Genomic DNA, 72,089 nt, shown 5'->3' on the forward strand with positions numbered 1-72,089 from the left:
ATATATATAGGCTTGCTCAAAGTGAGGTGGACAGTGCATAGTGCTGAAATGGGAAACACAAGTCCATGAAATAAAAACACCAGTTCAGTAAGTCAATCAAGCTTTATCTTTACTCATGACTGACAGCACCACACATGCATGTGAACACTAATGCAATTAAAGACAATGCAAAAACAATGCAATTAACTTTAAACAAAAAGAGTGCTCGAAGAAGCTCCTGAAATGACGGCGCTATAGGTATAGTATAGAGACATTCGGAAGGCCATTAGCTCCATTTCCAGTGCAGCCTCATCTAACAAGGTTAACTATCATAATCGATCGTCCCACTATATTCCTTTATCCATAATTGATCAGTCTCCCCCAGTTAGTAGCTAGATTATATTTAGCGGAAGTGTCAATAATCGATCGCGGGGGATTCCCCAATCTGGATGCGTCAGCCCCAGGCTCCTCCATAGACCAGACCGTCTCATTTAACAAGACGAGGCTTGTTTGAGATTCAATAAGTATAATAATAAGTAAGACAACGGATAAGTTTAACGAATTCCATATAAATCGATAGTTTTAACATTAAACATTCAACATTAAACCGGTCCATGGCCGTCAGATAGACGGTTGCGCGCGTAATGTAGGATAGACCGATAGAGAGGCGCTTTATAATACAATGGAAAAAAGACAAAGGTATAATGTTCAGTGCATGTATATGTCGTTTACAGTTTATTATGCCACCTATGCAGCTCGTTTATTTTGACAGATTTAAAATTTTTTCACTATCATTATATTAAATTAGCCATTGTTTTTGGTTCTGGCCCGCCATTCAATGGCTTGGGGGACAATTGGCCCGCCGCCAAACCTAATTGCCGACCCCTGGCCTAGCGTCTAGCCACGGATTACTCTTCCAATCTTAATAACGCCGTTACCGTTACTGCAAAAAAATGCGGCGCGTTACTATGAATGAACCTGTTTCTTTCATCAGACAGATCTCTGCGCTGAGAGACATTTTCTGTCCTTCCTTGTTTAGTGGGCAGTGCACGAGCCAAGCACAAACATGCTGACGATTGGCTGAGGTTGAGTAAAATGTCATGGTAAGCCAATCAGAGGTAGAGGTGGGCGGGTGCCTCCAGAGTCTGACAAACAGCCACAACACGAGCGACTCAGTCAGCGTGAGACCGCGGGTCCGTGTAGTGTATGTTTTGAGCCCAAATAATCCAAAACGAATCCAACGGAACGACATAAGCGAGCAGTCAGTGTGAGACCGCGGGTCCATGAGCGTTTTTTGTTCACTCTTGTTGTGTTGCAGCGCAGGGAAAGTAGTAGTGGCTCTACTGCTGACAGCCTTATCAACAGTGCTGCACTTCCTGGTTTAATAGCACAGTCTGGTGCGCAGAGATATATATATATATCTGTATGTCATGCATGTCTTAAATGTCATAATTAGATTCGTTTAGATTCGATTAGATTCTTATATCTGTCTGTTGTGTATGTCATAAATGTCATGAATTGAAAATGGGGGACCCTCATGTAAACAAGACGAAAGTCTTTCTCTGATCTGCATCCCCTTAACAATTGTGTGTATTGAGCCGTACTGTATTGTACCCATTCTGCAATCTGTTAATTAAAATGTTCAATCAATCAGTATATATTTGTTATTTATTTTTGCTTAACAAGCATAATTTAATGTTGCCCAGTTGTGGCCTGTTGAGGGGCAATACATATAAAAAGTTCCAAAACATCTATTGTGTTTGTATTTGTATGATCCACTATATAAACATAGTAATTATAATATCTACATACATGGCATTTGATTGGAGGCTAGTCTCACTTTGTCCCACAGCAACATTAAAATAGTTTAGATTTGTGTATGTTGTTTATGTAAAAAAAAAAATGAAAGTAACACAATAGTTACTTTCTGAAGTAACTAGTTACTTTTATAATTTGTAACTGAGTAAGTAATTTAGTTACTTTTTGGAAGAAGTAACTAGTAACTGTAACTAGTTACTTTTTAAAAGTAATTTGCCCAACACTGATATAACCTCTAACTTTAACAGACTAGCACCTGCTGCAGCCAGCCACCTCTCTCGCCTCCGTGCCAAATGAATATATATTTTTTTATTTGCGCATCCCCGGCCTGAACGTACAATACACAGACGCCCCGAACCGTGGAGGTCGTGCCGAACGGTGTACGGTTCGAATGCGTATCGTTCCACCCCTAATAAATACAGGGTTTTTTTAGGCCCTAAACATTTGGCATAATATATTGATGGCTAGTGTATCTGTTTGGCTATTGTGTCACAAAGTAAATAAACTCCCTTTGAAATGGTGATCGCTGTGTCATTTATGTTTAATGTAGACCTTTTTTAATTTGTATGTCAGCTCTTTGACTGCCAGAGTGGAGTGGACTCAACCTTGATGACTTGGGACTCAAACTCGGACTAGGGTAATGGGGACTCCACCCGGACTCGACTCAGGCTCTTCTTAACATATTGAATGTCCGGCGCCGGGCGCTACGGAGTCTGTTCCCAAGGACGTAGCATTAGCAATTCAAGGATAACAGTTTGACGCTCTCTGTGCGGTCGCCTCCCCCCCCCCCCCCCCCCCCCCCTGCTGGGCTGGGGTGGTGGTGGCTTTGAAGTGCGGACTTCACAGACTCGTCAATAGACGGTATTGACCCTCTCTCTCCCCTCTCTTTTATTTAATAAGGTTCCCGTTTCAGAAGACGTGTTTTTTTGTTTCTACGGTGCGGTCGCTCCTTGGTATGTGCTGCGGCACAGCTGAGTTCCGTCATACTGCTGAGGACGCGTATTTCCCGCATTGATTACACCACTGGGATTAGCCGGAATGCAAATGCGAGCATTTATACACACACACACACACACACACACACACACACACACACACACACACACACACACACACCACACACACACACGTGTGTATGTATGTGTGTATTTGTGTGCGTCTGTGAGAGAGAGAAAGAAAGAAAGCGAGAGAAGGAGAAGAGCGGGGAGAGGAGAATCATGTGTAGCCTAAATGTTCAAAGAAAGACTCACACCCACACATTATTGTTTGCTCACGTACAATAGGCTAGATGTCCTCTATGGTGCCACGTGCACAATACACACCCGGGAAGGCCTCGCGCGGATAAGCGTCTATTGATACAGCGTTTCTAGTTGAGGTGTCTTTTTTGTTTTGATTGTCCTTTCTCACTTGAGGGGGGGGGGGGGGGGGGGGGGCTCATGAACAATGGAAGGCATCCAATAATTGCAGACGTACACACCGGCATCTGTGAGAATTCCACTTCATTGAAAAGCCTGGGAATCTTTCCAGGAGAAAATAAATAAATAAATAGATAGATGTAAAAGAAAATATAAAAAAAGAGAGAAAATATCAGGCAGAGGGAGATTAGTGGGCGGCGAAGGAGGATCTCTCGTCTCTGATAATTACATCGGCGCATGGTAACGTGATCAACTATTACGAATTGATCCTCGCGGAAGGCGCGTTTAGCGCGACTCCCTGAAAAACTCCCCCCGTACGTATTTACAGACGGTCGCTTCCTTCCGCGTGGATCAGATGAAGTGCACACCCGGGCGAATAAGCTTATTAGACGAATTAGATGTGGATTCGCCGGCCAGCGCGTTTCGCACGTGCGTCGAGGGGTGGTTGAATCTAACACCCTGTACACTCCATTAGTTCTGGGAACGCTTGTCTCTCTCTCTCTCTTTCTCTCTCCCTCTCTCTCTCTCTCTCTCTCTCTCTCTCTCTCTCTCTCTCTCTCTCTCTCTCTCTCTCTCTGTGAGCAGGAGCCGTCTCTATTTTTTGTATGACATGTCAATTTAGCATGAGATGAATCTACATGAGATGAATCCTTCTATAGGATTATACAGAAAACATCATTAGATGACGTGACCTTGCCATGATGGAAAATATGTTTTCATAAGCGAGATGAAAAAATTTGACGTTGTTATCACACTCTATGATGTACACTAATGCTGTACATACCGTATACAGTATATATATATATATATATATACAGAGTATATATATTGCTCAGGTGATAGGATAGCCACAGCGCATTCAGAAATAGGTCTCCAAAGGCATAGCACACAATGAAATCAATTTGACATGCATAACTTATGATAATGAAGTTAAGACAACCTTTCTCTAGGCTTTTGAAAATGTAGGGCAGCAGCCGAGATAAATTGCTGATATAATCCTAGATACTATATCTATATCAGTACATTATCCCTTACCTACTCCTATGCTGCTAGAACAGTATGACTTACTACCATAGTGTCTTCATACCTCTATCACTGTACATATTAATACTACAACTCTGTACATACATCTGATTAGCATTACCGTTTCATCTACATCATGGATTCCGTGTCCTCTGCTGACATCACTGGACGACATATTCAAACTAATTTACTCTCAATGACTATCAATAACTAAATTAATGAGTGTCAGGGTGTTTACACTTTTGGCATATGTGTGACACTATGTCCAAAATGAAAACGTTGTTTTCCATCAAAGGGCCCTTTAAGATCATTATTCATTACGGCTGTCGATAATAATAGCTGAACATTTGAATATTCATTATATACTCAATATATACATATTATTAAATATGTTTACAATTAAGTTCATTGTAGGGCTGGGCGATATGGCAAAAAAAATTTATCTCAGATTTTTTTTTATCCGATTTACGATTTGAATAGATTTTTTTCTCTTGAAAACTAGAAACGCCAAGGAAATCATTCAAATAACCTTTGTTTTTATTTGACACAAAAAAAGTATCAAACCAAGATGAATGTCCCTATTGGGATTTAAGTGCAAATCTAACTTTCACCAATCTTCACTTAAAAGAATTATAATAATATATAAAAGGTTACTCTTGATTAAACAAAGATGAATGTCCCTATTGGGATTAATAAAGTGCAAATCTATCTTTCACCAAACATAACTTTTTGTAAAATAAAAGGTGACTCAAAAAAAATATATATATATAATTTTTTTTGAAAATCGATTTAAATTTTTCAAAATCGTCCTAAATCATTCATTCGAATTAATCGATAACATTGATTAATCGCCCAGCCCTAGTTCATTGTGTGTTGTATTTGCTATTATGGGTAGTACCAATAGGAAACCATCATTTGTCATTGGGCTGTGTTTTGTAACACCCATTTATTGCCTTGCATTGCGGACATGTTCTTCCAAAATGGCGAAAAAAGGGACAGAGTGAGTCACTGGCAGTGACGTGTTTTGAGTTCTATAATAATGGAGCGTTCTGGTGGCTCATCATGTAACGGAACGTCCTGAGGTCCAATCCGACTTACTGTAGGATCTTTGTTGCACCTCATCGCCCTTCTCTCTACCTCTCATCTCCTGCCACTAACTGTCCTATTCAATAAAGCAAAAATGCCCTAAACAAAAGTTTAATTCAACTGGCAGTTTGGTATAAACATTTAAAAATAAAAATGTCAATGAAATCTGAAAATCGAAATTCCAACTCCCTAATTGATCCCATTTCAGAGAGGGGGAGAGAGAAAGAGGGGGGTGGGTAGAGAGAGAGAGGGAAATATAATGGGATATAGAGAGACATGCAGGGATAGAGAGGGAGGGAGAGAGAGTAAGCGAGAAAGAGGGAGAGAGATGGAAAGAGGGAGAGAGAGGTGAGGAGGGAGAGAGAGGAAGGCAAAGAGAGGGGTAGAGAGAGAGGGAAAGATAGGAGGGAGAGGGGGAGAGAGAGAGGGGGAGAGAGAGAGAGGGAAAGAGAGGGGGAGAGAGAGAAGGAAAGAGAGGGGGAGAGAGAGAAGGAAAGAGAGAAGGAAAGAGGGGGAGAGAGGGAGGGACAGAGAGGGGAAGAGAGAGAGGAAAAGAGATGTGGAGAAAGAGAGAGACCAGTAAGTGTTACCCCCCCCCCGAGGGAGGGATATGATGAGTTGAGGTTCAGTGGCGCCTCTTCTTCAGGCACGTTTCCCCCGTTATAATATTTTTTTTATATATGAACGAAATCCAAAAATCTAAATTCCAACCCCCTGATCGATCACAATTGCAGAAACCGGCACAGAGAAAAGGAATCGTAATCGTATCAGTTTTCCAACTCCTCTCCCAGTGTCAGGAGGAGGAGGCAGACTGTCAGGAGCAGTGTTAATTTTGTCAACGAAAATTATGACGAAATATGTTCGTCAACAAAGGTTTTTTTCATGATGACAACGAGACGTGACGTCACGTTATTGAAGACCATGTGACGCTAACGTGACTAAATAGTTAATTAAATATCGTTGACCACAACTGAGGACACAAAAATGTAATTTACAAAAACCAGGACGAAATTTCTCTTCATGTATGTTGATATTGTTGACTAAAACAAGACGAGACAAAATAATTATTACTTTTCTTAATGCCATCATCCCGACAGAGCAGTGTGACGGCTGATGGGGAGCTCTGTGTTATTATTAGCATAAGCTGAAGCGCTATCTGAAAAGCTAGTTTTAGCTTAACGTTACCTTGGCTAAAATTGGGACTATTTATAATCCAGCTGCAGACCTGCAAGCAAAGTACAGCAAGTTGGCAAAGGACTATTCCAAGGTAAATCACTTTTTCACCAGTAACTAGGGTTGTCAGTTTATTGCGTTAATTAGATTAATTAATTACACAGCAAATTGTTGCGTTATGAAAATGAACTCAAAAAAAGAAAAAAATTATAAATTATTATCATCATTATTTTTTTTATTTTTATCTCATTCATTCCATTAAAACGTAGAATAAACATTTACAGACTTTTTTTTTAAATGGTCCATTTGCATGTTCTTGGTATCTGAATCTATGGATCTCAGGGAATGTATTCCCAGTGTCAGAAATACTGTGTCTGTTACTAGGCTTGAGTAAATTGTAATGAACCAAATGAGAATATCCATTCAATAATTTTTCTTTTCTTTTTTTTGACTGTGAATAACACCATGCAAAAATTTACCAGACCTGAAAAATCTAAGCAAATGAAGAAAGGGAAGATGATTAAACAGAAGGTTTTGTAGATACAGTACTGAATTCTGCCATCCGGACACATGCAATTTGAAATATGATTATAGAATATAAAATATCAGGTCTAAAATGGTTAATGCGATTAAAATGCGATTAATTAGATAAATTAATTACAAATCCTGTAATTAATTAGATACATTTTTTTATCGCCTGACAGCACTACCAGTAACGTTACATTGTTTGTATTTCCATCTAGCTCGCATTAACTAGTGGCTAACCTATCTCACGGTAATGTGGCTAACTGATCAACCTCTCCCACATGCATGCAATTAATGACATAATGCGGACAGCCATACCGGTGACAACGTTTAGCTTTTAGTGGCAAATGATAAGAGTCTGAGGCGGAGTCTCAAAAGAGAATGTTGAATATTTATTTAGCATTAAAAATCACAACAGAGCCTCTGCTACTAGCTAACTGGAACGGAGAAGGCTGGATAGGAAGTGCAACAAAGTGTAACGTCCGTGCGGAACCAATGTGCCAACAACCTTTCCGTGGGTGAACTCATTGAGCATAGTTGTCAATTGAAGATACTAAGGGCGTTTTCACACTTGTAGTTCGTTTGCTTTGTTCCGATTCAGGGAGACACAGGGACTATAATGATACAATGTTGCACTTGTCCCTTAGTTCGTTTGTGTTAACAGCGGACCAAAACAAATGCACGTGCGAGCAAACTGTCACTCATTGGTCAGATTTTGGGGTGTGTCCCCCTCCCTAACCCTGAATCTCCGCGTTACATTGAAATTGGGGAGGAGAGAGCAGGGGTAGCAAATTAATGAATGTGGATGAGAGCCGTGATGTAAATCGGGCGATTTAGTTCTGATCGATTAGGAATGGGTCGCGCCGTGTTCAGGAAACTCAGGCGCATAAAAGTCTATTCGATCATGTCTCCAGCACCCCCACAGCCGTATCTGCAACCACTTACATCGCGGCTCTCATCCACATTTAGTCAGGGGGCCAATCCTGAAAAGTGCTTCCGTTAACACTTTTGCTGCCATGTTTGGGTAGAAGCTGTCAACATATTTCTTTGGTAAGAGGGGACCTATGTAAGATGTTCTAGGGTGGTTGACAAGTTTGAAAAATTATTTTGTGACTTTTAGGGGACATTTCAGGCAATTTTTTCAGATTGCCTGCCCGAAATGACATGCCCACAATAAATATAGAATATTTCCCCAATCACAAGGGCCATATAGATAATCCTGGTATCAAAATAAAGGTGACAGCAGTGGGATGGCTGCAGAAGTGTCAGAATGTAAATGGATGTTACTGTGTCAGAGAAAATAGAGCTAGACCATTGAAAAAAATTCAATTTCCGCCTAAAAGAAAACATGTTTTTAGAGTGAATATCAGCTTGGAAACATGAGATAGTAGCCCAAATAATTTAGGAATCATGACTCCAATGTATGCTAGGTACTTTTGCCAAGTTAGAGCACAGTAATTTGATACAGTGCAATACTACACAAGTTATGTCCAAGCGGAAATCTATATGATTCTTGAAGTGACCTTTCGTGCTAATGCTTTTTGAATTTTTTTTTCTTGATCCACTTTTTCTCCTTCTTTTTTCTGTTTTTCTCCCATCCCAATTTAGTCGTGCCAATTCACCCTCCCCTGTCTTGATCGTTGCTTGCATGTGCCCCCCACTGGTTGGTCGTAGGGAGGGTTGAAAAATCTATTGCATGTCCCCTCAGATACATGCAGAGTTAAGCCAGCCACTTCTTTTCACCTGCCAGCGCGGACTCTCATTAGCGAGGTGTAACGTGTGGGAGGCTCACACTACCCTCAACATTTCCTGTCCTTGCTGTGCAGGCGCCCTGACCAACCTGTAGGAGTCGCTGTTTACAACGACCAGATTACCATCCATCGACTCCCCTCCCACTGACTCTGCCAATTGAGTCAGTATGACGGCCGGACCAAGCCGGAGGCAACGCTGACAGCCGGATTCGATACCGGTGTCTCACACGTTGGTGACGAGCGCTTAGACCGCTGTGCCACCCAGCCGCCCCGCTTTTTGACTTTTTAATGTTGTATTTTGACAATACACTTGGATACCATGATAAAACAAAATATTTGTGTGGATTACTGAGGATCATCTTCCCAGTAATATAACCATTGTATGTATACAAAATATTACATTAAACATAAATAAAAACTAAAACAATCAAATGTATCCAGTGTTAGGGTCGGAAGGAACCAGAGCAACTCAGGGGTTAGGCATGTTCAAGGCAAAATGTGTGTTTATTTGGAAGAGGGAGGGACATTTCTGGGACGTGTATGGTGCAACAGGAATTATGTGTCCCTGACCATGTGTATGAGTTCAAATCGTGTGTAGTGCATATTGTGTGCAGAATGGGAATGTTGGAAGTGTTGTTAGTGTGCGTGTAGGCTATGGCATGAGACAAGGTGTAGTCAAGGCAGCATGGGGCACTAGAATCCGAGGATGAGGACAGGCCCAGGAATCCAATGGGGCACAGGAGACACTTGAGGAGGAAAGAGACACAAGGTCAGAATGGCACAACAACGGAAACCACCCCATAGTCTCAATATTTACCGTTGGAAACTGTCCTTCTACGAAGTATTGAGATTAGAGGCATCCAGTGCTAGAGCACAGGGAGCAAGGACAGAATCAATCCAAATATTACTTACCGCGGCCCAGAAGGTAAAATCAGTACTCCACTAGGTTGAACACTTGTACCTTGACACCAGAGAATGAACAAAAATCATGTTGCTGTTGTTTCCATTTATCTTTTCCATTTATCTTTTCCTTTTCTGTTTACTGCTATAATTTGTTGTGGTTGTTTCTAAATTGTATTGTATTTTTCCCTATTACTTGGTTATCTAACAAACATAATTATGATTTATTTTCTAATTAAGAGTATCCTATACATGTATGCATCAAGGTTTCCCCCTCTCCTAAAATGTCTATGCAAACCCGGGGGGCTGGGAGTGGGGTTAAGAAGCGACCTGGGCTGTCTCGCAGCCACAGGACCGCCAGAACGGAGGAAAATACTGTCACAACTGCAACAGGCAGGCTACACAGTATATGAATATACTGACGGACAATATATACTGAAAAGACACTTTGTATGCCACTGTGTGAATTAATATGAAATGCTGATGTGAATGTCCTTCCTCTGAACTTGTTTTAAAAAAAAGACAAAATAAAAAGTTGGTCACAAAAAAAAAGAATGTCACAACAACTGGATGCATACAGTAGCAAGGTAATACACTTGGTAAGTCTAGAATCTCAGGTACATACCGTTAGGACCTAGAAGGCTCTTCAGACTCAAGGTTTGCTGGTTACAGACGGCAGTGCCCTCAGTGCACGTGCTGATGTGGAGGGCTGAGCATCGCACACTGAAGATCTCGTTGTTGATGTGCTTTTTTCTGGCTGCCACACCACAACATCCAGATCAAGATCGGTTTCTTCACAGCTAGTCTCTTGAATGACATTGGAGTTCATGCACCACGCTGCATGAGCACATCCACATGCCCCACTGCAATACAGTCCTCTTCTGCGACAGAGACACTGTCTGGTACTGCACTGACTTCCACTTTCCTTGCATCCACACACTGTCAGCTGTACGCATGTGGATTGTATAGGTTCCTTGGTAAGAAGCATGGGGACCAGCATACCATTCATCATCTGCCAACCACAATTGGTGAGGGCAGTTGTGGATGTGTCACTAGTGACTGTTTCCAAACCCTCGTTTGGTAGTGGGTCCTCTTGAGGTGCATTGACAATGCATCTTCTGTTGGTGGTAATGTATCAACATTGGCTTTAAGTTTTCGAAAGAGAGTGCAGCAAACTTCTTGTATCGAGTTGCTGGTTGACTTAAGGTCATAGAGCTTACATATGAACTGTTATGCCAAGGATAGGGAAGTGGTACTTGGTACTTCATCCTCACCAAAGTTGTGGAGAAGATGCGGGTACTGCTGGAACACTTTCCATGCTGTCCTTTTTCCAATACTGGTGAACTAGCTCGTAGTATCACATCCAGTGATGGCATGAAATGCCAACAGACCATCGAGCATCTCATTTGGTAGTGTGATTTGATGGACTTTGATGTAGCGTGGTTTGTTAGCTGTTCCTGCTTTCATCCAAACTTCTTGGCTTAGTTGGTTTGCAAATACAAGTAGTAGCAGCAACACATCTGTGTCTCGGCACTGAATGATGAGCCTCTGAAACCCTTTCGTTGTTGCATCAGCTGCATGTAGTAGTATGAGTGTATCCGTTTCTTCATGTGTAGCTTGTAGGGGAGATACATCAATCCCAGCTGCTGACGTGACTTTTTCAGGATCCACATACCCTCCACTGATAACAATTCCCTCATCATAAAGCTGCACATGATTCTCAAGTTCAGTTGATAGGAAATGGGTAAGGTTGGCTTTGTTTTCATCCATTTCAATGAAGCTATTCCAGTTAGCAGGTAGCTTTACATCTCTACTCACAATTGTGCGAACCTTTCGCTGAGTAGTGCTGTGTTTTGTTCTTGTTAAACTCTTGATAGAGTTTTTTTTGGTACAGATCAAACACTATATCCACTCTGGTGATGTTCCCATGTAGATTAGATGCCACTCTAAGGTTGATGCATTTTGAGGTTTTCCCATGGCTCTTACTAAGGCTATTCCATCAATGATGGTGCATGTTCCCTCATCATGAGTTGTTCAAGCTTGGTATCTGTGCTGTATAGGCTTGAGAATGTTTTCGGTTTTCTCTTGGTGAGACTGGCGTGGAAGTCTGTGTTCGTTGTGCCCAGTCGGTTTCTCAGTGATTGTTTTTTTGCCAGACTCTGCAGCATGTGTAAGGTCATTCAGTATCTCTTCTGAGGCAACATCACCAGTTGTCAGGGACACTAAATCATACATATGCGCTTGTTGGAAGACGTATCTCTGGAACTGATCAACAAGTTGAATGACATCGTGATTATCCCTCTTGATTCTTGATTGAAGGCAGTCTTTGTGTGTCTCCTCATCATCGTGTCAGTCCAAACAGGGATCCGGTATCCTCTGCCAAGGATGAACGTTCATTATAGGTGATGGACCAACGATTTCTTGCTGGATCATTTCTAGTGATGCCTATCAATCCTCCAGCAACCTTTCCCGTTTTATTGATGTGTTCAAGGCGAAGGCCGAAAGGCACCTTGTTGAAGCTGTGTTTGGTCTCCTTGGCTACAAAATCACCATCTAGGAAGCCCTGGTAGACCTCTGGTGCTGTCTGTGCCTGCTGTTCCATGTCTGCTATGAACACAGCACCCCATCTTGTGTAATGGGTGTGATCATACGCAGCAAACCAAGGCATCATGCTCTTGAAGGCTGACATGTACAGGTTCCAATCACCACATCTCAGTGCCCGGGTGAACGCAAGGAGAATAGACACAAGGTCCATGTACTATCTCCAGAAGGTAAAGGTTGTCTTCATTGGCCTTGTCAAACTGTACAAGGAGATCTTGAATCTCCCCAACTTTCAGCTCAAGTTCCTCATAGCATGCTGAAGCTGCTTCCATTTCTCCACTTCCTACCACCCATTCGTTTGAAGTGTATAACTCTTCTGCTTCACTGACATTGTTGCTGTTTTTTGCTGTATCAACCCACAGCACCCCATGTGGTAGGCTATGATATTGTTTTACCATTGGTAGATTTTTTTTAATCAATAGTTAAGATCATACTTTCACATGAGATATATTAAGGGATAATATTACAAAATTGTCACTAATTTGGCAGCATTGTGAAAAAAATTCAGATTTTACCACTTACAATGATAGAATGATTAAATGACCAAAAAAATCATTTTCAAATATGTCAACATAGCTAGGCCATATGTCAAGGGGTTAAACATGAATACTGGATAGGTTGACAGCTTCTACCCAAAAGCGATTACTTAAGTTGCAATATCAGTGTTGGCCCCCTGACTAATTCATTCATATGCTCCCCCCGCTCTCTCCTCCCCGATTTCAATGTAACACGGAAGTGCAGTGGTCTGCTAACTTTACCGATCTAGCTGCCTGAAGACTACAAACTGATCCCGCCCACAATTCAATGTGAAAGCGTCATCATGCAGCGTGTAACTGAGGGGTACAATTCCCTGACTGTATTACTAGATATGATACTTACTACCACTACCTTTGTACTTAATATTCGGCCACCCAGTACACGGCATAAATATATTATCATGAACACTCTCACGTAGATGAAACGGATCCAACACAAATGTACGAATTAGAAACAGGTCTTTATTTTCTACACAGCGATGGTGTGTAGAATAAGCACTTAATCACTTAATTACATTTATGAATTGAAATAGTATGCACTTTTATGGCAAGGAGTATTCGTCGGTATATCAATAGAGAATGTCCAATCTCTGAAGGCGCAGGTGGTAAATATACGACCTGGAATAGTTAAGGAATAACAGCAATGATACTTTAATGATTATAAGACTGGATACACTAAGGGGGGGGTTAATCCGGTCGCTTGTAAGCCGACAGGAGTAGGAGGGGGGGGGGGGGTAGAATCCGGCTGCCTCGTCCGGCCAAGGGTATCCCAGGTGAACCCACTGTAGTGCTGTTCAATGCGCCGGCGATCCTTGGACCACAGATGAAAGCAGGTGGACTCTTTGTGGGCCGGCTCTCTCCGGTCCACGGGGGAGAGACGTGAAGCGACCTCGTCTTGCAGAGCGTCTCCTCACCTTGCGTCCTCTCCAGGGGGGGGGGTTCCAACACACGGCAGTGTCGGGGGTCTTTATCCATGGAATAATCAAAGTATCCAAAGCATAATCCGTGCCTGGGAAGGCGGGCTGTCGTCGGTAGAATAATCCGGTATACAGGTCCACTCGCTCGTCGGCTCTGGGGCTCCTCGGGTGCAGCTTCACATAGGGTCAACCACCCTGGGTAAGCAGCCAGTTCTCTGCCCGAAACGATGGGGTACTGACTACGGTAGTATTCTCACCGCACGAAGCACTATATATTAACAGACTATTATTAGCTTAATAGACTACGTCCAACTCGACGATATAGTGCCAAATATGACTATTCAAATATTAATATACACGATGTCTCAATACCGATGGTAGGCGAACTTGGCCTTACTCCCACACGTGGCGTCGCGGGGAGGCTTTACGTCTGTGACTCTATTGGAGGGTAAGAAACTGGACTGAAAAGAAAGTCCTACTTTAGTAGCGCAGTATATATACGCACTATGAACAAATAGTCCCATTAGTGGTGCGGTAGCCAAATTCCTACGCGGAACTAGGACTTGTTCGTACATGTCGAGCGGTACGTTTGAACTGGGTCTGAGGGGTATGGCAGCCTGGCACCAAGGTCTCGACCAATAGTAAAATGGAGACTATTATGGGATGTTCAGTAGGCTAGAATGGATATTCAATGCATATTGTACAAGGAATATACAAGGGATATCAGGGAATATTAGAGAATATACAAATACAATTAAATATATATATATAAATAAATATATATATTCGGTTTAATCTGGCCCTTCACAACAGCCACCCCCTGAATAGGTCCCAGACCTAATCAGTTAAACAGAGACAGATTAATCGCGTTGTCTATTTACACATAAGGGTTTGCTGTAGGGGTCAGTCAACTTCACAAAGTCATAGGGTTGTAGGGTCATGGTCATCATCGATTGTGTCTGGGAGTCGAGGCAGTTCTATGAGCCTTGCCACGGGACGGGTGTAAGTGCGACCCTGGACGAGCACTTCAGCTGCTCGGACCTTGCCGTCGGCACCGGTGATCACTTTGCTTACGCGGCCGGCCGGCCACATAGCTCTGGGCAGTGATTGATCAATAATCATGACGACTGTTCCTTCTGTCAAATTGTCTCTCTCCTTTACCCACTTCTGGCGGGTCTGTAGAGACGGTAGGTAGTGCAGTAGGAAACTGTTCTAAAACTTGTCGGCTAATACTTGGCTGTACCTCCACATTCGTCGGCCGTTCGCTTCTTCAGGCCGGTACATTGTCTGTGGTAATGCAGGATCTAGCCGCCCCATCAGGAGTGTGTTGGGGGTAACTGGGTCGATATCCGCCACATCACTGGAGACATATCCGAGGGGCTTCGAGTTAAGTACTCCCTCAATCTCCGTGAGGACTGTCATTAGGACTTCTTCCGCCACAGTCTGGGCCCCAAGTACTGCGTACAGGGCTGTCTTTATGGAGCGCACTTCTCGTTCCCAAGTGCCACCGAAGTGGGGTGCGTTTGGGGGGTTGAATTGGAAATCAACCTGTGCTGGAGCGAGGTGGGTCTTAAGTTCTGGGCCCATAGCTTGGAAGCTCTCTCTCAGCTCTCTTTCGCCGCCTTTGAAGTTTGTCCCATGATCGGACAATAGGGTAGACGGTCTTCCTTTCCGTGATGTGAATCTACGGAAGGCCATAAGGAATGAGTCTGTGCTCATGGTCGGGAGAAGCTCGATGTGTATCGCTCTGGTGGTCATGCATTTGAATACAATACCCCACCGCTTCTCGGTTCCTCTTCCTTTCTTTATGTGCAGCGGGCCAAAGCAGTCCATACCCGTTGAGTGGAATGGCTTGTCACCGATTCGGAGGCGACATGGAGGAAGGTCAGCCATCCTTGGTATGCTGGGCTGCGCGCGCCACTTGCGGCAGTCTAGACATGTTCGCTGGAAGCGTCGTACCGCCTCTCTTCCTTGTAGGATCCAGTAACGACGTCTGATTTCCGCGAAGACTCTTTCTGCTCCTGCGTGATGTACATCCTCATCGTATTTCTTTATAATCAGCTCTGTGACCTTGTGTCGGCTGTTCAATACGATCGGGTATTTAATGTCATCCGGTAGATTGGGGGCTCTGCGTAGGCGACCACCCACTCTGATGAGGGTGTGAGCGTCGCTCTCGGGGGCCAGGTGAATTAATCTGCTGTCGGATGGGACGGGCTTTCCTCCCTGTAGACAGGCCAATTCATCGGGGAACGAGTCTCTCTGGGCTCGCTGCAGTAGAAGCAATTCTGCTTCCTCGTAGTTAGCTGCTGACATATCAGCGGGGGACTTGCACTCCGGGTGGTACCGCAGGAATGTTCTTTGTTGTGCACTCTCTATGGACGTGCAATCGTCTATGTTAGGGTCGGTGGAGGCTACGGTGCTCAATCCACAGAACACAGACTTCTTAATTTCCACCTCCTCTGGACTTGCTTCCCTCGGGATAGGCATGGGCCACTGTCCTTCCGGGAGTCTTAGGAATGCGGGGCCGTCACTGTAGACATTGCGACGGGTGAGGTCATCCAGGGGCATCCCCCGGGTGATGACGTCAGCTGGGTTCTGTTTTGTATCAACGTAGCGCCACTCTGTTTCTCCGGTTAACTCTTCGGTTAAGTCTTGAATCTCGGTGACTCTGACTCCCACGAAGACTTTGTACTTGCATAAGTCCGATTTGATCCAGGCGAGTACCGTCGTGGAATCTGACCACAGGATTGTTCTAGACACCGGTATGGTGAGCTCACGTTGGATGAGCGTGGCTAGGTGCGCTCCGGCTAGGGCTGCGCAGAGCTCTAGACGTGGGATAGATTGTTGCTTGCGTGGGGCTATTCTCGAGCGGGCGAGGACAAATGCTGTGTAGATCTCTCCCCCCTGGTCTTGGGCCCGCAAGTAGGCTACTGATCCGTATGCGACCTCTGAGGCGTCACTGAAGACGTGTAAGTCCATTTTACATGTCTCTGGCCTCACCGTGGGTGGGAAGTAGCTTCGGCGCATATTAACGCCTGGGAGTGAGTGGAGCTCCATCTCCCACTCTCTCCAGGTGGATGCAAGGTGTGCGGGAATGGGGTCGTCCCAGCCCTGGTCCTTGTCCCACAATGCTCGTACAATCATTTTTGCCCTGGTGGTGTACGGTAGAATACATCCTAGCGGGTCATATTGTCGGGCGAGTGTTGTGTACACACTCCGTCTGGTGGTCGGCGCCGCCGCCGGCCTTCCCTGCTCCGTAGTCAGGGGCTTGTGTCTGTAGTGAAGCGAATCTGTTTTGAATCGCCACACCAATACCAGGGTCATCTCCTGGGCTTCTCCCGGGATTGTAGCCATCCAGGTCTCGCTGCTGGCTGCCTTGTCCTCGGAGGAGAGGCTGCGCAGTACTTGCGGATCACTGCTGGCCCACTGCCTGAGATCAAAGCCGCCTTTGATCAATGAGGCGCGGAGTTTAATCAGGAGAGCCTCGGCTTCTTCCTGGGTTGAAAGGCTTTGTAGACAGTTGTCTACGTAGAAGCTGTTCTTTACGCTGTGTCGGACCTCCTCGTCCGCTGCTGGGTCCTCTGCTACATGTTTCTGTAGTGCAAATGTCGCACAGCAGGGGCTGCACGTCGTTCCGAAGGGGAGGACTTCCCATTGGTAGATGGCTGGGTGCTCATCTCCTGGCTTCTCTCTCCATAGGAACCGTAACAGGGGCTTGTCCGCCTCTACTAATCTCACCTGCAGGAACATTCCTTTAATGTCCCCGCTGATGGCCACCTTTTCCTGGCGGAAGCGGAGTAGAACGCCGAGTAGGGAGGGGCCGAGTGTGGGACCGGGCAGTAACTCTTTATTCAGATTTTGGGATCCGATCTGGTAGCTGCAGTTAAATACTATGCGGTCTTTACCGTTGTGATGGACCTTGTGGTGGGGCACGTACCACGATTCAGTGGTCTGGTCAGCCTCTTTAATGTCCATCTTTGTGACGTGTCCCGCTGTGATGAGCTTCTCAATCTCAGCGCGGTATACACTCTCTTGGGCGGGGTTCTTGGCTAAGCGCCGCTCCGTGTTCAGCAGGTACCGTTCTGTGGCGTCTGTCTTGGCGTGGAAAGTAGGCATTCCTTCTCGCCGCAGGAGTGGCGTGGCGTATCTCAACACGCCGTTGACCGGGACTCTCTTGGTCCCTGTCTCGAGGAGGTGAATGGCGTAAATGTCATCTTTAGAGCGAATGTCTTTCTTTCCGTTCTTAAAGGGCATTTGTTCCAGGGTCCATAGCCGCTCTACGTGTTGCAGGAGTGCGGTTTCTCCCTCTGTGACTCGGGAGTGGAGACATCTAGTGACTGTACTTCGGTTGAGAGATTTGGCGAGCGGGCCTTGGAGAGTCCATCCCAAACGGGTCTCGACTGCTGCAGGACAGCCTCGGGGTCCGGTATGAACCCAGTCTATCGGGACAATGAGGTCTGCATGGTCGGAGCCTATCAACAGGGTCGGCATAGCATTGTCTATGAGCGGGATCGGTAACTTGCGCAGATGTGCATATTTCTCCATCAGCTTGGCGACGGGGTATGTGTACCGCGACAGTCCTATTTCTTGGCTGGTGAAAGCGTCTGCAATCTGGTACCGTCGCTCAGGCTGGCCGCTTGCTGCGATAGAGAATGAGACATTCTCGCCCTTTATCGTCTTCAAATCTCGTCTTATTGTCCGAATTGTCATTTGGGTTTCGCTTCCCCGCAGCCCTAGCTGGGCCGCAGCGGAGGCGAGCAGCAGGGTCTTCTCTGACCCGTCATCGAGGACGGCGTAAGTGTCCAGGACTTTATTCTGGTAGCTTAGTGTCACACGCACTACTTTTAGGAGTACTCGGGCTCCACTGCTGCTGGCGGGATCGATGTACATGACGCTCGCTTTGCGGCTGGATGGTGCAGGTGAAGGGCGCCGTCTGTTACTGTCGTGAAGTATGTCCAGATGGGCTCCATCGCACTTGGTGCACCTTTTCTTTAAGCGGCATTCGGCTGCCATGTGTGAGCGCGCACAGCGAAAACAGCGCTTGTTGGACTTTATCCATTGACCTGCTTCCTCCGCGTTCAGCTTGGGGAAGGACTCACATTGCGCTAGCCAGTGTTCTTTCTCACAGTAGGGGCACACTATCTTCCACTTCTCCGTTCTGGAGGGGGTACTGTGGCTCCTGCTGCTCGGTACTGACTCCGATTGGTGCATCACAGTCACCGATCTTCTTCCATCATTTAGTCGTCTGGTTCCTTCTCTGGAGCCAGGGGTGCTCCGTCCGAATGTATCTAGCCGTAGGCTGCTGACTTCTCTCGCCAGGAAGTCTGCTAGATCGAGGAGGTTCGGTTCGGGGCCATTCGGGTCTCTGTGGTCCCTCTGCCGCCTAAAGCGCTCCTGACGAGCGGGCGGCAGCTTCTCCAGGATCCTTTCCACATTTGAGTTGGCGTAAAGTTCATGCCTCCCCTTCTCTCTTTGCGCTCCCAACATCCCTACCAGGGACTGCACTCTGATGGACAGGTCGTCCAGTGCTCGATTGTCTATTGCTGGGGGTAAGCGGTCGATGTGTCGGATCTCCTGGATCACGTAATCCCATATGCGCCCATACCTCTGGTCCAATGCTACCAGCGCTGCTGTGTATGGGGTGGTGGAAGTCGCGTAGGCGAGCGCTATATTATGTGCGCGGGGTACCTTTAAGTGCTTCAGTAGGATGGCGTATTTGTGGCGTTCATCCAATACATCCACCAACATGGTCTCCAGACACATGCGGAGTTCTGTATACTGGGCCCGGTTCTCTTGGGTGAAGTCGGGTACCATAGGCGTGCCAATGTATGACGCTGACTGTGGATACGTCGGCGAGCGTTGGGGGAGAGGCCTCCTAGGCGAGTCTCCTCCCGCTCCTTGGTATGGGCTGGTACCGGCAGTGTACCATGGCCCGCTTGTCCAGGTGCTGTTCCTCGGTGCGGGTCGTGCGTCGTGCTCACCCGTGTATAGTGTCGGGGGTCTGTAGCGCAGCTCCGCGGGAGTATAGCCTGGGCTGTACCGGACCTCCTGGTCCGGTAGAGTACTGTGCTGTCTTCGGGCGTGGTTCTCCTCCTCTTCCTCTTCGTCTTCAGTTAGGTCATCCAGTGCTTGTAGTCTCTGGTTTAGCCTCTCCACAGGATATGCTGCTCCTTCCCGGTTGCTAGGTCTCGCTTGGACCGGTGGGGGGAGGTGGTCTGTGGGGGGTATAGACCTCGTCTGTTGGTCAAGTTCAGGGTTGTTTACTCGGCTAGGGGATGCCGCCCTGGAGGTGTGTCTAGACGAGTTCCTGGAGCCTCTGGCGGAGGGAGAGGGTGTTGTCCGTCTGATCAGCTGTTCTATTAGTTGCGACTGCTGTCTGTCGCGCGCTGCGTCCCGTTGAGCACCGGCTCGTTCTCGGGCCACATTCTCTTCCATCTGAATGCGTCTTATTTCTAGACGTATCTGCTCGTGTTCGCTTCGCTGCTGGATCTGCAGTCGGTCGCGTTCAGCAGCGGCGTTCAGGCTGATGAGGAAGGCCTGCTGTAGGGTCCTCTCTGCCTCGCTGGGAGAAGGCGGTTGTATAGGGGAGCCTTCCCTCGGGGTACTCCTTGCGGAGCCTTGGAGCTCTATCTCCACGGTGCTCTCCCCGTCTTCTTCCGTGCCGAGTTCTCTCTCGGTAGCGTTGTATTCCTCCCGGGACTCATCGGGGACTACTTCTTCAGTACTGGCGGGGTGTGAAGTCATGTCTGGTTCCCACTGGTCCCCACCGTGAACTTGGTCAGTTACATTAGAGCCCGTAGGGGCCTCTATGGTCGGGGTAGTCTGGGCGTTGGGGTTAGACATACTTTTACTTTCTAGTTTTACCGCGTTTACTGTTAGTAGAAGACTAGGTTGTTGACTGACAGCGTAAGCCTCTAAGTACTGAGGGAGCCGTCGTTCGCGCTGCGGGCGTTGGTTAGGAGGATCGTTTCGTGGAGTGTTCATCATAGGCCATTTCAATATTAATAACACTATATTAATATTACACTAATTACCATCCGGCTCGAAGGACCAATTGTAACTGAGGGGTACAATTCCCTGACTGTATTACTAGATATGATACTTACTACCACTACCTTTGTACTTAATATTCGGCCACCCAGTACACGGCATAAATATATTATCATGAACACTCTCACGTAGATGAAACGGATCCAACACAAATGTACGAATTAGAAACAGGTCTTTATTTTCTACACAGCGATGGTGTGTAGAATAAGCACTTAATCACTTAATTACATTTATGAATTGAAATAGTATGCACTTTTATGGCAAGGAGTATTCGTCGGTATATCAATAGAGAATGTCCAATCTCTGAAGGCGCAGGTGGTAAATATACGACCTGGAATAGTTAAGGAATAACAGCAATGATACTTTAATGATTATAAGACTGGATACACTAAGGGGGGGGTTAATCCGGTCGCTTGTAAGCCGACAGGAGTAGGAGGGGGGGGGGGTAGAATCCGGCTGCCTCGTCCGGCCAAGGGTATCCCAGGTGAACCCACTGTAGTGCTGTTCAATGCGCCGGCGATCCTTGGACCACAGATGAAAGCAGGTGGACTCTTTGTGGGCTGGCTCTCTCCGGTCCACGGGGGAGAGACGTGAAGCGACCTCGTCTTGCAGAGCGTCTCCTCACCTTGCGTCCTCTCCAGGGGGGGGGGTTCCAACACACGGCAGTGTCGGGGGTCTTTATCCATGGAATAATCAAAGTATCCAAAGCATAATCCGTGCCTGGGAAGGCGGGCTGTCGTCGGTAGAATAATCCGGTATACAGGTCCACTCGCTCGTCGGCTCTGGGGCTCCTCGGGTGCAGCTTCACATAGGGTCAACCACCCTGGGTAAGCAGCCAGTTCTCTGCCCGAAACGATGGGGTACTGACTACGGTAGTATTCTCACCGCACGAAGCACTATATATTAACAGACTATTATTAGCTTAATAGACTACGTCCAACTCGACGATATAGTGCCAAATATGACTATTCAAATATTAATATACACGATGTCTCAATACCGATGGTAGGCGAACTTGGCCTTACTCCCACACGTGGCGTCGCGGGGAGGCTTTACGTCTGTGACTCTATTGGAGGGTAAGAAACTGGACTGAAAAGAAAGTCCTACTTTAGTAGCGCAGTATATATACGCACTATGAACAAATAGTCCCATTAGTGGTGCGGTAGCCAAATTCCTACGCGGAACTAGGACTTGTTCGTACATGTCGAGCGGTACGTTTGAACTGGGTCTGAGGGGTATGGCAGCCTGGCACCAAGGTCTCGACCAATAGTAGAATGGAGACTATTATGGGATGTTCAGTAGGCTAGAATGGATATTCAATGCATATTGTACAAGGAATATACAAGGGATATCAGGGAATATTAGAGAATATACAAATACAATTAAATATATATATATAAATAAATATATATATTCGGTTTAATCTGGCCCTTCACAACACAGCGCGTATACAGTATGGCAAGTGAGTTGTGTCGGTTTGTTAAGTCGATTGCATTCTCACAGCGTACGAGTCGCTTCGGGTTCGGTTGGAAGTGCGCAGAGACCACCCTCTCTAGGCGGTCTCGGCCCGCTTGTTTTGTTCTGCAACAGAATGCGATTGCTGTGTTCACATATGCCCAAATTAACCGAAATAGGGGGTAAACGCTCCAGGTTCCGGAACAACAGCTCGAAACGAGCTAGGTGTGAACACACCCTAATACTAATCTATACAATCACCTGTTGTTGAATAAATATCATTACTTTCTAGTTATTACAAAAAAAACAGTATAAAACAGTAGCTGTAAAAAAGAAAAAAAAAGTTTTATAATTTATATAATATAATATATATATATATATTTTTTTATGTATGCACTGGTATCGGATCAGTATAACCAGACCTAGACCACCTCTAACTCTAACCCCTAAGTTAGGGTTGTGACTTAAAGGTGGTCTAGGTCCGGATAGGGGTTAAGAGTTGGTCTAGCCCTTTACATCCATCTATCTAAATAATAATAATAAATTATAATGAAAGCTTAACTACCCCTAAGTTACCCTAACCAGACCAAGACCACCTCTAACTCTAACCACTAACCAGACCTCTTCCATGTGGCACTTTAACACTGACCTCAGAATGTGATTTTATATAATGTTTTTATGCAAGCAGATTGCAATCAGTGTGTACTACTACTAGTATTACTGTGTGTTCTGTTTACTTAGTTTACAGTATCCTGTTATAGAATAAACCGCTGCCAGCAGGCAGCAGCCCAGCACTGAACATCACCAACCCTAACTTACGGGTTAGAGGTGGTCTAGGTCTGGTTAGGGGTTAGAGTCAGAGGTGGTCTAGGTCTGGTCAATAGGGGCCATAACCAGACCTAGACCACCACTAACTCTAACCACTAACCAGACCTAGACCACCTCTAAATCTAACCCCTAACCAGACCTCTTCCATCACCATGTGGCACTTTACACCAACCTCAAAATGTGTTTTATCATTTTCTATGTTTTTATGGAAGCAGATTGCAATCAGATTGCTACTGTGTGTACTATACACACTACTATTACTATCTACTCAACTACTGTACTGTGTGTTTGTTTATAACACAGTATCCTGTTAGTTAGTTAGTTAGTGTTGTTACACTGTTACTGCTGTTACTGTTATTTAATATTTATCAAATAAACCGCTGCCAGCTGAGCAAGGCAAGAAGAGATAATGTGTCTTATTAAGTTATTTCTCCATTCACAGATCGACAGCGCACCCTTCCCATGTACAGTATCACGTGTGCCGCCGACTCAGATTCCCCTAGGTTAAAAAATAAATACGCAATTTAAATCAGAATATGTTCCATGTTGACTTCTGACAAGTTTTTTTTCCATTAACTAAAAATAGACAAAAATGTCATCCGTTTTCGTCGACTAAATCTAGACTAAAACAAAAAAGTAGGGATGTCCGATATTATCGGCCTACCAATATTATCGGCCGATATTGGCATAAAAATGTGATATCGGAAAATATCGGTTTAAAAAAAAAAAAAAAAAAAAATATATATATATATATATATATATATATATATATTTATTTTTTTAGATTTATTTAACCTTTACTTACCCAGGCAAGCAAGTAAGAAGAAATTATTATTTTATTTATTGTCAAAGTATGCATAATGTTGTGTTAATTACACGACAATGTAATGGTAATTACCTGAAATTATTCAGTTTTTAACCCTGCATATATCGGTATCGGTTGATATCGGTATCGGAAATTAAGAGTTGGACAATATCGGTATATCGGTATCGGTAAAAAAGCCAATATCGAGCATCCCTACAAAAAAAACAAAATGTATACAAAAACGGACTAAGACTAAAATGCTCAGTGGCCAATCAGGTCGCGCAAACCAAACGCGGAAGTGCAACTCTGTTAGGGAAAATATACACGCTACCCGGCAGACTGTCAGTGTGCGGGAAGCGGAAGCAAATACTTTGACCCCTCCCCACCACTACCACCCCCTCGGTAATCAGCTCGGCGCGTCCCCCGCTTCAACGCTCCGCCGTACCGCTCTCCTTCCACCCACCGCCACGGCTCAATTAGAATTCATCATTTCCACAATCTGCCTTTGTTTTTCCCGCGGAACGCCGACCCCCTCGAGAGAGACAGAACAACTGCAAGACAAGCAACGTCAGGGGCCTGAGCTTTATCTCTCTCTCTCGCTCTCTCTCTCTTTCTCACCCTCTCTCTTTCTCACCCTCTCTCTCTTTCTGTCTGTCTGTCTCTCTCTAAAACACACACACACACACACACCTCTGGGGGAGTTATTTCCCCCTACCTTGCCCCCCTGGGGATAATCATATTGTCTGCAGCGAGTGAATCTTTAACACGTTTGCTGCCAATCCATGTTTTTACGACTGCCGTTCTGTTCGCCGCAGCGTTATTCCGTAGCTCTGCCATACACACACTCAACAAACAAACAAACAAACAAACACACACACACACACACACACACACACACACACGCACACACACACTCTCATCCGACTGGTTCCGTCTTCGCCCTAACTGCAAACTGGGAACCCTTTCAACTCCCCGAGGGAAGCGATCCGAACGGCAGAGAGATGCCATATGGAGGGTGGGTTTAGAGGGAGAGAGAGAGAGGGGGGAGAGAGGGGGGAGAGAGAGAGAGAGAGAGAGAGAGAGAGAGAGAGAGAGGGGGGGGTAGAGGGAGAGAGAGAGAGAGAGAGAGAGAGAGAGAGAGTGAGTGAGGGGGGGGGGTAGAGGGAGAGAGATATGTAGATAGGAGGGGGGAGAGAGAGGTAGAGGGGCAGAGAGAGAGAGGAAGAGATAGAGGTAGAGGGAGAGAGGGGGGGAGAGAGGGAGAAAGGGGTAGAGAGAGATGGAAAGAGAAGGGGGGGGGAGAGAGACCATTAAGCGGCAGCCACCCGAGGGGGTGGATATGATGATGGGAGTTGGGGTTGAGCCTCTTCTCTTCCAGGCACGTTCCCCCCGTTCCGCTGGCTGTCACAGCTGCTGGCCGGCGTGATGACAGGTGGGCAGCGTGTCAGAGACGGAGAGGGAGAAGAATCCTCTCACATTACTCTGTCAGCACTGTAGGTGTGAACATCTGGCTCTCTCAATGAAATATCGACAATGGATCACGATACAAATCACATCCCGCGGTTGGAGGTGCTGCTCACAGCGGCCATTTTATGACATTTTATGTACATGGTGAAACGGTTCAAATCAACCAATAACAAAAGGCGATACCTCTTCAGTGTTAACGAAACACACAAAAAACAGAAAGGTCTTGAGTCTAGGAAGAAACGAGGAAAAACAGAGCATCAAAAATATACTTCCAAACTCACCAAGGGGCAAAGTGAGATACGGGCGCGGGTCCACGGGAGCAGAGAGGGGGGCGACAGCGAACTCCAAGGCGTACTGGAGAAACAAATGGAGAACAACACGGGAGGAACAAGCTGCAGGCGGAGGTAAGCAAAACGACCCGACAATAAACGTTCAGAAACCCAGAGTATATAAGGGCTCCCTTCGAGCTGATTCGAAACTCCCTTCAGGTGTGTGGAGGTAATTGGTACCTGAAAGGCCCGCCATATCTGGGAAGTGAACTGGGGACCCCGGTCCGAGACGACGTCCTGGGGGAAACCATGGAGGCGGAACACGTGGTTCGTCAGGAGGTCCGCTGTCTCGGAAGCTGATGGAAGCTTGGGAAGGGCCACGAGGTGAACCCCCTTGCTGAAACGATCCACCACTGTCAGAAGGACTGTGTTTCCCTGGGATGGTGGAAGGCCAGTGACGAAGTCCAACGCCACATGGGACCAAGGGCGGCTCGGAATGGGAAGTGGCTGTAATAGACCGGAGGGTGCCTGGTGGGAGGCCTTGCTGCGGGCGCAGACCGTGCAGGCCAGAACAAACTCCCTGACGTCGTTCCTCATGTTGGGCCACCAGAACCGATGAGCCAGGAAGGAGAAGGTGCGGTGGACGCCGGGGTGGCAGGCAAACCGGCTGGTATGGCCCTATTGGAGAACCCGGGACCGGACTGAGTCGGGGACGAAGAGGCGACGAAAAGGTACGTTGCTTGGAGCGGGATGGAAACGTAAGGCACGCCTGACCACGGTCTCGATGCCCAAGGTGACCACTCCCACCACCCTGACCTCAGGGAGGATGGGAGTCAGATCCTCAGTGGTTGGAGCCCCCTTGGAGTGTAACCGGGACAGAGAGTCGGCCTTCGTGTTGCGGGACCCAGGGCGAAAGGTCAACGAGAAGTCGAACCGACTGAGGAAGCTGGCCCACCTTGCTTGCCGGCCGTTGAGGCGCTTGGATGCACGTCAAGTTCTTATGGTCTGTCCAAATGGTGAACGGTTCCTCGGCCCCCTCCAGCCAATGACGCCACTCCTCCAAGGCAGCCACTACCGCCAGCAGCTCCCGATTGCCAATGTCATAGTTCCTCTCAGCAGGAAGGAAACGACAAGAGTAGAAAGCGCACGGATGGACCTTCTGGTCCGTCGCCGACCGCTGAAACAGGATAGCCCCTAGTCCAGTATCCGAGGCGTCCACCTCCACAATAAACTGCTTCTTGGGGTCTGGGTGGAAGCGGTTCCGCCACTTGGCTGTAGTTCCGGATGAACCTCCGGTAAAAGTTTGCGAAACCGAGGAAGCTTTGTAGCTCCTTCCGAGAGGAAGGTTCCGGCCACTCCTCCACAGCCTGGATCTTGCGGGGGTCGGCTCGGGTCTGGCCGCTCTCTCCACGATGAAGCCAAGGTAATCGACGGAGTCGGAATGGAAACGGCACTTCTCTGACTTAACGAAGAGCTGGTTGTGGAGGAGGCGCTCAAGTACTCGGCGGACATGCTGGACGTGTTCCTCGAGAGTCTTGGAGAAGATGAGGATGTCGTCAAGGTAGACCACCACAAACTCCTCGAGCATGTCACGGAGAACGTCGTTCATGAGCGCCTGGAATACCGCCGGAGCGTTTGTGAGGCCGAATGGCATCACCAGATACTCGTAATGACCCCTGGGAGTCTTGAAGGCGGTCTTCCACTCATCGCCCTCTCGGATACGGACCAGATGGTAGGCACTCGGAAGGTCCAGTTTAGTGAAGACGGTAGCCTGGGTGAGGGGCTCGAAGGTGGAGTTCATGAGAGGAAGAGGATACTTGTTCTTGATGGTGATCTCGTTGAGTTGGCGATAGTCAATGCAGGGCCGGAGATCTCCGTCCTTCTTCCCAACAAAAAAGAAGCCGGTCGCCACCGGGGAGGACGAGGGCCGAATGACGCCTGCTGCCAAGGACTCAGAGATGTACTTCTCCATCGCTGCCTTCTCAGGGACGGTCAGACTGTAGAGGCGGCTGCCGGGAAGGGGAGCCCCAGAGCGGAGGTCGATGGCACAGTCGTAAGGCCGATGAGGAGGAAGGGCCTGAGCCCGGGACTTGCTGAAAACCTCCCCGAGGTCGTGGTACTCGGGGGGAATAGTTGAGAGGTCCGAGGGCGGCACACAAGGGGAACTCCGGGGCGATGGACTGGACGCCGCCTGAAGACACTGGGCATGACAGGAGGAGCTCCACCCCATGATGGTGCCGGAGGACCAGGCGATGTGGGGCTCATGCAGCGCGAGCCAGGGACAACCCAGAACTACTGGGACAAGAGGGGATCTGGTAATAAAGAACTGGAGTCTCTCAACGTGGTTACCAGCAATGGTGAGGAGGACAGGACAGGTTCATTGAGTGATGTCAGCCAGGCGGTGCTGATCCAACGCGAAAACCTCCAAGGGCCTCTCGAGGTTCTCAAGTGGAATGTTGGCCTGGGTGGCAAACTCAACATCCAGGAAACTCTCATCAGCCCCCGAGTCAACGAGTGCACCCACCGTCGCCCGCTGGTCCGCCCAGGCCAGGGTGACGCTCGTCAGATGGTTAGGTGGTGCATCGGTGTGGGAACAGGAAAAACGGCTCACCAGGATCTCCCGGGGTCCCAGCAAGCCTAGTCTTTTGGCCGGGTAGGACAATTGAAGATATGGTGTCCATCCCGGCCGCAGTAGAGACAAAGGCCGGACCTGAGCCGGGACTCACTTTCGGCCGGGCTAAGGTGTGTGCGTCCCAGCTGCATGGGTTCCTCCTTGGTCACAGGTCGGGAGGGAAAGAGACCACCAGTCGGGGAGGAGGCAGGACGGTCAGCAGTCCAGTCACGAGTGCGGGGGGTCTGGGGAACGTCTGGGGGTCCCAGTCGGGCTCTCTCACACCCTCTCTCCCGGAGGCGTCCGTCGATGCGGATGGCGAGGCTGATTAGGGCCTCGAGTGAATCGGGCTCCTCCCGGGTGGCGAGCTGGTCCCTCACAGCATTGTTGAGCCCCTTCAGAAATGTGAAGATGAAGCGCCCGATCATTCCAACCACTCTCGGTTGCGGCCAGTCTGAACTCCAGCGTGTAGTCGGTGACACTGCCACTGCCCTGCCGGAAGGTGCCCAACCGGGCTCCAGGGTCCTGACCACGAGCTGGGTGGTGGAAAACCCTTCGGAGCTCTGCCACAAAATCTGGGTATGAAAAACAAAAGTCAGCCCTCATTGACCAGGAAGCAGTAACCCACAGTGCTGCTCGGCCTGTGAGCAGGTTAGTCATGTAAGCCACTCAGGCTCCCTCTGTCGTAAATCGGCTGGGTTGATGAATGAAAACCAACTCACATTGCATGATGAACGTGGCACAGTCCTCGAAGTTACCGTCGAACAATCGTGGGTTGGAGAGATGGGGCTCCCGAGGAGCGAGGTCGGGAGGTGCAGGGTTTGTCGCGGCGGCGGGTGGTGGTCTGGCTGGGACTCCTGCCACAGGTGGGGTTAAAAGCAGGGTGTTAAATGCTGCACTGAGAGTCTGCAGCTGGTGCAGAATATCAGCCTGCTGATTACCCTGGGCAGTCTGCTGGGTGGTTAGAGTGTCAAGAGAAATCTGAATAGGCTGGACCTGGGCCCGGAGGTCCTGAACAGCAGCCGCAGCCGCACCTAACTGTTGGGTGTGGTCGTTGGTCAACTGGATCTGAACCGCCAATGCTGCTCTAACACTGTCTGTGTCGGCTGGGGTCGACATGGTCGGGTCGTAATGTTATGGTTTGTAAACAACCCCAACAGCACGACACAGACAGGTAGTTCAGAGATAGCCAAAAACTAAGGGCGTATTTATTTACAAACAGAAAGAGTGAAAAAACAACATAAAGCATTCAGGGGGAATGTCCTTGAGCAGAGTAGGCTCTGCGGCTCTGCAGCTCGGCCCAGAGCAGAGTTGGCTCTGTGGCGCTGCGGCCTCTGGCTCTGCGGCTCTGCAGCTTACTGTCTATCCACTCTGAGAGGAACAGAGAAAAAGAGGAATGTCAATAACCGAACGCAGGGATTACGAGGCAGTCCAGAAATAAAGCTGAGTCCAGAAATAACAAAAGGCGATACCTCTTCAGTGTTAACGAAACACACAAAAAACAGAAAGGTCTTGAGTCCAGGAAAAAACGAGGAAAAACAGAGCATCAAAAATATACTTCCAAACTCACCAAGGGGCAAAGTGAGATACGGGCGCGGGTCCACAGGAGCAGAGAGGGGCGACAGCGGAGAACTCCAAGGCGTACTGGAGAAACAAATGGAGAACAACACAGGAGGAACAAGCTGCAGGCGGAGGTAAGCAAAACGACCCGACAATGAACGTTCAGAAACCCCGAGTATATAAGGGCTCCCTTCGAGCTGATTCGAAACTCCCTTCAGGTGTGTGGAGGTAATTGGTACCTGGAAGCGTGCGGTAATGGACCAGCCCTCACAGTAATACATGAAGCAGAACAGACAATACAGTTAAAATGCTGGGTGACAGTGGCTCAGGAGGTAGAGCAGTCATCTGGTAATCCGGAGGTTCCCCGGTTTGTCCTTCAGCAAGACACTTAACCCCTAATTGCTCCTAAAGAGCAGGTCGGCACCTTGCATGGTCGCCTCCGCTGTTGGTGTGTGAATGTGTGAGTGAATGGGTCAAATGTGAGGAACAAATTGTAAAGCACTTTGGATAAAAGCTGCTATATAAATGAACCATTTACAGTTGCAAGTGTGTAAACAACTCTGCGATAGAGTCCTTAAAAGTAGTGAGGGGGATCAATTCGTCCCATCTTTTGCATCTCGTTCCAACTGCTGAGAGCAGCTAATTGGAAGGAGGAGGATTGACCGAAGGAAGTGTTAACACAGGGCACATCTAGCGAGACATGCTGAGCAGCTCCACGGTGTGAGATTTAAGCTATTGTTTGGACAAACAAAGGGTTTCCTCCGCGCCGTGAATGAGACATTGATAAGATAACGAGCCGCCGTCCCAGACGTGGCCTGGAGAAATATGAAGAGTTTGCAGATCCTGAACGTTTGTTTCTGCGATGAGGAAATTGTGGCGGTGAAATATGGCAGGGCGTTACCAATCTGAGCCATTTACGTTTACGTTCACCCACCAACCTCCTCCAAGTAATTTCCTCCCGTCCTGAAGTTGCGGAGAGATTCCTTTTGAAAACAGCGTGAGTGAGAAGGGAAGAGGGGATTTATTGAACTGCCATCTGCAGAATTCCAATGTGTTCAGAGCAGACCTGTATTATCTGAGGCCTCGCTCCGCGCGCTGCCCTGGCACACCGCTTGATGTACGGCTGTGTGGTATGTGACTTCGGTACGTTAAGTGTCTTGCTCAGGGACACATCGACACGCTGCCCGGGAGGAGAGGGAATCGAACCGTGAACCTTGCGACCGCTCTACCTCCTAAGCCAGTGGGGGGATGAGCGACATCGGCTCGTATTGGACCACGTCCGACCAGGAAGAAGAAAGAAACACAGGGAAACTGCTGTACGTGTGCAGGCTACATGTGTGCACACATTTATGCATGCCTTTATGTACACACTACTTCAACTTCAACTTACTTTATTTTCCTTTCGGAACTTCATTTGTGCAGTGGTTAAAAGACAAACATACAGTCACAATACATAGACACTCACCACTATAAAAAAAACACCAGCTTCGTTAAAACTACAGTAAAAAGACTACTATATAAAAAAAAAAAAAACTACATTAAAACTACAGTACTTAAAGCATGATATATTCAAATCCATGTGGAGCAGCTCTGTATATAAATAATAAATAATAGTAGTACAGGTGATATGTCCATCAGGTGGAAGGGGGAGTCTATTTTAAGTAGTCCAAAGTCCTGGGGGGGGGGGCAGTCCGGCTTCCACCAGACCTAGGTGTTCAGCAGTCTGATGGAGGTTGGCACGAAGCTACCTAAGCCCCTTTTGTTCAATGTTGAAGCTCTGTATCGACGGCCTGAGGGCATTAGTTTGTAATGGGTGTGAAGGGTGTGTGTGTTACTAACAATTATGTAGGCCTAAGTGTGTGTGTGTGTGTGTGTGTGTGTGTACACATGTCGTGTATGCGTGTGTGCACTGACATCTGCGCGTGTGCGTGAGTGTGTGCATATGTCTGTGTATATGCATGTGTAGCTGAGGGGCTATACAACCCTGACTGTATTTAAATAATGAGCTTGACAAATACTAAATTATTAATTAACCAATATTAAATATACACAAGATGGCGGACACTCTATTAACTGGGAGGGGACAGGGTTACCAAGTTGAATAATCACATTTAATGTTTAACATAAAACACCCATGTAATATGTAACATTGATTTCCCTATACAAATACAATTTATATGCAACAATGTCTGAATTATTTTAGGTCCTAAAACTAATGGTACCAGATCGTTGGAGCTCTGAAAGGAGGGGGCGGGGTGAATAGCCAGGGGGAGAAAGACGAGGACGGAGACGATGTTCTCTGGAGGTCCTACTCCAGAGGCTGATGCAGACCCGTGTGAGATAGTCCTGTCGTCGCTGGATAGGGGGTCTCGTAGGGACCGGGTTCCTATATTCCAAACGCCAGAACTTCAGGTTCAATAGCTAGCTAGCCCTTTGTGCTAGGGCTAACCAGCATGCAGTCCGCAGTAGCAAAGTCTCTTCACCGTCCTTTGCTATCTGTACATTGGCTGATCTATATCGAAGTATATTACTTCACTTCTCCAAACTGTATCACGCTGCCGTTTCCAACTCGTCACCAACGTTGTAATTACATCTCACTAGCAGACCAGCTCTCTCGTAATACACTGTAGCTGTTTTTACTGCTGCGCCAACACATTGGGCATTTTACGTACACTCTACAGGTGCATGGGCTCACGCTGTCTACGGCGCAAATAAGGGACATGAAAAGAGGCGAATGATAATAATACTCTTAGGTAAATAAACAGCGTAAATATATATCTTATACAAATAAACAATATATAAGGTATATAAAATAATAAACGTGGACTTTAGGTGTTAATCTGGACATTCAGAACAGCGTGTGTGCACAGATATCTGCGCGTGTGAGAGTTTGTGCATGTGTCTGTGTGTATGCGTGTGTGTTAGCGTGTCGCTGAGTGTGCGGCCACTTTGCCTCTTGAAGTAAATTACCTTCATTTATACCTATATCTAAGTTCTGTGATCGTATAGTCTTTTTACCCTTCTCCTCTGCATTGTTTGGTATTTCAGATGTTCGGTTCAATTAAGGAAAGAAGCTGACGAGGTGGTCCAATCAAACAAACTGCGGTGTTTATTTCTATTTCTTAATAAACCACAGCTTATGAATCAAAACAAGTACATCGTCTCTTTGGTGTGGCAGGTCTGTCCATGATCGGATCAGCTAGCGCCGATCAGAGCTTTCTTCTCCGGTGATTGTATGGTTGTCTCTAGGGTTTCCCATGACAACACGCATCCTCTCTTAGTGGTGGTCGCCAAGGCAACCTTGCTTTCGGATCTTCAGCGGTTTGGGAGCGCTTGGTTTCGTCTACCCTCGGGGGCAGGCTCTCCTGCTGCGAGGCGATCATCTATCCTCATCTGGGTTCATAGCTCTGTGCGTCTCCGGCTCGGCTCTCGAGGTCTCCAGGCCGGTCTCTCAGTCCATCTCCAGGTTCCTTCTGTCAGCCGGTGTGTGTCTCGCTCTCCAGGATCCTGTCTGTCTCTTCGCCTGCCCTTTTTAATGAGATAGAAAAAGACCTCTCCCCTGCCTGTCTAGTGACGTCACTCCCACAATCGGGCTTCCCCATTGGCCAAATTCCTTCTAGTAGGAACTTGTCTGTTAGTGACCCGTCCTGACACGTCAGTCTTGGTCTGCTGACACAACCGTTTCACAATAGAATCTGCTGGGCTGTTTTAGCAGTTACCTTTTTAGGGAATCCGTTCAATGAGTAACACATCCTCATGCTCTTGTGACAAAATGTTTACACAGTGTAACTTGGAAAGACAGACTGGCTCTTGATTCACAGATAATAGCATATACGTCCTTCAATAGAATACTTTGTCCTCTTGACCAACCATTGACCAACACTGTATAGTTTTATTTTCTAGCCTTAAGAGCTTCCATTCCTTTAAGAGAACTAAGTTTATACCATTTAGCCTATTGGGTTCATTATTTTACATTTATATTTTAGCAAATCAACTCATATTATTTGAACCCAAACACATGGACACTTTTCTTTACAATACTAATGGTAGTCTTGGCTGAAAACAGTTGTTAGTAATTTCACCACATGTTATTTGATTTTCATATTGTAGGACGATTTTCTAGTCTCCATGAAACACCACATTTTGCAAATCGTCTAACCCTTAACCTCTGATATTTACCAATTAAATGCATTTCTTATTGTTTTACCGTTTCTGGCTTGCTAAACCTATTATCTAAGGTAATTTGTATGACAAATAACTTTTTAGTACATTATTGATTGCACTGTCTTAACTGGTGGCATTTCTACTGTGATGTGAAATGGGAGATTCTCACCTTTCTGACCTCTGTACCTTAGTCAGCAGTCAACTGTTATTTTCAGTTTGGTTCCTGTTTCTAAGATAATTATCTCCTTCCTCCGTCTGTTATTACCAAATAGGTTCGCCCTGTGGGGGAAATGAGTCATTCTTGAGTAAGCTTTTGTTCCTTTTTTAGCTAGAGTACATACCTCCTTTCTGCCCTATCTTAATATATCCTGGAGGGGTCCGTTTATGACCTTATTGACCTTTGCCATCTGGTCGGGGGAGTCACTGTCAACCTCTTTAGCCTGGGGCCACAGAAATAACTCACATGGGGTTTTCAAATGGCCCTTCTATCAAATCAACAATTTTCATCTAATATTATTTTGTACAGTTTTAGTTGTTTTATTTAGATAAATTCACGACAATCCACCCTTAGTGGGTTCCATAACCCACTATATAGCACCAATATGTTCTAAATTAAACATGTTAAAATCATAATTATCATTTTTGCTAATATTTTCTAAAATTTCAAAAAAATTCAAAATGTACACAAATCGAACTACCAAACCCATTTTCATCTGTACAGTTACAAAATTCATCATTTCACCTACCCGTTCTTCTTTGCACAGTTATACACATTATCAGTTATTAATACGACATCCAGTCTAGGTCCGTTTCTTTATACAAAAAGAAAATCGTACCATTCTCAGCTTATTTCAATTATGACTATACTTTATCCGTGTAATTAACCAAATATGTCTATTTTGTGTAATTGACTCTGCAAGAAAAGATTAATACATCATACCAATAAAAGATTAACACTCTAAACAGTTGAGGGAAATTCAAACAAGCAACATAAATCATTTCTTCTCCTTGAAAAGACCACTGAGGCCTCAATTATTCTTCACTTTCCTCCCTGTCATTTATACCTATTCCAACCTCCTGAGGTCTTTACTGCTAACTCGTTTTGACCGTTTTTCTTCTTGTTTTATTTTGTGCTAACCACAGCCTCTTCTTTGTTGTATGCAGGTCTCGGTACTGCTCCGATTTTCCACAGAAGGAAACGATTTTCCCTCTGTCCTCTTTGCATTTTGGATTGTTATTTACAAACACACAATAGATTGGAAACTTTTATTTTCGTAGATACATCTCTACTGTTCTGCATTTTGACAATACATTTTTCTCCAAATTAATTATCTATATATTTCACGGCTTCTTAAGTTAGCATTCAATCAAATCACCTTTGTCTCATTTCTTTTTTGTGCTGTACTGTTTTACTAGATCAAATATCTCAAGTTCAACAGAATACTACCTCCACCCTTGAAAGTGGAATAACCATTATTTCACTATCAATACCTTATTTCCAGACAGTCTCCTCGGCCCGGACAGTCAGCTCTAGACGAGGCCAATCACCAACAGAACCTATGTGCATGGCAACAAACCACAGTCCCTTTAAACACACATCCCACATACTCCGCCAGCCTTCAACAAGCCGGTGCAGAGTCCCCCATAAGTCAATCATCAAATTCACATGTCTGCACCCTACATGAACACTATTTGGCCAACGGCGACCAAAAACCTACAGAGCTTACCTATAGACAGAGAAACACGTTTCCCCAACACTTACCATATCCCAAAACGTGACACAACCCCCCAGATTCTACATCTGGACTCTCAATGAGCGGAAAACAAACCATGAACCAGCTCCCGTCCATTCTCAGTTTCCAGCTCATATTATCAGACATCCTACCAGTCTCGCTGTGTCACCACCACCTGCTATTCCTGACCGGCGAGAGATCCCTCCCAGCCAGCCAGTTCCTAAAAAAAAATAGTGTCAAACAAAAACAAAGAAAATTGCAAATAAACAAAAATCGTGAGTGTCCTCATGCTACACACCCATCCAACAGAATCAAACTATCATCTAGAGGCATAAATACCCCCGCAAAAACTAAGACAGCAAAATTAAAAATCCAAAAAGAAATAAAATAAGTAATGAAATAATAATGTTGTGTGTTTTTTTTTTTTTTCTTGACCACCCTTGGATCAAGTATGTAATCACCACTATAAATGGTCCTTTGTTTTTAACTCTGTCTAATATTAAATGTTCCATTGTTCCTGTTTAAAACCATCATTTTTGTTAGTATGATTAGCCCATGCAATTTCCAGTTACTTCATCCCATCTACAGCCCCAACTTTCCCTGGTTAGTCTTCCAAACCATTTTAGTAACTTGCACACCTAATCAAACCTTATCTATGTATCTTCGTCTCTATCCTTATTCTAATCAGTCTCATTTTCCATTTAATTTATTAATAACTCTATTTACTCGAGCACTCAAAAGGCTTTATTTGTGCATTTCCGCTTCGCTCTTATTCAACCTATGGCCTTTGCAGACACAACCTCTTTACACCCCCTCTGAAAATGTCCCAACTTTCCACATGTCCAGCAACTCTGTTTTCTGATGGACTCTTGCTTTCTATTGGACTCTTGCTGAGCCCGCCACCCTTTGTCACATGACCGAGCGAGATGGCCGATCTCCCCACAATGCCAGCACACAGTCGACGCCGGCCATCCAGGCGGTCCCAGTTTACCATGACTCCAGCAGTCTCTCGGCTGGCATCCCACAGCTCCCGCCAGGTCCACCCCTCTCCTGCGCTCTGGAGGAGAGAGGGGCATACCTGTCCTTTTCTGCTGCCTCTCCTCGGGCCTTCTCTTGATGGGAGGGGCCTGGAAACTCACCCCTCCTGCGGTTCTGTTCACCCTGTCGCGGCCCAGTTCCCTGTCCGGGCAACGGAGCACAGGGCGCTCTTTTGATCACGGCGGCCTAGGTCAGACGCCCGAAGCATGACATCACGAACTGTACCACTCAACAGTACATTCTTTTCAGCCAGTTCTTGCTCCAGTCCCCGCATCTCGTGTGCGGCTTGACCAAACGCCCGCTCTGTCTTCCTCAAGTCTCGATGAACCTTTTCATGTCGTTCGAACGCTTCTACAAACGCTCTCCGTCTTTCTGGAGAGAGGCACGTCATCCTCTCCTCTTCCTCCACCCTGGCCCTCGCTGGCTGGCCCCTCGTCACCGGCCCACGCCTCTCATCCCCGCTTTGGTCTCGAGGGACGACTGGACATGGGAAACGGGTGGGCTCTAGAAACTGTTCGTGTATAGTTCCATACCTGCTGTCGGTCTCAGTTCCAGCCATTCGGCCAGAGTGGACTTCGTGGGGCTGCTGTAACAACGCCGCTCTTCTCAGTCTCTTTCTCTGTCCCTTGGTTAAACTGCAGTCGCCTGCAATGGACACCCCAGCATGGATTGGTTCTGGTTGGAGTAACACCGTTGTCACTGGTTCTCTCCCCTGTATTGGAACCAAAGTCAACAATTCAAGTCCTTCTATCGTACTGGTCACATGAGAGAAGTCCATCCTATTCCAATCAATCAGATTATCATCACTGGTAAAGTCTATCTGGGAAATGTCTGCAGAGGCTCTCGGCTTTCTCCCACCAATGGCCTGACTACTGAGGGTCATTTCTCTATATATATATTTTTTTTTTTTTTTTTAATACTACAGGTTATTGAAACAGACTGATTGTTTACCCTCGTTTTTGTTATTCTATTGTTATTGCATCTAACGCTTCAGTTGTTCCTATCAATGTTCCACTAAGGTGAACTTCCTATGTTACAGTCATTCACTCCACCTTTCAAACACTCCTGCAATAACCGTTTGAAAAAACAAGTTTCTCCGTCTCTAAACCTATTTCTACTTACTTGAGTTAAAACACTCACACTGTCAAATTTTTACTGTGCAGACAAGGATTGATAACTGGCTTATCATTCATACTTATACCAAGGCTTATATAGCCGTTTCCCCAGTTGGGAAATCGTCAAGAGCTCCAACTGTTCGGCCGAGCACCTGTGCAGAAAGAAAGCAAAAACATCCAACTTAACATCAGTGGCATTTCCCTGTTATTTCCACTATTCGTTATGCATTGGAAATGTCGGGCAACACTATACTAAAATATTTAGAGAGATTTGGTGTGATCTGCTTAAATATAACGATACAGCTTATCTTGTGTTTGTCCGTTCCTCCAACAGGAACACTGGAGGTTTCCAATCCTCTGTGTGTTCTTTTCACCTGATTCTATGGGAAACATAATCATTATTCCCACGCCTATCAATTGTCTAATAACCTCTGTAAACTTGGTCCTTCATCCGTTCCAATTTCTTTTTCCTTTGATGAATCCGTTCATCCTGACCCTATTTCATACTTTAAACGACCGGTTAGCGTATTGACTAAATGTAATATTAACCTGTCGCTTCACACGCTCCATACAACATCAATTTCATTCATCTTCACACACATACTTACATTCTTACACACAACCACTACCCCCTCACAACACTAAAAAAATACCTTAGTGTTGTCACTGCTCCCAACTACCAATCAGGGAAAACAATAAACGTTTAGTAATTTAGACCACTAAAACCCCGACCGTCATATAGCCCAGTTTGTCCATGTTATTAAACCCATGGACCCCCGCACTATACCCACAGCAATATCCTCCCAGTTCCTTGAATACACAAAGAACCTTCAACTCGCAGCCCAAAGCGTTTTCCCTTCAGTTTCGAACCCGAACGGAAACACCCCAAGCTCCTTTCCTCAAAGAATATCACAACTCATCCTACCATCACCTGCACCTAGACAGGCCAGCGCCCATCCGGTACCTACCTCACATACACAACAACAACGCAGCTCAAATAAACTTCCACCCAATAACCCACAACATGCCGCAAAACTAGGGATGGAGAATCACAGGGAGAAATACAAGGAGAGACAGAGGGGGGGCGGAGGGAAGAGAAAAAGGAGGGAGGGATACAGGGATACAGGGACTGAGGGGAGGAAGGGGGGGGGGGGGCTCACAATTCAACATCAACTATAACCAAAACCGCCTATACTTAATTAGTAGACTTCCCCGTATTGCCTGGTCCAGTTAACCCACAGGACTTCAAACACTATCCCCATCATCTGCTGCCAACTTTAACTTAAATCAAACCTTAACTTTAATCAGACTAAAAGAGTCTGCATGGAGCTCCTAATATCCAACACTATACTTTAAATCCTACTGCCGGGGCACTACAACCTGAATAAAACACCTATGCAACCCTGGCAGCCCAACAGTACCAAGCAGGGAGCTAGAGATAAAGGAGGGAGAGAGAGATAGAGGGAGAGAGAGTGGGAGGGAGGAGAGACATAGAGGGAAGAGAGGGGGGGCTCCAAAATGACCATGAATATTCTATTTATCCTTATGTAATCCTAATTTAGAAAGTAAACACTACATTAATATAACCAATACTCCAAGCCCCACCACAAAGGCAATCTATCTTGAACAAAACCTCCTTTGCGAACCTGTCATTTCAACAAAGTCAAGCTGGGAGAGAGGGATGGAGAGGAGAGGGGCGGGGAGGGAGGGAGGGAGGGAGGGAGGGAGGAAGGCAGGGAGGGAGGGAGGGATGAAGGGAGGCAGGGAAGGAGGGAGGGAGGGATGCAGGGAGGGAGGGAGAGAGGGAGGGGAGAGTGAGAGAGGGAGGAAGAGACACGGAGGAAAAAAGGGGGGGGGGGGGGGTCACGCAAGACCCATCACACAACGCCGCTGCTTTCACTTCAACCATTCCTGACCAACATCGCCCCCTACAGCCCTTCACTGTCCACTGCCTTATCAAAAGCCCATAGTCCATCCCCCTTGCGCCGACCGACCGTGGCGCGCAAGCGCAGACTGACACATACCGTCTACATGTCCCAACCCGTCATTCACATCAGCAGCCTATCATTTGAACAAACTACCCTAACCAAAGTCACAAACAAACTCACACATCCATCTCATTTCTATCCCACTAGTGCCATTATACTGGGCCCACAACAAATATAGATCGATAACCAAACAAGTATATACATTCGTCATCAACAACTGAAAAAAACGATAAAAAGAATTACAAATTCCCAAAGATGGTCGCTACCTAAAACCTATAATAACCACAAAATGTCCGCTACTGCCTACTGCACCCCGTTCACCTGTGAAGGAGAGGTGTAACTATCAAAGAGGCAACACCGCCCTCCGCTGGAACGTTTGTTCATCACCCCCATTGCACTACAGTATTCACAACGTCCTGCAGGAGGCGCCCACACCCTTCTCCACAAGCGCGTCATCACGCAGCACCACACCTTGACGTCAACTTGACGTCCCAATCCCAATAATAAAACCACAATCCCCAGAACCCCCTACACCGGAAGTCCCTGTCCACGCCTCTCTAAGGTCTCGTGCCAGCCACCAAGAGTAGCAACACGCAATATTCCCCGAGAGTTCAAACATGCTATATTGTTAGCACAGGTAGCTTAGCATTTTAGCTTCGTTAGCTCAGTACTGCTAGCTCCATTAGCTTAGCTTAGCATCCAACATCACTTCTCCTAAACGGCCCATTATCCTGTTGATCCGAGCGGCACAACACATCGCGACGTTTACACAACCCCTGTTATACCCCGCAACATAACTTTAATCCTATTTAGCCCCCGTTCACAGAACATATATCACTATCTTTATTCTAGTACGCTCGCCCGTTTGGCCCTGCCTGGCCGAAATACACAGTATTTTAAATCCAACGATCCCCAAGCCCAGATGCTCCCAGTGACGTCATCAGCTCCAAAAACTCTGTTTATTCTGATCGCTTCTACATTAAACTCAGACCTTAACACCACCGATTTGAAAAATTTCAACGAACTTCACACATCATTTCAGTTCCATCACTCTTGCCATTCATTCAATTCACTCGATAACGCAACACAGCGTCCACACGTTAGTCCCGTCGTCCTCGGCTAACGCCGGTAGCTAAATAAATGCCACTTCCCACGGACAGTGTTACGGTTTCTCCGCCACCGTCTTGTTCACCAGCGTTTTACAATAATACAAAAAATACATTGGCATTCACTCATAGCTTCTAACATACTTCCATTCAAACATATATACTTAGCAAAACAACGTCCTACTCATAAGCATACTATTCACTTGGCCACATCCATTCTAAGCGCATGTCCTACCTCGCCCATTTCACACAATTCTCTCCTATGCTCTAATCACAAGCGCAGGTCCTTCCTTCAAAGTGCTTCATATATCTACCGAGTTCTAGAAAATTCGACTTGCTATACCCCGAGAAACCCACTCCATCCATGTATAGTAGCTCGTGGAGAGTTTTAGTAGCGCCTCTTGTCGGCTTGAATTGGAGTTTTATATGGCCAAATCGTGTGTTCAACCATAATTTCCATATTTCCTACCTGTAGAGCCACCTGTCGGCTTGAATCGGAGTTTTATGTGGTCTATTGTTACCACAATTTCCATATTTTCTACTTCCCTCATTCCTCCACGAGTTTGATGTTCTTCAGATTTGGACCATAGCCAATCTGAGCCTAAATGACGTCGGATTTGTCTCGGCAATTCGCTTATGGAACGTCTTCCAAAGTCCATCGCTCAGTCGTACCGATTCTAAGTTTGGCTTCCATCCCGTTAAGCAACCTGGCCCGAATCCCTAACCCCCGGCTGTGCGCGATCTGAACTAAATACAGACATCTATATCCTCCCTTTACTGGTAGTCACAATACTGTTCGATGAAGGGCTTGAAATCCACAATGGTACTCCTGTTCCTCCGAACAGCGCTTCATTTAACCCGTTCATAAACCAAAAACGTCACTTATCCCCAGACCTTCTATTGTTTCCCTGAACAATTCCTTATTTATAGCTCCACAGTGGCTTATAAACACTTCCCCTATTTCCTCACTTCCGTACCGTTCACTCTGATCGCGCCCCTTTTCTTCATTACAATATCATCGATTCTACCCAGACTAGTCCTACCACACCTGGCATTGTACCAATCATAGGCATTCTAACCGAACCACCTCTATACCCTAACCTTTCTAAGTGCAGCGCTGGTGTGTGGCTGAGACCAGAGCCAGGTTGTGAACCCTGGACCCCGGTCTTCTTCCGACACCAACATTATCCTGGTCCATTTACATCATTCATTCCTACCTAAAGCAACACCCCGATTTGAGACAGCTCGACTTCTACCAATTTTAAACGCATCTTTATTACTTACCTTCAAACTCGCTGTCCCCGACTGAAGAGGTGAAGAGTTATTCGGTCGCAGAGGCGCCGACGAGGGCGAGAATCTCTCGGTCCATTTTCCAGAAGTAGCTTTTCGTCGTCTCCAACCGGCTTTGGTCGAATGCAGCACGGGTCTCGGTACCAAATTGAAGTAAATTACCTTCATGTATACCTATATCTAAGTTCTGTGATCGTATAGTCTTTTTACCCTTCTCCTCTGCATTGTTTGGTATTTCAGATGTTCGGTTCAATTAAGGAAAGAAGCTGACGAGGTGGTCCAATCAAACAAACTGCGGTGTTTATTTCTATTTCTTAATAAACCACAGCTTATGAATCAAAACAAGTACATCGTCTCTTTGGTGTGGCAGGTCTGTCCATGATCGGATCAGCTAGGGCCGATCAGAGCTTTCTTCTCCGGTGATTGTATGGTTGTCTCTAGGGTTTCCCATGACAACACGCGTCCTCTCTTAGTGGTGGTCGCCAAGGCAACCTTGCTTTCGGATCTTCAGCGGTTTGGGAGCGCTTGGTTTCGTCTACCCTCGGGGGCAGGCTCTCCTGCTGCGAGGCGATCATCTATCCTCATCTGGGTTCATAGCTCTGTGCGTCTCCAGCTCGGCTCTCGAGGTCTCCAGGCTGGTCTCTCAGTCCATCTCCAGGTTCCTTCTGTCAGCCGGTGTGTGTCTCGCTCTCCAGGATCCTGTCTGTCTCTTCGCCTGCCCTTTTTAATGAGATAGAAAAAGACCTCTCCCCTGCCTGTCTAGTGACGTCACTCCCACAATCGGGCTTCCCCATTGGCCAAATTCCTTCTAGTAGGAACTTGTCTGTTAGTGACCCGTCCTGACACGTCAGTCTTGGTCTGCTGACACAACCGTTTCACAATAGAATCTGCCGGGCTGTTTTAGCAGTTACCTTTTTAGGGAATCCGTTCAATGAGTAACACATCCTCATGCTCTTGTGACAAAATGTTTACACAGTGTAACTTGGAAAGACAGACTGGCTCTTGATTCACAGATAATAGCATATACGTCCTTCAATAGAATACTTTGTCCTCTTGACCAACCATTGACCAACACTGTATAGTTTTATTTTCTAGCCTTAAGAGCTTCCATTCCTTTAAGAGAACTAAGTTTATACCATTTAGCCTATTGGGTTCATTATTTTACATTTATATTTTAGCAAATCAACTCATATTATTTGAACCCAAACACATGGACACTTTTCTTTACAATACTAATGGTAGTCTTGGCTGAAAACAGTTGTTAGTCATTTCACCACATGTTATTTGATTTTCATATTGTAGGACGATTTTCTAGTCTCCATGAAACACCACATTTTGCAAATCGTCTAACCCTTAACCTCTGATATTTACCAATTAAATGCATTTCTTATTGTTTTACCGTTTCTGGCTTGCTAAACCTATTATCTAAGGTAATTTGTATGACAGATAACTTTTTAGTACATTATTGATTGCACTGTCTTAACTGGTGGCATTTCTACTGTGATGTGAAATGGGAGATTCTCACCTTTCTGACCTCTGTACCTTAGTCAGCAGTCAACTGTTATTTTCAGTTTGGTTCCTGTTTCTAAGATAATTATCTCCTTCCTCCGTCTGTTATTACCAAATAGGTTCGCCCTGTGGGGGAAATGAGTCATTCTTGAGTAAGCTTTTGTTCCTTTTTTAGCTAGAGTACATACCTCCTTCCTGCCCTATCTTAATATATCCTGGAGGGGTCCGTTTATGACCTTATTGACCTTTGCCATCTGGTCGGGGGAGTCACTGTCTCAACCTCTTTAGCCTGGGGCCACAGAAATAACTCACATGGGGTTTTCAAATGGCCCTTCTATCAAATCAACAATTTTCATCTAATATTATTTTGTACAGTTTTAGTTGTTTTATTTAGATAAATTCACGACACTCTGATTAAAGGTTTGCTAAGAGGCAACTGTTTGTCGTCAAAAGGGAGAAAAGACGGCTGAACAGAAACACCTGTTTTATCAGCCACCGCCAGGACTCTATATCTCTATATTCTCTCAGATTAGGCTTCACAAGGTCCTGTAGGTGAAATGCTTTCGGAGATAATAAAGAGATTAGGATCTAGAAATATCTGCCAGGGAAAAGAAAACAGTCTCGATTTACTTTGCGGAATTACACGACCCCACCCCACCAGGGCTGGACTGGGACCAAAAATCTGCCCTGGCATTTTTGGCCCAGACCGGCCCACCATAATCGGTTGGACACCACCCACCAGTACACCACCCACCAGTACACCATCCTTGCGGTCCCCTTAAATATGTGTACCTACTGTACTATTCCCCCAAACCACTACAAAGCTGGGTAGTAAGTGCCATGGACAAGTTGACCAGTGTACTCACTCTCTCTTGGCTGAATCTTGTTTTGGGTGGTGATGTAAAAACATCTGCATCATAGCAGGCTCAGGATGGGCAAAGTAGTCTATAGCCTGTTCATCCCTGTCTCTCCTCCACAACCTGGCTTGACTAGACATAAGGAGAGAGAGATGATTACAATTAACTGGTATATTCAGGTCCAGAATTGTTGGAATTCCCTGACAAATATGTGCAAAAAGCTGTACAATTTAAACAATACCATACTGGTAACGAGCAAATAGTTGTTTATTCAATGAATGCATGGAGCTGTTCCATCTTATTTCATTTGATACTAACTACTCAGTTCATACAGATTTCAAGTATTCAAATATCAATGATGAATATTGCATAAGGTTTACACAGTTAATAGATCACCATCTTGTTTTATATTCATGTTCAGAAACGAGTTAGATCTTTGTATGTGATGTATATGGCAATTAAATCAATGGTGTGCTTGTTTGTTTGGGGAGTTTGACCTACAGTTAATGTTAATGTGTGTGAAGGTGCATGATTAATGGACAGCACAAAAACAATTTGTGTAGGTGGAGACTAGAGCTACCACAGATAGTAATAAGTTATAAGAGTAAGTAATCCATACCATATATATCCTAACAGTTACCTTATTACCATACTTGGCTGAAAATAAACTTTGCTGCCTGTTGTGAATGTGTTTACATACAGGCATACATTTTTGCAGTTGAGCAAAGATTAGCAGTTGAGTAGGCTATATGTGCTGTGTTTTTATGTCTTCCATCGAGGACCACCTTGGAAATAAGTGTTTTTTTAGGTTTATCTTTTTTTATTGGAAGAATTTGTACAGATTTATACATTTCAGTTATCCAAATTATACAACTTCCATTTCCTTCCCCATTCCTATCCCCTAATCCCACCCCATCCCACCCAGTGAGGGCGACGACAAACATACATGTAAAATAAAAAATAAAAATAAAATACAATTTAAATAATTAAACATAAATACAGATGTGACAGAAAAAGCTATGCAAAAAGAAATTAAGTCAAATTAAAAGAAAACAAGAAAAAATATAAATAGGAAAGACAGTAATAATAATATATAATATAAGTAATACTCTCCATTTTAGTAGCGTAATTTCCAGATGGTAAAACAAATAAAATGGAAAGTAAATTTAACACCCTTAGCAGACCACCACAATGCCATCTCCCCAGCCATACGTGGGCTAGCAGTGTCAGGAAGGTAGATGGGGGAAGGAGGGGGGTCATGGGGTCCCAAGTTTGGAAGGAGTCATATGGGTTTTGAAATGAGATAGGAAGGGCTGCCATGTTTTGTGGAAGGTATCTGTGTGGCCTTGTGTTGTAAATCTGATTTTCTCTATATGTATAAGAGACATAACATCCCTCATCCAGTGTAAGTGTGAAGGGGGAGTGGCCGCCTTCCAGTTGAATAGGATGAGGCGTCTGGCAATGAGTGAGGCAAAGGCCATGGCATTGGATTGCCCAATAGATATTGCAGCGTTCTCCGGTGTCAGACCAAATAATGCAATAAGAGGGCATGGGTCAACATTCATGAAACATATGTCTGAATAAGATTTTAAAATGGAAGTCCAGAAAGGGGCCAGTGCTGGACAATGCCAAACATATGAATAAGTGAGCCAGGGGCTTGGTGGCACCGGTCGCATGTGGGATCCATGCCAGGGTTTATCTTCGCAAGTCTAGTCTTTGACCAATATAGAGAGTGGAGGAGCTTGAACTGTATCAGTGAATGGCGGGCACATATTGAAGAAGAGTGTATTTGGGCAAAAGCATTTTCCCATTCTTTGTCTGTAAATTGATGATTTAGATCGGACTCCCAGTTTTGTTTTATAGCCAATACTAAGGAGGGTAGGGATAGGGATATGATGTTATATAGTTTAGATATTGAGCCTTTGATTGCAACCTTCACCTCCAAGATGCGGTTGATCACAGTTTTTGGAGGTATATGGGGGAACTGAGCAAATTTGTTCTTAACAAAATCACGTATCTGTAGATATCTGAAAAAAATTGTTTTTGGTAAGTTAAACTTTAGGGACAATTGTGTTAAAGACATAAATGAACTGTCTTGGTACAAATCATAAATGCTCAGAATGCCATTCTTAAACCAGTTGCTGAAGGCTTCATCCACGATAGAGGGAGGGAAAAGGATGTTTTTGTGGACAGGTGACGATGGTGACATGGCGTGGAGACCAAAGTGTTTTCTGAACTCGGACCAGATCCGGAGGGAGTGTTGTACTAAGAGGTTGTTGGTGTACTGGGCGGTTGTGACTGGGAGCGAAGAGCAAACTAAGGATTGCAAAGATGTTCTAGAACAAGATGCCCTTTCCATGTCCACACATGCCGGCACCCACTGACAGAGTCCGTAATGGGAATGACTCCAATAGAGAATGCTGTGAATATTTGCAGCCCAATAGTAGGCCAAGAAATTGGGTAGTGCAAAGCCTCCCTGCGATTTAGGCTTCTGGAGGGCCATTTTATTTATTCGGACTGGGCATTTATTCCAGATAAAATCTGATATTGCCCTGTCGAGGGCTTTGAAAAATTACTTTGGAATGAAGGTTGGAATATTTTGAAATAAATACAGAAATTTCGGTAATGTGTTCATTTTCACAGTATTCACTCTGCCAACAAGTGATAAAGGAAGTGACGACCATCTGATAAAATCCTGCTTAGTGCGCTCCAGTAGAGGGGTGAAGTTGGACGCTATGAGATTAGAATGTTTATGTGTTATCATTATGCCAAGGTAACGGAAGCAGCTTGGGGAAAGCTTGAAGGGGAACATAGAGGGGGGGGAGATTTTTAGCTAAAGAGTTTATGGGGAAAAGTTCACTCTTGTTTAAATTTAATTTATAACCAGAAAAGACACCAAACTCGTGTAGTATGTGAAGGACACGTGGAAGTGTGGCCACTGGATCCACGATATACAGCAGGACATCGTCCGCATATAGCGAGATTCTTTGCTCGATCGCTAACGCAAATAGTAGCGGAGAGAGAGGGCAACCCTGTCTTGTACCGCGATGTAGGGGGAAATATTCCGAAGTCACATCATTTGTTCGAACTGATGCCACTGGAGAGGAGTATAAAAGTTTGACACAGGACACAAATTTCTCGCCAAAACCGAATTTCTGCAAAGTATAGAATAAGTAGTCCCATTCAACCCGGTCAAAGGCCTTCTCTGCGTCTAGCGCAACAACGACCTCTGCAACGGGAGACTCGGTGGGGGAGTAACTTATATTCATAAGGCGCCGCAGGTTGAAATAAGCCATTCCATCCTTCACAAAACCAGACTGATCTGGATGGATAATACTTGGTATAACAGATTCCAGTCGTCGAGCGAGTACCTTTGCCAAGATCTTTGCTTCATTGTTGAGGAAAGAAATAGGACGATATGAGCCACAGTCTTTCGGGTCCTTATCTTTTTTTAAGAGCAGGGATATTGAGGCTTGGTAGAGAGTCGGAGGGAGCGAGCGGGATTGAAATGATTCCTCAAACATTGAAGCCATAATGGGACATAACTGGGTGGAATATTTGTTTAAGAATTCCACTGGGAACCCGTCTGGGACTGGGCTTTTCCCACTCTGCATCATAGTTAAAGCCTGTTGAATTTCATCAGCGCTAATGGGCTCTTCCAAAAGCATCATTGAATCATTGTCTATGACTGGTATATCCAAATCTGCGAAAAAATTATTCATGAGAGAGGGGTCTTTAGGGGAATCAGAGGTATATAGTGAAGAATAAAATGTTTTGAATTGACTATTTATTTCCAATGGGTCCGTATAGATCTCTCCAGTGGCAGAGTTAATTTGCGTGATCAAGTTCTGAGCGGTGCAGTGTTTTAGCTTTAGTGCCAGCACTTTACTAGGTTTGTCACCAAATTCAAAAAAAGACTGTCCTGATTTGAGTAGAACCTGCTCAGCATGACTGGTGGAGAGGAGGTTAAATTCTGTCTGTAAAGTCACTCTTTCATTATAAAGTGAAGGTGTCTAATAAGTGTTTTAATGAATGCTTTTAGGTGATATCCTCAGGAATACAAATTGGTCAAGCTAATTTGTTTTTATGATGTGTTTTTAATTTCCAAATACAAATCTAATGAAATCAAAAAAGCTGTTTTTGCAGTTGAGCTACAGGTGTTGTATATTATACAGCCTTTTCATGCATCTTTATCAAGGGATCCCTTATCCTAATGATTTTTTAATAATATTATGATGATACGATATGGACCTAGTAGTTGGGTCATCTGTGGCACTTCGTTTCTCAATGGATTTGTCATCTAGGAGGGTTAATAAACAAATTTAGCCGGGGTGTATTTTTTTAAAAGGCGGGACATTTGTGAGAGACCAAAATCCAAAGTGGCTGCGATGGAAAATAACTTTTTAATGGTTTGATGTACCAGCCCCCTCTCAGTCATGTACCACAGCCCCATCTCAGTCATGTACCAGCCCCCTCTCAGTCATGTACCACAGCACCCTCTCAGTCATGTACCGCAGCCTCCTCTCAGTCATGTAGCACAGCCCCATCTCAGTCATGTACCAGCCCCCTCTGAGTCATGTACCAGCCCCCTCTCAGTCATGTACCACAGCCCCCTCTCAGTCATGTACCAGCCCCCTCTCAGTCCTGTATACCAGCCCCCTCTCAGTCATGTACCAGCCCCCTCTCAGTCATGTACCACAGCCCCCTCTCAGTCATGTACCAGACCCCTGTCAATCATGTACCACAGCCCCATCTCAGTCATGTACCACAGCCCCCTCTCAGTCATGTACCACAGCCCCATCTCAGTCATGTACCACAGCCCCATCTCAGTCATGTACCAGCCCCCCTCTCAGTCATGTACCACACGACTGGTGGGGGGTGCTTAGTAAGATATGTGATTGGGCCAGCCCAGTGTCAGTCAGTACCAATACATGGTACCAGCCCCCTCTCAGTCATGTACCAGCCCCCTCTCAGTCATGCACCAGCCAGCCACCTCTCAGTGATGTATACCTGCCCCCTCTCAGTCCTGTATACCAGCCCCCTCTCAGTCATGTACCAGCCCCCTCTCAGTCCTGTATACCAGCCCCTCTCAGTCATGTACCACAGCCCCCTCTCAGTCATGTGCCAGCCCCCTCTCAGTCATGTACCAGCCCCCTCTCTGTCATGTACCACAGCCCCATCTCAGTCATGTACCACAGCCCCATCTCAGTCATGTACCACAGCCCCATCTCAGTCATGTACCAGCCCCCCTCGCAGTCATGTACCACATGACTGGCGGGGGGGGGGGGGTGCTTAGTAAGAGATGTGATTGGGCCAGCCCAGTGTCAGTCAGTACCAATACATGGTACCAGCCCCCTATCAGTCATGTACCAGCCAGCCCCCTCTCAGTCATGTACCAGCCCCCTCTGTCATGTACCACAGCCCCCTCTCAGTCATGTACCGCAGCCCCCTCTCAGTCATGTACCACAGCCCCATCTCAGTCATGTACCACAGCCCCCTCTCAGTCATGTATCACAGCCCCCACTCAGTCATGTACCACAGCCCCATCTCAGTCATGTACCAGCCCCCCTCTCAGTCATGTACCACAGGACTGGCGGGCCGGTGCTTAGTAAGAGATGTGATTGGGCTAGCCCAGTGTCAGTCAGTACCAATACATGGTACCAGCCACCTCTCAGTCATGTACCAGCCCCCTCTCAGTCATGAACCAGCCAGCCCCCTCTCAGTCATGTACCAGCCCCCTCTCAGTCATGTACCAGCCCCCTCTCAGTCCTGTATACCAGCCCCCTCTCAGTCATGTACCAGCCCCCTCTCAGTCATGTACAACAGCCCCCTCTCAGTCATGTATCACAGCCCCCACTCAGTCATGTACCACAGCCCCATCTCAGTCATGTACCAGCCCCCCTCTCAGTCATGTACCACAGGACTGGCGGGCCGGTGCTTAGTAAGATATGTGATTGGGCCAGCCCAGTGTCAGTCAGTACCAATACATGGTACCAGCCCCCTCTCAGTCATGTACCAGCCCCCTCTCAGTCATGCACCAGCCAGCCACCTCTCAGTGATGTATACCTGCCCCCTCTCAGTCCTGTATACCAGCCCCCTCTCAGTCATGTACCAGCCCCCTCTCAGTCCTGTATACCAGCCCCTCTCAGTCATGTACCACAGCCCCCTCTCAGTCATGTGCCAGCCCCCTCTCAGTCATGTACCAGCCCCCTCTCTGTCATGTACCACAGCCCCATCTCAGTCATGTACCACAGCCCCATCTCAGTCATGTACCACAGCCCCATCTCAGTCATGTACCAGCCCCCCTCGCAGTCATGTACCACATGACTGGCGGGGGGGGGGGGGTGCTTAGTAAGAGATGTGATTGGGCCAGCCCAGTGTCAGTCAGTACCAATACATGGTACCAGCCCCCTATCAGTCATGTACCAGCCAGCCCCCTCTCAGTCATGTACCAGCCCCCTCTGTCATGTACCACAGCCCCCTCTCAGTCATGTACCGCAGCCCCCTCTCAGTCATGTACCACAGCCCCATCTCAGTCATGTACCACAGCCCCCTCTCAGTCATGTATCACAGCCCCCACTCAGTCATGTACCACAGCCCCATCTCAGTCATGTACCAGCCCCCCTCTCAGTCATGTACCACAGGACTGGCGGGCCGGTGCTTAGTAAGAGATGTGATTGGGCTAGCCCAGTGTCAGTCAGTACCAATACATGGTACCAGCCACCTCTCAGTCATGTACCAGCCCCCTCTCAGTCATGAACCAGCCAGCCCCCTCTCAGTCATGTACCAGCCCCCTCTCAGTCATGTACCAGCCCCCTCTCAGTCCTGTATACCAGCCCCCTCTCAGTCATGTACCAGCCCCCTCTCAGTCATGTACAACAGCCCCCTCTCAGTCATGTACCAGCCCCCTCTCAGTCATGTACCACAGCCCCATCTCAGTCATGTACCACAGCCCCCTCTCAGTCATGTACCACAGCCCCATCTCAGTCATGTACCACAGCCCCATCTCAGTCATGTACCAGCCCCCTCTCAGTCATGTACCACAGCCCCATCTCAGTCATGTACCAGCTCCCCTCGCAGTCATGTACCACATGACTGGCGGTGGGGGGGGGGGGGGGTGCTTAGTAAGAGATGTGATTGGGCCAGCCCAGTGTCAGTCAGTACCAATACATGGTACCAGCCCCCTATCAGTCATGTACCAGCCAGCCCCCTCTCAGTCATGTACCAGCCCCCTCTGTCATGTACCACAGCCCCCTCTCAGTCATGTACCGCAGCCCCCTCTCAGTCATGTACCACAGCCCCATCTCAGTCATGTACCACAGCCCCCTCTCAGTCATGTATCACAGCCCCCTCTCAGTCATGTACCACAGCCCCATCTCAGTCATGTACCAGCCCCCCTCTCAGTCATGTACCACACGACTGGCGGGCCGGTGCTTAGTAAGAGATGTGATTGGGCTAGCCCAGTGTCAGTCAGTACCAATACATGGTACCAGCCACCTCTCAGTCATGTACCAGCCCCCTCTCAGTCATGTACCAGCCAGCCCCCTCTCAGTCATGTACCAGCCCCCTCTCAGTCATGTACCAGCCCCCTCTCAGTCCTGTATACCAGCCCCCTCTCAGTCATGTACCAGCCCCCTCTCAGTCATGTACAACAGCCCCCTCTCAGTCATGTACCAGCCCCCTCTCAGTCATGTACCACAGCCCCATCTCAGTCATGTACCACAGCCCCCTCTCAGTCATGTACCACAGCCCCATCTCAGTCATGTACCAGCCCCCCTCTCAGTCATGTACCAGCCCCCTCTCAGTCCTGTATACCAGCCCCCTCTCAGTCCTGTATACCAGCCCCCTCTCAGTCATGTACCAGCCCCCTCTCAGTCATGTACCACAGCCCCATCTTAGTCATGTACCACAGCCCCCTCTCAGTCATGTACCACAGCCCCATCTCAGTCAGGTACCACAGCCCCATCTCAGTCATGTACCAGCCCCCCACTCAGTCATGTACCTGCACGACTGGCGGGGGGGTGCTTAGTAAGTAGGGATGCTCGATATTGGCTTTTTTACCAATACTGATATACCGATATTGTCCAATTCTTAATTCCCTATACCGATATCAACCGATACCGATATATGCAGTGTGTGTGCCCCCCCCCCCCACAAAAATGGAATAATTTCAGGTAATTAACATTACATATCTCTTGTTGTGGAATTAACACAACATTATGCATACTTTTGACAATAAATAAAATCATAATTTGTTCTTACTTGCTTGCCTGGGTAAATAAAGGTTATAGAAATGTAAAAAATACAAAATAAAAATAAAAAAATATATATATTTTTTGAAAACCGATACAGATATTTTCCGATATCACATTTGAATGCCGATATCGGCCGATAATATCGGTAGGCCGATAATATCGGACATCCCTATTAGTAAGAGATGTGATTGGGCCAGCCCAGTGTCAGTCAGTACCAATCGGCCGCTGTCCCAGCCTAGTAGTGGGCCGGTCGTTGACCAAATGAAAAAACAATCAAATCATAACGGCCCAAAGATGCGTCGGCCCACCGTGAAAATGCCCGGTATGCCAGATGGCCAGTCCTGGCCTGCACCCCACACACACACACAGATCACACACACATACACACAATGGGGCGACTTTGACTCAGGAGGTAGAGCAGTCGTCTAGTAATGTGGAGACTCCCGGTTCGGTTCCCGCTCCTCCCGGGCAGTGTGTCAAAGTGTCCTTGAGCAAGACACTTAACTCCTAACTGCTCCCGATGAGCAGGTCAGCACCTTGCATGGTCGCCTCTACCGTCGGTGTGTGAATGGGTGAATGTGAGGAACAAATTGCAAAGCACTTTGGATAAAAGCTGCTATATAAATACACCATTTTACCATTTACACAAAAATACACACACACACACACACCGACAACACACAAGACCACCACTGAATGCTTAGAGTTAACTTCTTAAATGTTCACATTAAGATCATCGGATCCAATAATTGTATTTATTTCCAAAATGTATTTTACGAAAATGGGTTAAAACCAAGAAACGGAAACTGCAGCAGGATAAATGATGGAAAAAAATAAGAAAGAAAATCATAAAAAAGAACAATTTATTTCTCGTGCAACGCTTTCTGACTCATCATAGAAAGAAAATACCTTGGATAAGAAAGGAGGAGAAGGAGAATGATCTCATGAATGCTATTAATAATAGTACACTGAAATCTTTTTTTATTGAAATGTTTTAAAAACGTTGTTTCTCATCATTTGCAGTCTAATCATAGCGCGGCATTAGCACGCGGCCTCACATATTTAGTGTATAGGAATGTCCCTCTCTGCTGCAGCTTCTTAGGTCCAAAGGGGCAATCGTACAGGCCATTCCACCATGATGAATATACTTTAAAATAAATTATAGAAAAGTAGATTGTTAACATTAGGTTACTAAACAACCTATCAAAGTCAATAAAATCGGCTAAAATCTGGAGTTAATTATATTGTTATATTGTTTACACTTTATTCTATTAAAATTTTAAATCTCCACTGTACTATAATTCTATGACCTGTATCATGTCTTCTACTACCTGTACCTCCCCTCCCCCCTTCCTTCATGCTGCTATGATGCCTGAATTTCCCCAAGGGGATCAATAAAGGAGTATCTTATATTAAAAAGCCTGTTTTGGGACCAATTCTTCATAATACATAATGTCTACGTTGCCTATACTGTGAGTTTCCCCCCAGTTGAAATATGTAGCTACCTATCCTTTAAAAGAACACAGCAATGTTACGGCAAATGTGCTTACCTAGCTTAGCACAAATGAACAGAAGCAGATACGGACCGGCTATAACTGGTGGCCAAAAACACCTCTCCCAGAGTTTTAAGCTAGGCTAGTGGTCTTTATCCGCTCATTCCATTAATTTGTGCTGAGCTAGGCTAGCTTGCAGCCGGATTACTTTCTACTGAACGCAGAGGGAGGACTTTGGTATCTATCTTCTCATCTGACTCTGGAGGAGACGGTATTGTTGGCATGTTCTATTTAAGTATCGAAACCACTCCTATGTTGTTGATTCAACTCCTCATTTAGTCAATGCAAGAAAAAGAAAATATAAGCCGACACAACTTGTGTGGCATTTTTACAGCGTATAGGCTACAGCTAATTGACTACATGTTATTATTTTGCATCAAATCGAATCTTGTCTCCCCTGTCCAACCTGTCATCTTCCCTCAAAGGTTTTTGGCGGGATGTCTGGGGCCTCAGGTGTAGGTTTGTGAAGGACGCGACAATGTCACCCCTCGCCGCCCCTGTTCCTCCTCCCACTACTGGGGATAGTGCTAATTCAACTAGCGTGCAATCAAGATTTCCATAAACGGATGCAGATGATGCATCCCTTGACTGACTAATTACTAATCACATTCCAAAGTTGAGTACTGTGTATTTATGCCAAGCTGCAGTATTTATAGGACGCCGACACCTCAGAACGAGGTCCTGAGCGAACGGGTGCACCGCGTAAACCCCCGCAAAGCTACACTAGCATGACTTGACACAGGAATACGGAAGTATAAAGTGTGCTTTATAGTGTTAATTGTTCTATTTATTCACAACGTTTTCTCTCTCGCCGCTGCGTTACGTTTCTTTTAATCTCGCTTCCTCTCATCTGCTGACGGGGGTCTGTTTACCTTTCTTTTGGATGTTTTTTCTCTCTCTCTCTCTCTCTCTCTCTCCTCCTCCCCTTGCTCGTAGGGGTCGAGGGAGAGGGCCAAGTGGTTGCTGTCCTCCTCCTTCAACTGCCCCGGGTTGACGGGGGGCCCCCCTCTCGTCCGCGCTCGCTAATCGGGGGCCTGTCACCGGGGGTGCTCTGGCCCCCATCGACACATCGACAGCCATTTAGGCGCTGAGCCACCGGCCTCTCATTAATAACGAGTCTCATTAGCATAGGTTGACGGGAACACTGCAGTTGGGCCCCCACCCACCAACCCACCCACCCACCAGGAAAACGTACAGATACACTCAGCCAGCTGCTGCTGCTGCATGAGACCTACATAGTAAGAGAAAAAGCTGAAAAAAAAAAAAAAAAAACTGTAAATGTCTGGCATCAATGGTTTCCAAATACATACTGTCAAATTACAGTAAAATATAAAACATTTACAGATTACAACCTTTATTTAATGGTTAATATTTTTATAAAAGTAAATGTACTGTATTTTTATGGCATTTACACTTAAAGTAGTAAAACAAAAGTAATCTGTAAAATAATACAGTGAATTTCCCATGAATTAATTTATATTATTTACAGTGTAGGTTCACAAAAAAAGAGAAAAGGAAAGTGTGTGGGAGCCTGTAGGCAGCTAGTCACGCTGTGTTTCTGGAACAGACCTTTGGTGAGTAATACCTACTGAACCTCAGTGTGACTCAGAAGCAGCATTGTAGTACTCAAGTCCAGGAATCGGACTGATTTTCAGGACTCGTGACCCGACTTGGACTTGAGCACAGATGACTCTGACTTGGACTCGAGCATTGACTGCATTGGGACTCGGAAGGTGCAGACGAGGACTCTGACTTGTTAATTGATGAATACATTTATTTTCTAATCATTTGGCATAAGATACTGATGGCTAGTGCATTTGCTTGGCTATTGTGTAACAAAGTAAATAAACTCCCTTTGAAATGGTGACCGCTGTTTCATTTATGTTTAATGTTTTATTTGTATGTCAGCTCTTTGACTGGCAGAGACTCTGCCGCAGAGTGGAGTGGACTCAACCTTGATGACTTGGACTCAGACTCGGACTAGGGTAATGGGGACTCGGACTCTACTCAGGCTCTTCTTTGGTGACTCGGACATGGACTCGGACTCGAACACTGGGGACTCGAGACTCGACTTGGACTTGAGATTTAGTGACTCGACTACAACACTGCTCAGAAGCACATCCCTTCATCGGCTATCACCCCCCCCCCCCCACCCACCCCTCCCTGTAGGGTGAAAAGTAACTTCTCCTCAAGTAGTACTGAAGTTAGGTAGGAGTTCCATTCATCCATTCATTCATTCATTCATTCATTCATTATTCAACCTTTATTTAAACTTGAGGGACACTGAGGTTTCCCTTGTTTACAGTGAGGTCGAATATACAGTGGCTCAGGAGGTAGAGCAGTCGTCTGGTAATCGGACAGTTCCCGGTTAGATTCCGGCTTATCTGTATGTCATGTATGTCATATATGTCCTGATGAATTGAAAATGGGGGACCCTGATGTAAACAAGACGAAAGTCTTTCTCTGGTCTGCATCCCCTTAACAATTGTGTGTATTGAGCTGTACTGTATTGGACCCATTCTGCAATCTGTTAATAAAGTTTTCAATCAATCAAACCAGCAGTGTCGAAGTTTCCTTGAGCAAGACACTTATAATAATAATAACTTTATTTGTATAGCACTTTTCATACAGAGGTTGCAGTTCAAAGTGCTTCACAACAGTAAAAAATACAGGCATAAACGAGCAAGATAAGGCAAATCACAGTTCTTCAGTAATACAAATAATAAAATAGAGTAGATTAGATTAAAAAGTGCAGTTTAAAATAGGCTAAAATAATAAAATAGAATGGACAATAGAAAAGTGTGATAAGATTGTTCAATAAAAATATATAACAGAGCAGTGTATCGCTCTTAGTACTTTGAGTTTCTTTACAAAGTTCTAACATACAACAGAGCATCGCTCTAACATACAACAGAGCAGTCCGTCGCTCTAACATACAACAGAGCAGTCCGTCGCTCTAACATACAACAGAGCAGTCCGTCGCTCTAACATACAACAGAGCAGTCCGTCGCTCTAACTTACTCTTACTCTTACTCTTACCTACATGACAAACTCTTAACTTTGAGTTTCTTTACAAAGTTTTGATTTACGGTTTTGTATTACAACCAGTGATGCCAGTAACTATTATTAGTTATTGTTAGTTATTGTAATCTGATTACTTTTCCCCGAAAATAGTAATCTAACGCGTTAATCTTTAAAAGCCAGTAATCTGATTGCAGTTACTTGTACAAGTGGCTGTGCATTACTATTTCGTTACTATCTCATCATAAATTCATAATGCAGGCGGAATGCAGTATTTTATTTCGTTTTCGACAGTCAAAAATACATTTTGAGCTGTTTTTCTTATTTGGGAGTGACGTGGTGTGGCAGTGAAAGGGTTAAATACAAGTGTGTCCCGCGGCGTGACTGGTCCCTCTGTCTGTGAGTGACTCTGCTTTGGTCCAATCACATTCCCCATCCACAGTCTGCGAATCAGAGGCAGAGTAGGGCGGGTCTTCACAGCACGTCATGTGACATATGCGCCAATCGTGTGACAGCAGGGCTCCGTCGTCGGAGAATTCCACCCCAAAACGCTTGGCAAAATTAAAAGTGAAACCGCAAGATGACTTTTGCGGTTTCTGTTCAGAATTCCACCCCAAAACGCTCGTCTAAACGTAGCCTCAGTCACGACTTCACGGCGGAGGAAACAAAATACTGTATACCGCTAAAAACAGCACATCCAATTGCATTGAAAGTATCTGGAATCACAACACTAGCCGACGCTTCGACTAGGTACAGGAGGGTTGATGGTGGCAGAGCAAAAGCTCTTATTTGCCAGATTTACAGTTATATATCGTATTTGCATCGCGTCCCGCTCTGAGCCTTACGAGATACTTCTATCTCCTGTGATACTTAATGTATCTCCCATGAATAAAAAACACATGCACCCCACCTGTATGGGGCCCCGCCCCTTACGGTGGCACCACCCATATAACCATGACTCTGGTCATGAAACACCTTTCCTCTGTTTTCGTCCCAGCGTATTGGATGCGTGCACCATACGAGACTAGCGGAATGAAAAGATTAAGGAAGATTAATAATGTTGGAAGCTTACCGGAGGTTGCTGGCCCCTGGCATCTTCGACGCATGTTTTCGGCGACACGACGGGCCTGTGTTGATGTTCCTCGTTTGATGACTGCACATCGAGGTTCAGCTGTACAAGGCTGGCTGTCGGGCCAGCTTGTACTCAGGTAGGCCCTGTGTCTTCAGGCATGGGTATTAGTGTTAGTAATGCTGGTTTGTTTTGTTAACACAACCATGTTGTGTGTTGGCGCCGGGGGCAGGATGGTTTGGTGAACGTTCTCTGCAGGGAACGGTTTCCAAGCTGTCTTGGGCGTGCTGCTAAAACATCTGAAGCTATGCTACATGCTATCGCTACTGCCGCATGCTATTACTACTGCTAATTGCTATGCTGTTTTAATGTCTCCGCCGTGAGATGTTGTCACTCTCCCGCCTCTTGCCCGGTTCATCAATGAAGGTCAGTCGGTAGCTGTTGTGGGGCTTTTTGAGTTCTATTTACCTTTTTCGGGTAAATGAAAGTAGGTAGGGTAAGAATAGTGCAGGTAAGGTACAATTTGTCAGGATATCCCTGATGTTTCATTAAAATGCCTGAGCAAAGAGATAGGTTTTAAGCTGTCTTTTGAAGATGTCTAGCGAGTTGGCTTCCCTGATGTTTTGGGGTAGTTTGTTCCACAGTTTTGGGGCATAGTTGATAAAGGCTGCATTACCAATCCTCTTTTGACTGTTTCTGGGAGTATCTAGTAGTCCAGTAGCTGATGATTGCAGTGTTGTTGCTGGTCTGTAATTTATTAGAGTGTTGGTGATGTAGCTACACTGTAAACCCGCATGTTCAAAATAATCAATTAGTTTGAGTAGGGTATACTCAATATTCTATGAAAGTTCTACTAACTTGAATGTCTTGAGTTCGTGTGACGTGTTCTTATGTTTTGAGTAAATAAAACTCATAGTTTTTGATTGACTTGGAACTATTCACTTATTAAGTAAGTATAATGTAAAAGCATAACTTAAGTACAACTTAAGATAATTAAGTAGATACAGACTGTAAACCGCATTATGTTTTGAGTAAATAAAACTCATCGTTTTTGATTGACTTGGAATTATTCACTTATTAAGTAAGTATAATGTAAAAGCATAACTTAAGTACAGCTTAAGATAATTAAGTAGATACAGACTGTAAACCGCATTATGTTTTGAGTAAATAAAACTCATAGTTTTTGATTGACTTGGAACTATTCACTTATTAAGTAAGTATAATGTAAAAGCATAACTTAAGTACAACTTAAGATAATTAAGTAGATGCAGACTGTAAACCGCATTATGTTTTGAGTAAATAAAACTCATAGTTTTTGATTGACTTGGAATTATTCACTTATTAAGTAAGTATAATGTAAAAGCATAACTTAAGTACAACTTAAGATAATTAAGTAGATACAGACTGTAAACCGCATTATGTTTTGAGTAAATAAAACTCATAGTTTTTGATTGACTTGGAACTATTCACTTATTAAGTAAGTATAATGTTAAAGCATAACTTAAGTACAACTTTATTAACAGATTGCAGAATGGGTATAGAGGTGTGATAGGTGTGAGAGGTGTGATAGGTGGGATTGGTGTGAGAGGTGTGATAGGTGTGAGAGGTGTGATAGGTGTGATAGGTGTGATAGGTGTGAGAGGTGTGATAGGTGTGATAGGTGAAATAGGTGTGAGAGGTGTGAGAGGTGTGATAGGTGTGATAGGTGTGAGAGGTGTGATAGGTGTGAGAGGAGTGATAGGTGTGAGAGGTGTGATAGGTGTGATAGGTGTGATAGGTGTGAGAGGTGTGATAGGTGTGAGAGGAGTGATAGGTGTGAGAGGTGTGATAGGTGTGAGAGGTGTGATAGGTGTTGTTGTGAAGGGCCAGATTAAACCGAATATATATATTTATTATATATATATATTTAATTGTATTTGTATATTCTCTAATATTCCTTGATATCCCTTGTATATTCCTTGTACAATATGCATTGAATATCCATTCTAGCCTACTGAACATCCCATAATAGTCTCCATTCTACTATTGGTCGAGACCTTGGTGCCAGGCTGCCATACCCCCCAGACCCAGTTCAAACGTACCGCTCAACATGTACGAACAAGTCCTAGTTCCGCGTAGGAATCTGGCTACCGCACCACTAATGGGACTATTTGTTCATAGTGCGTATATATACTGCGCTACTAAAGTAGGACTTCCTTTTCAGTCCAGTTTCTTACCCTCCAATAGAGGGTAAGACCACCGAGACCCGAATGGCCCCGAACCGAACCTCCTCGATCTAGCAGACTTCCTGGCGAGAGAAGTCAGCAGCCTACGGCTAGATACATTCGGACGGAGCACCCCTGGCTCCAGAGAAGGAACCAGACGACTAAATGATGGAAGAAGATCGGTGACTGTGATGCACCAATCGGAGTCAGTACCGAGCAGCAGGAGCCACAGTACCCCCTCCAGAACGGAGAAGTGGAAGATGGTGTGCCCCTACTGTGAGAAAGAACACTGGCTAGCGCAATGTGACTCCTTCCCCAAGCTGAACGCGGAGGAAGCAAGTCAATGGATAAAGTCCAACAAGCGCTGTTTTCGCTGTGCGCGCTCACACATGGCAGCCGAATGCCGCTTAAAGAAAAGGTGCACCAAGTGCGATGGAGCCCATCTGGACATACTTCACGACAGTAACAGACGGCGCCCTTCACCCGCACCATCCAGCAGCAAAGCGAGCGTCATGTACATCGATCCCGCCAGCAGCAGTGGAGCCCGAGTACTCCTAAAAGTAGTGCGTGTGACACTAAGCTACCAGAATAAAGTCCTGGACACTTACGCCGTCCTCGATGACGGGTCAGAGAAGACCCTTCTGCTCGCCTCCGCTGCGGCCCAGCTAGGGCTGCGGGGAAGCGAAACCCAAATGACAATTCGGACAATAAGACGATTTGAAGACGATAAAGGGCGAGAATGTCTCATTCTCTATCGCAGCAAGCGGCCAGCCTGAGCGACGGTACCAGATTACAGACGCTTTCACCAGCCAAGAAATAGGACTGTCGCGGTACACATACCCCGTCGCCAAGCTGATGGAGAAATATGCACATCTGCGCAAGTTACCGATCCCGCTCATAGACAATGCTATGCCGACCCTGTTGATAGGCTCCGACCATGCAGACCTCATTGTCCCGATAGACGGGTTCATACCGGACCCCGAGGCTGTCCTGCAGCAGTCGAGACCCGTTTGGGATGGACTCTCCAAGGCCCGCTCGCCAAATCTCTCAACCGAAGTACAGCCACTAGATGTCTCCACTCCCGAGTCACAGAGGGAGAAACCGCACTCCTGCAACACGTAGAGCGGTTATGGACCTTGGAACAAATGCCCTTTAAGAACGGAAAGAAAGACATTCGCTCTAAAGATGACATTTACGCCATTCACCTCCTCGAGACAGGGACCAAGAGAGTCCCGGTCAACGGCGTGTTGAGATACGCCACGCTACTCCTGCGGCGAGAAGGAATACCTACTTTCCACGCCAAGACAGACGCCACAGAACGGTACCTGCTGAACACGGAGCGGCGCTTAGCCAAGAACCCCGCCCAAGAGAGTGTATACCGCGCTGAGATTGAGAAGCTCATCACAGCGGGACACGTCACAAAGATGGACATTAAAGAGGCTGACCAGACCACTGAATCGTGGTACGTGCCTCACCACAAGGTCCATCACAACGGTAAAGACCGCATAGTATTTAACTGCAGCTACCAGATCGGATCCCAAAATCTGAATAAAGAGTTACTGCCCGGTCCCACACTCGGCCCCTCCCTACTCGGCGTTCTACTCCGCTTCCGCCAGGAAAAGGTGGCCATCAGCGGGGACATTAAAGGAATGTTCCTGCAGGTGAGATTAGTAGAGGAGGACAAGCCCCTGTTACGGTTCCTATGGAGAGAGAAGCCAGGAGATGAGCACCCAGCCATCTACCAATGGGAAGTCCTCCCCTTCGGAACGACGTGCAGCCCCTGCTGTGCTACATTTGCACTACAGAAACATGTAGCAGAGGACCCAGCAGCAGACGAAGAGGTCCGACACAGCGTAAAGAACAGCTTCTACGTAGACAACTGTCTACAAAGCCTTTCAACCCAGGAAGAAGCCGAGGCTCTCCTGATTAAACTCCGCGCCTCATTGATCAAAGGCGGCTTTGATCTCAGGCAGTGGGCCAGCAGCGATCCGCAAGTACTGCGCAGCCTCGCCTCCGAGGACAAGGCAGCCAGAAGCGAGACCTGGATGGCTACAATCCCGGGAGAAGCCCAGGAGATGACCCTGGGATTGGTGTGGCGATTCAAAACAGATTCGCTTCACTACAGACACAAGCCCCTGACTACGGAGACGGAGTGTGTACACAACACTTACCCGACAATATGACCCGCTAGGATGTATTCTACCGTACACCACCAGGGCAAAAATGATTGTACGAGCATTGTGGGACAAGGACCAGGGCTGGGACGACCCCATTCCCGCACACCTTGCATCCACCTGGAGAGAGTGGGAGATGGAGCTCCACTCACTCCCAGGCGTTAATATGCGCCGAAGCTACTTCCCACCCACGGTGAGGCCAGAGACATGTAAAATGGACTTACACGTCTTCAGTGACGCCTCAGAGGTCGCATACGGATCAGTAGCCTACTTGCGGGCCCAAGAAAAGGGGGGAGAGATCTACACAGCATTTGTCCTCGCCCGCTCGAGAATAGCCCCACGCAAGCAACAATCTATCCCACGTCTAGAGCCCTGCGCAGCCCTAGCCGGAGCGCACCTAGCCACGCTCATCCAACGTGAGCTCACCATACCGGTGTCTAGAACAATCCTGTGGTCAGATTCCACGACAGCACTCGCCTGGATCAAATCGGACTCATGCAAGTACAAAGTCTTCGTGGGAGTCAGAGTCACCGAGATTCAAGACTTAACCGAAGAGTTAACCGGAGAAACAGAGTGGCACTACGTTGATACAAAACAGAACCCAGCTGACGTCATCACCCGGGGAATGCCCCTAGATGACCTCACCCGTCGCAATGTCTACAGTGACGGCCCAGCATTCCTAAAGCTCCCGGAAGGAGAGTGGCCCACGCCTATCCCGAGGGAAGCCAGTCAGGAGGAGGCGGAGAATAAGAAGCCTGTGTTCTGTGGATTGAGCACTGTTATCTCCGCAGACCCCAACACACTCCTGATGGGGCGGCTAGATCCCGCGTTACCCCAGACAATGTACCGGCCTGAAGAAGCGAACGGCCGACGAATGTGGAGGTACAGCCAAGTATTAGCCGACAAGTTTTGGAGCAGTTTCCTACTGCACTACCTACCGTCTCTACAGACCCGCCAGAAGTGGGTAAAGGAGAGAGACAATTTGACAGAAGGAACAGTCGTCATGATTATTGATCAATCACTGCCCAGAGCTATGTGGCCGGCCGGCCGCGTAAGCAAAGTGATCACCGGTGCCGACGGCAAGGTCCGAGCAGCTGAAGTGCTTGTCCAGGGTCGCACTTACACCCGTCCCGTGGCGAGGCTCATAGAACTGCCCCGACTCCCAGACACAATCGATGATGACCATGACCCTATAACCCTATGACTTTGTGAAGTTGACTGACCCCTACAGCAAACCCTTATGTGTAAATAGACAACGCGATTAATCTGGCTCTGCTTAACTGATTAGGTCTGGGACCAATCAGGGGGTGGCTGTTGTGAAGGGCCAGATTAAACCGAATATATATATTTATTATATATATATTTAATTGTATTTGTATATTCTCTAATATTCCTTGATATCCCTTGTATATTCCTTGTACAATATGCATTGAATATCCATTCTAGCCTACTGAACATCCCATAATAGTCTCCATTCTACTATTGGTCGAGACCTTGGTGCCAGGCTGCCATACCCCCCAGACCCAGTTCAAACGTACCGCTCAACATGTACGAACAAGTCCTAGTTCCGCGTAGGAATCTGGCTACCGCACCACTAATGGGACTATTTGTTCATAGTGCGTATATATACTGCGCTACTAAAGTAGGACTTCCTTTTCAGTCCAGTTTCTTACCCTCCAATAGAGTGACAGACGTAAAGCCTCCCCGCGACGCCACGTGTGGGAGTAAGGCCAAGTTCGATCTACCATCGGTATTGAGACATCGTGTATATTAATATTTGAATAGTCATATTTGGCACTATATCGTCGAGTTGGACATAGTCTATTAAGCTAATAATAGTCTGTTAATATATAGTGCTTCGTGCGGTGAGAATACTACCGTAGTCAGCACCCCATCGTTTCGGGCAGAAAACTGGCTGCTTATCCAGGATGATCGACCCCATGTGAGATTGCACCCGAGGAGCCCCAGAGCCGACGAGCGAGTGGACCTGTATACCGGATTATTCTACCGACGACAGCCCGCCTTCCCAGGCACGGATTATGCTTTGTATACGTTGATTATTCCATGGATAAAGACCCCCGACACTGCCGTGTGTTGGAACCCCCCCCCCTGGAGAGGACGCAAGGTGAGGAAACGCTCTGCAAGACGAGGTCGCTTCACGTCTCTCCTCCGTGGACCGGAGGACGCTGGCCCACAAAGAGTCCATCTGCTTTCTTGTATATTCCTTGTACAATATGCATTGAATATCCGCTAGCCAGTGTTCTTTCTCACAGTAGGGGCACACCATCTTCCACTTCTCCGTTCTGGAGGGGGTACTGTGGCTCCTGCTGCTCGGTACTGACTCCGATTGGTGCATCACAGTCACCGATCTTCTTCCATCATTTAGTCGTCTGGTTCCTTCTCTGGAGCCAGGGGTGCTCCGTCCGAATGTATCTAGCCGTAGGCTGCTGACTTCTCTCGCCAGGAAGTCTGCTAGATCGAGGAGGTTTGGTTCGGGGCCATTCGGGTCTCGGTGGTCTTACCCTCTATTGGAGGGTAAGAAACTGGACTGAAAAGGAAGTCCTACTTTAGTAGCGCAGTATATATACGCACTATGAACAAATAGTCCCATTAGTGGTGCGGTAGCCAGATTCCTACGCGGAACTAGGACTTGTTCGTACATGTTGAGCGGTACGTTTGAACTGGGTCTGGGGGGTATGGCAGCCTGGCACCAAGGTCTCGACCAATAGTAGAATGGAGACTATTATGGGATGTTCAGTAGGCTAGAATGGATATTCAATGCATATTGTACAAGGAATATACAAGAAAGCAGATGGACTCTTTGTGGGCTTCCTAGTCCTGTTGGCTTATTAGCGACCGGATTAACCCCCCCTAGTGTATCCAGTCTATAATCATTAAAGTATCATTGCTGTTATTCCTTAACTATTCCAGGTCGTATATGTACCACCTGCGCCTTCAGAGATTGGACATTCTCTATTGATATACCGACGAATACTCTTGCCATAAAAGTGCATACTAATTCCCATTCATAAATGTGATTGATTTGATTAAGTGCTTGCTCTACACACCATCGCTGTGTAGAAATAAAGACCTATTTCTAATTCGTACATTTGTGTTGGATCCGTTTCATCTACGTGACAGTGTTCATCATAATATATTTATGCCGAGTACTGGGTGGCCGAATATTAAGTACAAAGGTAGTGGTAGTAAGTATCATATCTAGTAATACAGTCAGGGAATTGTACCCCTCAGTTACAGGTGTGATAGGTGGGATCAGTGTGAGAGGTGTGAGAGGTGTGATAGGTGTGAGAGGTGTGATAGGTGTGATAGGTGTGAGAGGTGTGATAGGTGTGATAGGTGTGATAGGTGTGAGAGGTGTGATAGGTGTGATAGGTGTGAGAGGTGTGAGAGGTGTGATAGGTGTGAGAGGTGTGATAGGTGTGAGAGGTGTGATAGGTGTGAGAGGAGTGATAGGTGTGAGAGGTGTGAGAGGTGTGATAGGTGTGAGAGGTGTGATAGGTGTGAGAGGTGTGATAGGTGTGATAGGTGTGAGAGGTGTGAGAGGTGTGATAGTTGTGAGAGGTGTGATAGGTGTGAGAGGTGTGAGAGGAGTGAGAGGTGTGATAGGTGTGAGAGGTGTGATAGGTGGGATCGGTGTGAGAGGTGTGATAGGTGTGAGAGGTGTGATAGGTGTGATAGGTGTGAGAGGTGTGATAGGTGTGATAGGTGTGAGAGGTGTGATAGGTGTGAGAGGTGTGATAGGTGTGAGAGGTGTGATAGGTGTGAGAGGTGTGATAGGTGTGATAGGTGTGAGAGGTGTGAGAGGTGTGATATGTGTGATAGGTGTGATAGGTGTGATAGGTGTGAGAGGTGTGATAGGTGTGAGAGGTGTGAGAGGTGTGATAGGTGTGATATGTGTGATAGGTGTGATAGGTGTGATAGGTGTGATATGTGTGAGAGGTGTGATAGGTGTGAGAGGTGTGATAGGTGTGAGAGGAGTAATAGGTGTGAGAGGTGTGATAGGTGTGAGAGGTGTGATAGGTGGGATCGGTGTGAGATGTGTGATAGGTGGGATCGGTGTGAGAGGTGTGATAGGTGTGAGAGGTGTTAGCTTTTTATGGGTTTTCTTGCTAATGTCCTGTCATGCCTCCGGTCTAGCGGATACGGTGACGCGTCATACAGGAGTCATACAGGCATACATGCATATAGTTGCATATAGCATGTTCTCAATGAAGATATGACCTGTGCCTGTATGCTAGCATGATATGGTTGGTATCTATGACCTGTGCCTGTATAATGACACGGTTGGTATCTATGACATGTGCCTGTATGCTAGCATGACACGGTTGGTATCTATGACCTGTGCCTGTATGCTAGCATGACATGGTTGGTATCTATGACCTGTGCCTGTATGCTAGCATGACATGGTTGGTATCTATGACCTGTGCCTGTATGCTAGCATGACACGGTTGGTATCTATGACATGTGCCTGTATGCTAGCATGACATGGTTGGTATCTATGACCTGTGCCTGTATGCTAGCATGACATGGTTGGTATCTATGACCTGTGCCTGTATGCTAGCATGACATGGTTGTTATCTATGACCTGTGCCTGTATGCTAGCATGACATGGTTGGTATCTATGACCTGTGCCTGTATAGCATGACACAGTTGGTATCTATGACCTGTGCCTGTATGCTAGCATGACATGGTTGGTATCTATGACCTGTGCCTGTATGCTAGCATGACATGGTTGGTATCTATGACCTGTGCCTGTATGCTAGCATGACATGGTTGGTATCTATGACCTGTGCCTGTATAGCATGACACGGTTGGTATCTATGACCTGTGCCTGTATGCTATCATGACACGGTTGGTATCTATGACCTGTATGCTAGCATGACATGGTTGGTATATATGACCTGTGCCTGTATGCTAGCATGACACGGTTGGTATCTATGACCTGTGCCTGTATGCTAGCATGACACGGCTGGTATATATGGACTCAAGACTGTAGCACTCAAGTTTGACACTGTTTAACAAACAATCTTACTTATACGCAGAGTTGTACCCTTCCTGCAGACTTGACAGAACTTGTAAGTAATTTTGGATAAAAGCAGCTAAATGACTAAATGTAAATGTCATGGATTTCAAAAATAGATATGAATATGAGACATTTCTTTCGTCTTTCTTTCATTCCTGATTTTTATTTTTATATTTTTTTTAGGAGATACAAGATTGTTGGTTCCATATTCCATATATTTTCTTCAATATTAGGCCACTGGGTGTAGAGTATTCAACTCGTTTACATTAATACAGAGAGAGACAGAGAGAGAGAGAGAGAGAGAGAGAGAGAGAGAGAGAGAGAGAGAGAGAGGGAGAGGGAGAGGGAGAGGGAGAGGGAGAGGGAGAGAGAGAGAGAGAGAGAGAGAGAGAGAGAGAGAAACAGACAGACAGAGAGAGAGAGACAGAGAGAGAGAGAGAGAGAGAGAGAGAGAGAGAGAGAGAGAGAGAGAGAGAGAGAGACAGACAGAGAGAGAGAGACAGAGAGAGAGACAGAGAGAGAGAGAGGGGGAGAGAGGGAGAGAGAGAGGGAGAGAGAGAGGGAGAGAGAGAGAGAGAGGGAGAGAGAGACAGAGAGAGTGAGAGAGATGTTAATAAAGTTATTATATTATATATTAAGTCCAATTATATTAAAGAATTCGTTTAGAGAATTAGCTCAGCTCTGAGAAGTGAGAAAAAACGGCATGTGAAAATAATATTTCTGCAAGCAAGCAACAGGAAACCACTGTTTTGCGCAGCTGCGGAGGAATTCTGGGATGATACCTGTATACCCCATGTCGTGAGATGCAGCAGCAGCAGCCGTCAAGTTAGCAGAAGCAGCGCACGTCAAGTTTCTTTCATATAGTGAGTATAAATATTTTTTTTATAAATTTGCCAATTTGCGTTTATCTGTGGTCATTTAATCTGTTCGGATATGCAATTTGTAGATGCAAATTGCGTGAGCTGCTAGCGCATATTTTAATAGTTTAGTTATAGTTAATGGCTGTTCAGTATAATTAAGCTAACTCAGTCTCCATTGTCTTCTTAAACAACTGCCTGCATGCATGCTGTGTGCAATTAAAACATTATGGCACACCGAAATGATGCATTATGGTTGTTTCATGCAATGTTCGATATTGGGTCAAGTGCAAGTGTGAGTTATAGTGCAGGTAAAGATGGCGTCGCCCTCGTGCGTGCGTCAAGCCGCATCTCCATTTTAGGTTGTTTGCACATTCTGTCCTATTATCGGGTTTGATGGAGATTAATTTGGTTATATTGGTTGAGTGTCATGCAGGCGTCGCGTCCTCATGGCATTCATGGTCGAAGCCACATATCTCCATTTCTTTGAGCTTGTAAATTGATGTTTGTAATAGATATATATTTTTGACAAAAGGAGGTTTGAGAGAGATATTAATTCACGCTCTCATTCATCTCCGCTCTCTCTCTCCCTCCCTCTCTCTCTATCTCCTCTCTCTTGCTCTCTTGCGCTCTCTCTCTATCTCCTTCTGATTGATGGTTAAACATTCAAACTGTGAAAATGATGATCATGTTTTTGTAAGCTAATAGTATGAACTTGTTATATTGAGTTGTAAGTTATTCTGGTATATGTTTCATGGAGGTCTAAACGTTGTATTTTTTCCCTTGCCTTTCAGGTAGCAAGTGCTGCTGGGAAATATTCAAATGAGCCAAACAGTAAGCTGATTATTTGTAAATATAAAAACATATTTGTGAGATGGGACTGTATCGTTGAGACCAGAACATAGTTTATTAATCTGTTTCCACAGAGCTCAGTTTTTTCTCATAGTTCCAATATGGTAGTCTGGCAGTGTAAATTGTGTGCAGCTTCTTTGACTTCTAGAATACAGTTATTTAAACACTACAGACTGCAACACAGCCACTTTTCCAGAGTCAGTCCTCTTCCATGCCTCCATACTGATTGTATCTGTAAATTTAAGACGCTAAATGCATTGAGTACTCATTTGTCAAGATATCATACTGCACAACTTAGCAGTAGACCAGAACAGAGTCAGAGCCCTGTGGTAATAAAATGCCCTTTGTGCGCATTTCGGGAACCCTTTTCTGAATAAATTTTCTTAAGTCATCTCAGAAAGCATTTAAAAAATAATGAAACAGTGACATGCCCATATAAGGATTGTAGCTATAGCACAAATGTTTACTCTTCATTCAATTGCCATAAAAGCAGAGAACACCAATTAAGTCTTGCATCAGACTTAAAAGCTGTCGTTATTGAGGATCCCCAAGACAGGATTTCTGAGGTCACTAGTGATTTGCATGAAGAATGTCCAGGCCAGAGCATAGAAGTGGTGGATGATGATGATCAATGTGACACTGACAATCTAAGAAATCAACTTAAAATGAACGTATCTTCCTTGTTCCTAAAGATGCAGGCTATCCTCCATGTCTCTAACACAGCTAACCCTACTGTCCCTACTGTCCCTACTAACCCTACTAACCCTACTGTCCCTACTGTCCCTACTGTCCCTACTAACCCTACTGTCCCTACTAACCCTACTAACCCTACTGTCCCTACTAACCCTACTAACCCTACTAACCCTACTGTCCCTACTAACCCTACTGTCCCTACTAACCCTACTAACCCTACTAACACTACTGTCCCTACTAACCCTACTGTCCCTACTAACCCTAACCCTACTAACCCTACTGTCCCTACTAACCCTAACCCTACTAACCCTACTGTCCCTACTAACCCTACTAACACTACTGTCCCTACTAACCCTACTGTCCCTACTAACCCTAACCCTACTAACCCTACTGTCCCTACTAACTCTACTAACCCCTGCTGCATGTTTGGACCATGCGATTTGAGGCCAAGCACCGCTTTTTCAAAAGAGTGGTGCATGACACTCAAAACTTCAAAAATATCTTGAAGACGATGGAAATCAGACACCAACACATGATGGCATATCATCTTGCTTCACCATCATATTTCAAGCCAAAAACCCAGGCATCCAGGGTTGACTCTGTTCTGGTTTCATCTCTACCAGCAGTAGCTCAGGTACACATTAGAGGACACACAGTTAGGGACACAATCTACCAGACATCAAAGGTAACCATTGATGGCACAGACTATGTCTGTGGAATGTTTCTCTCCGTCAGAGTCAGTGGTGGACTGTCTACATTTAGCCAAATAGAACAGATCTACCTTGTGAATAACGAGGTTTCTTTTCTGTGTCGAGACTATGACTCCTGGTATATAGAACATCTTAGGTCCTATGAGCTGTCAACCACACAACCACATATGTCCATCTACCTACAGTCTGGTCTCAATGATACAGTCCCACTCTCAGCATATATGATCGATGGTCTGCTGCTGCTGCTGACTCCCAAGCGATTCATTCAAGTGAAACGGAAGGTGAATAGTTATTTTATTAATCGATTATTGTGTCTTTATTCACTCGTTGTGTAATTGACCAGTTTATATTCTGTATAAGTTCATATTCTGTATATGTTAATAATGACGCTTTCTGTGTTGTGTTTATGACTACTCCTTAGGTCCTTGAGCTGCTGTCTGTCGACCGGACCACATCTGTCCACTGTCCATCTACCTGCAGTCTGGTCACAACGATACAGTCCCACTCTCAGCATACAAGATCGATGGTCTGCTGCTGCTGCTGCTGACTCCCAAGCGATTCATTCAAGTTTCCATAGCACAATGGCAGCTGCCTCCCCACAACCCATGATCCTTCGTGTTGTTGAGACAGACCGGGCTAGAAAATTTAAACTCAGTTCACGACCGCCTCTGTTGATGCACTGGTCAAGATTATAAAAGAACAGTTGGAAATAGACCTTGACTTCAGTTTGCTGTATGAAGATCCAGACTTTGATGGGAAACTTACTTCCCTTGATGACATTACGGAATTGCCACAAAAAGCTGTTGTGCACATTTCACTTTCGCTCGACTCCAGCTCTCTCGCATCTACTGATATACTTTCAGATATGTCATCTCCAGAACGTCTAAGCAGATGGCCTCCAGGTCCTTTTCCAGTTCCTACATTTGCAATCGATGTTCAGCTGAAACTTAGAGACGGAAACAATGAATTTGAGAAGAACAAGAGACACCTTAAGTTGACAAGAGACCTAAAGCACGACATCTTAGAAAAGCTTGCATCTACAATGTATGCTTTCAAGGCTTATCCAAGTGATAAAGAGATAGCAGTGG

This window comes from Notolepis coatsorum, assembly GCF_963971535.1.
Source record: "Notolepis coatsorum genome assembly, chromosome: 4".
Lineage (NCBI taxonomy): Eukaryota > Metazoa > Chordata > Actinopteri > Aulopiformes > Paralepididae > Notolepis > Notolepis coatsorum.